We start from the raw sequence: 71685 nt of genomic DNA, 5'->3' as shown, positions 1-71685 counted from the left end.
GGGCCCTCGCCTACAGTGTAATCAAAGGAATTTTTAGCCCACCTGCATTACAGCTGACGTTACATCCGCTGTGTTGGGCAATGCAATGGGATATATTTATGTACCGCCGGTGGGTTCCAGGGAGCCACCCATGCTGTGGGTCCACAGGGAGTTGTAAATGCATCTGTTTCCACTTCTAAAGAACCCCAGTCTGACTGGGGCATGCAGTGTGGGCCGAAGCCCACCTGCATTAAACATGACATTACTACCTTAGCTGTGTTGGGCACTGCAATGGGATATTTTTATGTACCGCCGGTGGGTTCCAGGGAGCCACCCATGCTGTGGGTGCACACGGAATTCCCATTGCGGAGTTGTACCTGCCTGTGACTATTTATAAAAAAACCGCGGTCTGACTGGGGCATGCAGACACCTTGACAGAATGAATAGTGTGTGGCACATAGGTTCCCCATTGCTATGCCCACGTGTGCAGCTCCAGATGGAGGTGGCACAGGATTGGATTTCTCATTGCTTCTGTACAGCATTGTGGGCTATCGCCCCGCCCCTTTTAAAGAGGGTCGCTGCCTAGCCGTGCCAACCCTCTGCAGTGTGTGCCTGCTTTTCCTGTGGCAGACGCACTTATAAATAGACATGAGGGTGGCGTGGCATGAGGCAGCTGAAGGCTGGGCAGGGACAGTTTGGTGTGCGCTGTGGACACTGGGTCGTGGGGGGGGGGGAATTGGCAGCATGTAACCCAGGAGAAGTGGCAGCGGAGTGTCATGCAGGCAGTGATTGTGCTTTGTTGGAGGTAGTGTGGTGCTTAGCTAAGGTATGCCATGCTAATGAGGGCTTTTCAGAAGTAAAAATTGTTGGGAGGGGGGGGGCCCACTCTTGCCGCTATTGTGGCTTAATAGTGGGACCTGGGAACTTGAGATGCAGCCCAACATGTAGCCCCTCGCCTGCCCTATCCGTTTCTGTGTCGTTCCCATCACTTTCTTGAATTGCCCCGATTTTCACAAATGAAAACCTTAGCGAGCATCGGCGATATACAAAAATGCTCGAGTCGCCCATTGACTTCAATGGGGTTCGTTACTCGAAACGAACCCTCGAGCATCGCGAAAAATTCGTCTCGAGTAACGAGCACCCGAGCATTTTGGTGCTCGCTCATCTCTAATGATGTCCTATAGGACTCAACAGGCGTGGAGGGAAAGGGGGTTGATTGATCAGAGAAGGTGGAAGTCATTTTACAAACCTCACTCCAAAAGGAGGCAAGGACAATGCTAGCAGTGCAAGGGAATGATAGACATCACATGGGTACTCCCATCTCGGAAAGATCATTTCATTGTGTTGCAAATGTCAAAATAATGCGCTCGCCCATATTATTATTATTTCAAAAATGCCCTGTTCTGCAGATATTTTTGTGTCCACTCTTCTTGCTTATGACTCGTTGCCAGGAGAAGTAGCCCCTTCCACTATCGAGCAGAGTTGGCCTGCGCTTGCACACTTGCTACTCTGTCTTTCCTCTTCATCTGGTGGCCAGGATCTCAGAATAGCATGAGCATTAACTCCAAGCCCGGCCACCGCTACTACTGTGCATATCATCATAACCCCCAGACGGCATGCCCGATGCCTTGGGGGTCACACTGGACTCGGACCTCTCCTTTACCCCCCATATCCAATCTCTGGCCCAAACATGCCATCCACCTCAGAAATATTGCTAATACACGTCCATTCCTAACCATGGACATGCTAAAGACACTCGTGGTCGTGATCATCCACTCCCGGCTTGACTACTGCAACTCACTACTCATCGGCCTCCCCCGCATCAGACTCGCTCCACTCCAAACCATACTAAATGCAGCAGCTAGGCTCATTTTTCTATCCAGTCGTTACTCAGACTTGGCTGCCCATCCACTGTAGAACTAAATTTAAACTCCTCTACCTCACTTTACAAAGCTCTGCATGGCGCTGCGCCAGCATACATCGCCTCCCTCCCGTCAGTACACCACCCAGCCCGCTCACTCTGATGGGCTAACACACTCAGACTAAACACCCCTGTAATACGAACCTCTCATGCTCGCCTACAGGACATCACCAGAGCTGCACCCATCATCTGGAACGCTCTACCCCAAGGCATCCGGACAATGTACGAAATTTCAGACGTGCCTTAAAAACGCACCTCTTCAGGGAAGCATACCAAATCTCCTGACCTAGTCCACTGCCCCTCCCTATGGTGCTCCACCCTGTCTGTCTTCTAATAATTGATCTGTATATGAAATTTCCTATTGCCTGTATTCCCCATGCCTTTCTCCTCCCCCCCCCCCCCCTTGCACCTCCTGTATCACCCCCAACCCGTTTGTGTCTAACCCAATGTTCCTCACATTGTAATGGTTTTATTGTTTTGCATTTATCCATGCCTGCAAGCGCTGCGGAATAAGTTGGCGCTATACAAATAAGGATTATTATTATTATTTCAATAGAAGGTCTTCTGGGCAGCTCCACACTTGTTTTCTATGCTGATTTCTTGCAGCCATAAATTACCGCTAAGGCATTGTAATACACCACAAGTGTGTTTTTTCTTTACTTTTTCTAAAAAAAAAGTCAATAGCTTGTTCTTCTAGCTTTATTTTTAAAGGAATATACAAATCGTCAGTTCCTACATGGAATGCAGTATTACACAATGGCCACTCAGAAAAATGGCCATCCTTGTAAACACAAACAGATCAAAATCTGCCAAAGTGGAAGCCACTTTTGCCTGGGTTCACACTGGGCGTATTCTCGTCGGAAATCCCGCAGTTTGGCCGCAGCCGAAATGGCGGGAGAACCACCGCGGAAAAACCCACGGCGGCTTTGAAGCGGCCCGGCCACGGCTGGCGCTCCCATAGAGGAGAGCGCGGCCGCGGCGGAAAGAAAAAAAGAATGGACATGCTGCATATTTCGGCCGGACTTACCGCAGCGGATTGGCTGTCCCGTGTGGACGAGATTTCTGAGAAATCTCGTCCACATGGCTGGCTAATCCCGAGATTAGCAGCCGCGGGCGGATTTGCCGCGGCAAAATTCTGCGCGGAATTGCCGCAGCAAATCCGCCCTGTGTGAACCCAGCCTTAAAGAACGACTCTCCATTTCCGCATATAGAATGATGTTCTGAGTAGGGAATCTCAATTTATGCTGATCATATGCCTTAATGGGGCATATGAACAGGGGTTGTCTTGAGACAACCCCTTTAAGTGATGCTGTTGCCTTCCTGATGGCCAACCATCGGGACTAGACAAATGTTACATTAGTCACTTGCTGGGCTTCAAGTCTACAGCCTGAGCTTGGATGCTGAAGACACTCCGTGCTGTGCTCTGGATTAATCAGTACAGCCTGCCTGCTGAGGAGCATGTACAGAATGCCAAGGTTGGCAAGGTATGTATACCTTAGTTGGGAGGCAGCCTTGGCGCTAGCAGAGAGGGGAGCTGACAATGCAGAGATAGAAAAGTAAAGCACTTATTACATCAGCAGAAAGTCAGGTGACAAGTAAAGGGCCATTTAGACGCAATGATCATCACTCAAAATTCGTTAGAACGATAAAAGTGAACAATGGTTTTGCTTTTAACGCCAGATGTTGAACCTAACGAAAATTGTTGGATAATGGACATAGCGGCAGTTCTTAAATTTTATTTGTGCAGTGTTTGCATTGAACGAAAATTAAATGATAATTGAGCGATAGTTTGTTTGAAAGGCGCGTGCATTTAGTGAAGGGAAAAAAGAGCTTCTTTGTATCGGCTCGGGAAAATGGTGGCTGCGCTTATCTGGTCTTAGAAAAAAAACAAACAGCTGTTTAGCAGTGACAGAAACTAGATGTCTTTAGTATAAAAGTAAGAAAAAGACACCTATTATAGGCGATCTATGGTAAGGAATTGTGAAAGAGTTGTATGAAAAAAACAAGGTGATACAAACAATAGTATTTGTCATTGCAATGTAAATAAAAATAATCCGTGAGTCCGAGACCTTGGCACGTGTGTATAAAATGGTGAATTATGTTTTCAATGCTCTTGGTTGTTGCTTGCAGGGTACGTCACAGCGGCCCGGCCAATGGTTGAGCACTAGGTGGGTGTGTTAAAAATCTGACAACCAATCGCTCTGCCTTTAGCCGGCTGAATGTATGCCCCGCCAAACCATTAAACACTCCCATCAAATTGCTGGACGAATGTCATTTAAACCAAACGAAAAGCGATCTGCTGAACGATGGATCTTAAGCGGACTGAAAGACAACGATGAACGAAAAGGTAACGAAAAATGCATGATGGGCGCGCGTTTACAGACAACGATCATCACTCAAAGGACGGCTTTTGGGCGAATATTGAACGATAATCTTTGTGTCTAAATGGGCCTTTGGCGCACAGAACTTGCTGGCTTGCAGGGAGCGATCATACAAAAGGTTGTGAATAATCCAGCACTTATGTTGTAAAATCATTTCAGAGTCCTAAAAACATGTTGCAATCGGATCCAAGTTTACATAATTCCTCATTCCTGTGTAAGGAATTCTACACCTTAGATCTGATTCACTTTTGGATGTAATCCAAGACTGTTTGATCCTACTCTGGCACGATTGCTGAAGGTGCAATAAACCTTGTTGCCCTATCACTTGCACTACTGACTGTAATAATCTAACAAATCCATCACAACATTTAGGGCTCTCTCACGAGTGCTTTTTGGCAGCGCACCGTGCGCATATCTCCCATGCAGGGGCATGAAGCAGTATGCAATGCATTGCTTACTTGCTGTGTGACGACAATCCGCATGCACTATATTGGTGTATATGGGTGTTCAGTGGTGTAACTATAGGGGATGCGGTTGCATCTCGGCCCAGGAGCCTTAGACCTCATGTCCACGGGGAAAATCAGGTCCGCCACGGATTCTTCATGCAGAATCCCGCAGCGGGTCCCTCCTTTCCCGCGGACATGAGGCCCAAAAAGAATTACTTACCTGTCCGGACGCTACGGATCTGCCCTCCGTTGCGGCCGGATCTTCTTTCTTCGGCCCGGCGGATGTGCTCGGCACTATATATTTTTTTTAACTCCTGCTCTCCCGCGCCAGAGAGCAGAAATTCAGCTGCGGGTGTGCCGTGGATCCGGACGGCTTCCATAGGCTTCAATAGGGAGCCGTCTGAGCGGGAGACCCGCACTGAAATGGAGCATGCCGCGGGTGTTTTCCCGCACACACAATCCACACCTCAGGGGAAAATGACATCCGCAGGTATTTAACTACCTGCGGGTGTCCAAGGCATCCCTATGGGGCGCGGATCACGCGAGTGGGTGATCTGCTCTTGATTTTAAATGTTATTTTAGCCGTGGACATGAGGCCTTAGGGGGCCCCGTAAGCCTTTCTTCTCCATATAGGGAGCCCAGTACTATGAATAAAACATTATATTTGGGGGCCCTGTTACAGGTTTTGCATTGGGGCCCAGGAGCTTCAAGTTACGCCTCTGTGCATGCATGATAGTGCAAGTCCAAGATAGTACATGCTACGTTCTTTTTTGCGTAGGTATTCCCAGCACTATGTGTGAGGCATAACTGAAAGTAATGCAAGGACTGGTGCAGTGTATTATGGTAGAATACACCTGTGCGACGGAGCCCTAGTACGTTGCAAAATGGTGCAAAAAATGTTTATGGAAAAAGAAAAAAATCAGAAGTAGCAAAAAATCTGACCAACTGGAAGAATAAATCTAACATTATTCATATTACACAGTAAAAGGTGAAAAAAAAAAAATAATTACAAATCAGCTATCTGCGACTCCAGCAGTAACTGTTAAAGGGAATGTATTATTATAGCTTTTTTTTTAGTAATTAAAATCTGAAATATTTTGTTTTTATTTTCTGATTGCACTTTTTTTTTCCTATTGCCTGTAGGTAACTTTGGGGTCGGCCATCTTGCCTGAGGTACCGTTAAAGGAGTTTTCAGGGCCAAACGTTTTTTCAAACCTGCCCAGCCGTATTCACATTTTCCTTTGCTCCTCCCCTTCTGCTGATGCGTTGTTTGCCGTTGGTCTTCACTTTCGGGTGTAGCAAGCCAGCGATGTTGTCACCAACACCAGGGCGATGTAACGGCTGCAGCCAATCACTGTCTTACTTCAGCCAGTAATTTATCAGTGACAAGGAGGGGCCTCATTGACTTCTATGGTAGACAGTTCTAGGCATGCTCTGTAACCTGTGCAAGGGTCACTGTGCAGGAATGGGGAGTGGATAAGTTGTGCCATTATCTAATGGTCCTTTTAGATAATGGATGAGCTGTAGGGCAAACTGTACCCAGTGGTGCTCACTCCTGTCGCTGACAGAATGGAGGTGGCGCAGCCAGGGAGCGTTCTCACCCCCCCCCTTCCCCTCCACCCACCTCCATTCACAGTAAGCAGACAGTCATTTAAAACTGAATGACTGCTGTTTTCTATACAGAATGGGAAGTACTCGACCATTACTAGGGGAAGGGTCCTATTACAGGATACGACTGTCGGGGGCTCCAACAGTTGTCCCAGTGATAATCACTCCTGTGCTTTCACACAGGAGCGAAGATCACTCAGTGACTGGAGGCGGAGTGGCTGGAATAATCTCCGTCCTACCTGCCTCCATTCACAGTAAACAGGCAGTCGTTCATAGATGAGATGGACTGCCTGTTCACACAGACCAGTCATCATTTACTTTTTATGCTGAAACTGAAGGACAAACTAATTATCATTCGGCATTCAGTTGCTTTGGGCATCTCTCAATCCAGGGCTTGTAATGATCAGTGTGAAAACTCAGATACCCGCTGTTTAAGCTTTTATATGCCCCGGTCAGTGCGACCATGGCATGTAAAAGGCTGACAGAGGTAGGGGACGCCCTCTCTCACCCTGCAATTACATTGTAGCTTGAATGTAGCCTCTGGGTCTGCTATCTACGATGGCCTATGAGGCTCTGGGAGAAGGCATTAATGTCACAAATCGGCAGCGTGTCCCACCACTGCCACCAAATTATCAAAAACCAGCAGCAGCAGATCCCACCGCTGTGACCAAATTGTCACATGCCAGGATTTCCCAACATGTGACATGAGTGTGACCACTCCCTTGATCTCGCAAGAAGCATATATCCGACCTCCTACATACCTCAAATATACACGCTGCCGCCATTCTTGGAGAATGGACAAATAGGCGAAAAAAATAAAGCGTTTAAACTACTAAAATAAGAAGGCAGCGAAGAAGCGCTAAAATCATACAGAGAAAAAAAAAACTAAATATGCAAAGGAAAGATCAAAATTGCTAAGGAGGAGGCTGAAAGACTGATCGCCAAAGAGAGCAAAAACAACCCCAAACTATTCTTCAACTATATTAACAAACGGATTTGCTCTGAGAGCACTGGCCCTTTAACAAATAATGCAGGAGAAACCATAGACAACGATGGGGGGGGGGGGGGGGGGGAGGCAAATCTATTAAATGGGTTCTTTACAAGTGTATTCACGAACGAAAAGGAAATGTCACATGAAATGCAGGGGAATAAAACGAACCCTATGCTACATATAGCATACCTAACACAGGAGGAAATGCAGAGCCGACTGAGTATTAAAATCGATAAATCGCCGGGCCCAGATGGAGTACACCCGAGGGTTCTAAGGGAACTAAGTGATGTGATAGCTAGACCGCTATTTCTTATATTTATGGACACTATCAAGACCGGGGTTGTACCATTGGATCGGCGCATTGCCAACGTGGTTCCAATTTACAAAAAGGGGTTCAAAAGACAGACTGGTAACTACAGGCCGGTAAGTCTCAATTCAGTAACTGGAAAAATATTCGAGGGGTTTCTGAGAGATGCCATCCTAGAATACCTCAAGGAGAACAACAAAATAACTCCTCACAGCACGGGTTCATGAGGGGTCGATCATGTCAGACCAATCTGATCAGCTTCTACGATGAAGTAAGCTCTAGACTTCTCTAAAGCATTTGACACCATGCCGCATGATAGGTCGATATATAAAATGAGACAGCTTGTATTGGGCGAAAACATGTGTATCTGGGTAAAGAACTGGCTCAGAGATAGAAAGCAGAGGGTGGTAATAAACGGTTCATACTCTGGACCACCGTTGCTAGCGGGGTGCCACAGGGTTCAGTATTAGGCCCCATTCTGTTCAATATATTTATCAACGGCCTGATGGAGGGGCTGCACAGTAAAATATCAATATTTACAGATGACACAAAATTATACAATATAATCAATGCAACTAAGGACAAGGTACGGCTACAAACGGACCTAGATAAGCTGGGGGCTTGGGCAGAAAAATGGCAAATAAAGTTCAATATTGATAAATGTAAGGTTATGCACATGGGCAGGAGAAACGGATGTCACCAATATACACTTAATGGGGTACTGCTAGGGAAAAGTGATATGGAAAAGTAGTAGTGGGTAAAAAGAGGGTACTAGTGGATTGTAGACTAAACTGGAGTAACCAATGCCAGACAGCTGCTGCAAAAGCTAATAAAGTTTTGGGGTGCGTTAAAAGAGGTATAGGGGCGAGGGACAAGAACATTATCCTTCCATTATATAAGGCACTTGTCAGGCCTCACATGAAATACTGCGGACAGTTCTGGTCACCGGTGCTCAGGAAAGATGTTGCAGCTAGTGATGAGCGAGCATTGCCCTTAGCGAGTACCTGCCCGCTCGAGAGAAAAGGTTCGGCTGCTGGCGGCGGGCAGGGAGCGTCGGGGAGATCTCTCTCTCCCTCCTCGCCCCCCCCCCGCTCATGGCCGCAATTCACCTGTCACCCATGCCGGCAGCCCTTAGCGAGTGTGCTCGCTCATCTCTAGTTGCAGTGCTTGAGGGGGTTCAAAGAAGGGCAACTAAACTAATAAATGGAATGGGAGGACTGGAATACCCAGAGAGGCTATCAAAATTAGGACTTTTCCCCCTGGAAAAAAGCCAGCTAAGGGGCGATCAAATAACTATGTATAAATATATTAGGAGACAGTACAAGGATCTCTCCCATGAACTGTTCATACCCAGGACTGCGACGGTAATGAGAGGGCATCCGCTACGTCTAGAAGAAAGAAGGTTTCATCACCAACACAGAAAGGGGGTTCTTTACTGTAAGAGTAGTGAGACAGTGGAACTCTCTGCCTGATGACAAAATCCATTGAGGGGTTTAAGAGGGGACTATAAGTCTTTCTCAAGTGGAAAGAAATTACAGGATATAGACATAAGGTGACCAGCGGGTTTGTAGTTCCAGGTCTTATATTGAGGTAGGTTGATCCAGGGATTAGTCTGACTGCCATTATGGAGTTGGGAAGGAATTTTTCCCCAAAATGGGTTAATTGGCTTTTTTTTTTTTTGCCTTCCTCTGGATCAACAAGGGGGTTGAAATAGGCTGAATTAGATGGACATTGTCTTCATTTAGCCTAACATACTATGTTATGCTTAAAATTCGCTCAAACAAATGAGAGTGCATGATAATCGTTATGTCTGAACACGAGCCATCGTGCGCTTTTAGCTGGTCATTCAGTTTCAGCCAGCATAAAAATCATGGCCGGCTCGCTCACTTCTGGTTACGTCTGAACGCTCCTCGCTCAGTGGTTCATATAGGGATGTGAAGCACTAAATAGGCAGTGAACAATTCTCAATGATCTGCCTGTCTAAACTTTCTACACAAGCGCTAACAACTGCAAACAAATTAGCGGTGACGTCACTCACTGATGCGCTCATTCAAACAAGAATCGGCTTGTGTAAAAGGGGCATATATCAGACTACCGATGCATACTAATGCACAGTGAGCATCTGGTGGTCAGAGAAGCAGTGCGGCCATCTTGGTGTATCTGGAATCGGAGGTTCACTTTAAGGGCTCGTATTTCACGGACAGCGTACGAACCCATTACAGCCTATGACAGTGATGGCGAACCTTTTAGAGACTGAGTGCCCAAACTGCAACCCACAACCCACTTATTTATCTCAAAGTGCCAACACGTCAGGAAAAGAGGGGGGGGGGGGGGGCTTATCACGACGTATGATTTTACCCCCGTCGTTCCAAAAAGGACAGGGCTGCTTCAAGATAGACAGCGTGCAGATTTTAACTGCTTTCTAGATGCGGAAATACTGCAGAACGTCCTCAGGGGAAACTTCTGTGGAAAAGTCTGCAGCATCCAAAAAGCAGTTAAAATCTGCACCGTGTCTATTTTGAAACAGCCCTGCCCATTTCCACCACATGTAAACATATCTCCGCGGTAATAGTGACTCCCCCCAACCCCACAGCAGCCCCCCAATGGAACAGCCACACCGCACAGCGGCGCCCCGTGTAACAGCCACACCGCACAGCGGCGCCCCGTGTAACAGCCACACCGCACAGCGGCGCCCCGTGTAACAGCCACACCGCACAGCGGCGCCCCGTGTAACAGCCACACCGCACAGCGGCGCCCCGTGTAACAGCCACACCGCACAGCGGCGCCCCGTGTAACAGCCACACCGCACAGCGGCGCCCCGTGTAACAGCCACACCGCACAGCGGCGCCCCGTGTAACAGCCACACCGCACAGCGGCGCCCCGTGTAACAGCCACACCGCACAGCGGCGCCCCGTGTAACAGCCACACCGCACAGCGGCGCCCCGTGTAACAGCCACACCGCACAGCGGCGCCCCGTGTAACAGCCACACCGCACAGCGGCGCCCCGTGTAACAGCCACACCGCACAGCGGCGCCCCGTGTAACAGCCACACCGCACAGCGGCGCCCCGTGTAACAGCCACACCCCACAGCGGCGCCCCGTGTAACAGCCACACCGCACAGTGGCGCCCCGTGTAACAGCCACATCCCACAGCGTCCCACATGGAAGGGGGACGCCTGCTGCGGGCCCCTATTGCTTTTTACCTGGCCTTGAGGGTCCCCCTTGCATCAGCGCCGTGTCTACCGCCCATGCAACTGCCGATAGGATGGCACTTGAAGAGGCCCCGCTGCCAGCGCTTACACTCCCAGGACGGATCTTCGCCGCCGTCTCTGCCACCTGTGCCATTGCCGAGGTTCAGCCTCTCCTCCAGGAGCAGGACGGCACTGTAATTGGCCCTTCCGCTGCTCCCACTGTGCTCCCCGACCAGGACGGGAGTTTTGGGAACAAACACGCCCCCAGCCAATCAGAAGCTGGGGGCGTTAACAAGTCTTAATGCTGGTGCATTATGTCACCACACCCTAACTTCCGGTGGCGACATAATACACCAGTACCCAGCGCTGCTAGCAGCGCAGCTGTGTGAATGCCTGCAGGGAGCCGCAGCCTCTGCCGGTATTCACAAGTGGTGAGCGGCCGATGGCGGCGCGTGCCGCAGGTTCGCCACCATTGCGATGTGTTAGATTTTGGTCCATATTAATACATTCCCAGCATCTCCTATTCTTGTCCATATCGATATAAACGAGCCATGCGATGTCCGCGGAGAAGGGACGGCACACAAATCTGTGTCCACTGGCCGTCCTACACAACTGGCGCACAAGAATCTGTCACAACTCTGAATGCGCCTTTAGGTTATGTTCACACCAAGCTTAGCTGTAACAGAAATCTCAACAGACCGCCAGTGTAAGGCCGGCTTCACACGGGCGTATCTCCGCACGCAAAATTAGTGTGCACAATACGCAGAGAATAGAACCCACTAATTCCAATGGGTTAGTCCACATTTCTGTATTTTGCACACGTATTTCGGTCGCAAAAAAAAAAATAGACCGTCATTGAGGGGGTGCGTAAATGCGTGAGGAGTTGCGGGAAACACTGCGTGATTCCACTGGAAAAAGAACACATCTGGAACTAATTAGCCTTTTCGAGCGGTGCGCTGGTTTACTGCACACAAATGAACATGTCTTGCATGACAGTAAAATACGCCAATGTGCACGCAAAAAAGGATTGTTCATTCCACAAGAACGCAACGCTCAGGCAGACGCAAAACGCTTACGCTCGTGTGAAGCGCGCTTTAGTCATTAAGGCTCCTTTATTTCCATCAAATAAACAGAAGCCACGAGGCGGCGCGCATGGCGTGTTATGGGGACTATTTCACATTCACTATTGGTAACGGTGATGGCACTGTAGGTGCAAACACATTGCATGTCCTGCAGAGGGCGTGCTGCACCTAAGCAACTGAACACGTACTATTACCAGCCACACACACTGCACACTATTTTACTGCACTGCAGTCGGAACATTGCCTGCAAACCCCAAATAACTCCGACTGAAGGCAGCAAAGTAACACTGTAGTAATCTTTACATTGTACAGGGGGTCATGCCTGTAAATAGCTCCACAACCAATCAGGCTGCGAATGGTATGCATTTGGGGAGTAATATAGATATATGCCCGCCCCTCGCATATTAGCTTTTTCCACAACACTTCTGCCGTATTCGGCAATTCCAACAACCTGATTGGTTGTTTGGGTTGGCTGCTTCACCAAACAACCAATCAGGTTGCTGGAATTGCTGAATAGGTCAGAAGTGCTGTGGAAAAAGTTAATATGCCTCCACCTCCCCTCTGCCAGTACAGCTTCGCGTTCGCGCCATCTTTGACACTGGCATACTACCTGCAATAGGGCCCGTTCATGTCCGCCATCTTGTTTTCAAAGAGAGGCTGCTAACAACTTCCGGAGTGCAACCCGAGCCGTACCTGTCATCATTGTTGATATGAAATAAATGCATATAGAGCGATATTTGTATAACTTCCAGTAATGCAAGCAGCTCCCAGGAGTGTGGAGACGGCAGATATGGAGGGGGCGCCATCTGCTACTAAGAGTGGAGCTGAGCCCAGCGGTGTGCCAAATCAGGTAGGACTGCGCAGATGGAGATGCTTGTGATTGTACTTGGATTTTTAAAAAGTTCTTTAATATTTGATATGTACTTAAATCTGCAAGGGGGACCTGGGCAGATGTTAGAGAAGATGTAATGAAGGTGTGGAACATGAATGTTACTTCTTTTCTTCTGTTGCACTGCAACCTCCGTGTCAGACATCACATGGCCGCGGTGCTCTAGGGGTCGTATTGGTTTGGGGCTTTATTAATTAAAACGATCTGTCAGAAAAAAATCTGAGCTTGTTTCCCATAGCAACCAATCAGAGTTCAGAAAGGTGCGCTGTGATTGGCTGCTCTGGGTCACATGGCTAGTGTGAGCGCCAATTATCCCTACTGTTGAAGCCCTGGGGTCTGTTTTGCCCGTGATAACACCTGTAATAAACACATGCATTGTACATGGCAGAATAATTAACACTGATTAAAAACGCAGAAAATGTATGTTTTCTGTGCGTTTCTTTAATGGCGTTTTCACACGGATGTAATCTTCTGCAGTGCAGAAAAATCAGCACCAAAATCCGTATATCTAATATCCGAATTTTGATGCTGGCAGAATTCTGTCATTTGCAGTTTTGCGTTAAAGTCAGCGGTATATTCTGACCCGTGTGATATGCAGTGAATGGAACCCATTGATTTTTAATTGAGCGTATTTTGCATGCGCATTTCGTTTGTGCAAAAATATGTATATTTGCACAGGAAAGTGGCACATATTGAAGTAATTAACTTAATTGCCCATTTCACAGAATGCTTGCGTGATTTTTTTTTTATTTTTTTTTTGCTCGCACAAAAAAGTACAGTAAAATACACGCGTGCAAATACACAGCGCAAATGTGCCTAAGCCCATGTGACACTGACCCTAAGGCTCCTTCACTGGAGTGCAGAGAGGACTGGCAGTCTTGATGACATAGGTAGGGGGTGGCTGGCGTTGCCACTGCTTTGACTCGGCACTCCGTTTCTTTAGTCAAACTAAAGAAGGTTTTTATTTCTGAAGTACAGCAGCATTTCAGAATTAAACCCACACGGGCCGTAGGGTCGTATCAGTCCCGGGTTCATGCTGTCCGTGGTCCAGAGAGCATGAATGTGGTGACCGCTCTCCTCTAGCCATGTGTCCCACCAGAAGTTTAAGAGTGACTGCAGAAGATTTAGGCCACATGTCCATGGCAGCAGCGTCCACGCGGATCTCTCCACTTTCGGGTTTGCTGTACTGCGCTTGGTCCTCACGGCACACCGTCGGACATGCGGCGTACAATTTTTATTATTTTTTTAATCTCTATACCGCGGATCCGTGGGAGGGCGGGAGATTTAAAAAAGAAAACAAAAAGTGTGCACGGCGCATGCGCGAGGCACGCTGCCGGCGTGCTGGGCAGAAGAAAGAAGATCCAGCCACGATGGAGGAGAGCCCCGCAGCGTCCGGACAGGTGAATATAATGCCAATTTTGGGCTTCATGGCTGCGGGCACGGGTGGAAACCGCTGCGGGATTCCACAATGCGTGCCCGTGGACATGAGGCCTAAATATTGATATCCATGTGAGCAGTGCTGGCCATTCAGATCAGCTTGTAGTGTCCTAGACCAGTGGTCCCCAACTCCAGTCCTCAGGACCACTAACAGGTCATGTTTTCAGGATTTCCTCAGTATTGCACAGGTGATGTAATTATTGTCGGTGCCTCAGACATTGCCACAGCTGTTCTTGCTGTAGGATACCCTGAAAACATAACCTGTTGGTGGTCCCTGAGGACTGGAGTTGGGAAACACTGCGCCTAAAATACCAACGCATCCCATGGCCAGTGTGCATCAGGTAGTCAGAGAAGCAGGGCGGCCATCTTTGTTTTTCAGGATCGTAAAATGACTTCAATCGGAAAGCAGTCGAGTTCCCAGAGCTAGATTAGTTTTTCTGTTGCCGTGGTTATATCAGGGCTTGTTTTCTGCGTGACGATATATATTAATGTTTAATGTACCATGTAATGTAATGAAAAATGTATACACAAATTATCTGTGAGCTGGGATGGGGAAAAACACAATTCCACTATTGTTTTATGGATTTAGTTTTTCGGATTTCCCAGTGCTATAAAATGGGGTTCGCGCTCCCCTCCTGGTCAGTATGATGATTGTGATCCCAACTTTAGTTTTTGTAATGTTTAACTACTTTTATAGATGAACTAAATAAAAAGTCCCATGATGCATTCTGTCATCCATAAGTTTGGCGCGGAGGGCTATTTTTTATTGGTATCATTTTGAGGTACATACAATTCTTGCTAATTGGTTTTTTTTGCTATCTTGTTTTTTTCTGTAGTCAAGGTGACCAAAAAGCACCCATTCTGATGTTGCTTTTTCTTTTTAGCCATATGTTATGAAAAATATCTGCACAGAAATAAAGCTGGCCTGCGGATTCCGCATGGAATCGGGGCTAATCCTTGTACGGATCTGTGACACTTCACACTGGTCATCCACTGCAGCAGTCGGCGTGCCCCAGATCTGGTATTAAATAAGCATTGAATTTGCAGTACGCGGATCTGATGTGTTAACATACTCACATGGGCAAATTTGTATTGCAAATTCTGCAATCGCCATCCGCGGTAAACTGCGGGCATTGAAAAGCATCGTATCTGGAAGCACACACTGCCGTCCCAACCGCAGCCCATACGCAATTAGCATTGCATATGGGCTGCATATTTAGTCATCACTAAACAGCTCCATCTCCCTTATTTGCATATTACCCAGAGGAGCATAAATGGCCTTTTGAGTCTCCTCCTTCACCGCCTAGGTGCTCTCCCTAAGGAGAAAAAAAGGCATTTCTGATCACTAAACAACAGCGTGGGAAATACAAACAAACTTAAAAAAACTGTACTGTGCATAACAGCCTGCGGGCTTCTGCGGTCATCTGCAATACAGTTATAGGAGGTACATAGAGTCATCGTCCGGGCTGACAGCCGGAATTTGCTGTGGGCCTCCAGCATTCAGAATCCGACCCGCTCATGTGACCCTGGCCTAAGGCTAATGGTACACAGAGACGTTGTACAGAACTACTTATTGATTTAGTCACGTCAACACGTAGCCTTTTCCAATAATAAGGCTTTTGTAGGTGGAAAAAGGTGATTTTTGGTTTCATTACATGGATTTTATTTTTTCATAATAGGTGTTCAAAGATGGCAGACCTGCGGGCCTTCATTAGGCCCCAGCTGCCATGACAACCCTATTGGCACCCACTGCTGATTGGGTGACGGGGGAAGCTGGCTCCTCTCTGTCTAACTGCTTAAATGTCGCTGTCACTATTGACTAGATCATCTAAGGGGGAAAATGGCTAAGATCAGAGTTATTGGTCGCTAGGCTGAGCTCCTGAGCCCACATCATCCCTAAGCTGTAAGTGAACAGCCAGTTTTGGGAACGACGTCTCACCCGTGGCGGGTGTATACAGTGGACGTTACAAAGTGAAAAGGGGTTTTCCAGTGAAATACTACTGATGACCTACCTTTAGGATAGGTCATCAATAGTTGATCGGCGAGGGCCAGTCGCTTGGGACCCCTACCGATCAGCTGGGCGGCGGGCGCATGCTGTCAGCGCCGCAAATACAGAGGTCAGAGCAGAAGCAGCGGAAGTCTCTCCCCTGACCTCCCATGTAGTGGCCGGCATTGTAACTGCAGGCACGGCTCTCATTGATTTCACTGAGAGCCGTGCCTGCAGTTACAAGCGCCAGGCACTACACAGAGGTCGGCGCAAAGGATGTAAATACTCTGCTACATGTAATTCTGCTGATGTAACGTGAGTGATGCACTTGTTCTCGCTACGTATAACTTGTCTTTTTCCTATTAGAAGATTCCGGTGTCCAGCATTTCTCCTCTTAAGTATGGCCTGGAACAAGATGTGGTAGAAGACAGAACTATGCCAAAGAAAAAGACGTGCAAGGCATTCAGGAGGAAAAAGGATGGAATCGGTAATAGAAAGAGAGCAAATTTTTGTTCTCAAACTGAAAAAGAAGTAGGTGAGAACCGTAAGTTATTCTATAACTGTGTATGAATATTAGCGCTGATCAGACAATACCCTGAAAAACGGCTTATGGGTGCGTTCACTTGTGGAGGAAAACCGCACCAAAATCCCCATTTAATTCTGCATCAATGGTGCAGATTTTGGTGTGGATCCAACTTCAACCCTTCAATTAAGGTTGGATTCACATGAATGTATATCGGCTCGGTTTTCACGCCGAGCCGATATACGTCGTCCTCATCTGCAGAGGGGGTGGGGGGGAGGATGGAAGAGCCAGGAGCAGGAACTGAGCTCCCGCCCCCTCTCTGCCTCCTTTCCACCCCCTCTCCGCCCCTCTGCACTATTTGCAATGAAAGGAGGCTGGATGGGGGCGGGGCTAGGTTCAGTGAATTAGCCCCGCCCCACCTCTCCCCATTGCAAATAGTCCAGAGGGGCGGAGAGGAGGCAGAGAGGGGGCGGGAGCTCAGAGCACTGCTCCTGGCTCTTCCAGGCCCCCCCCCCCCCCCATCCCGCCCTCCCCTGCAGAGAGAGACGACGTATATCGGCTCGGCGTGAAAACCGAGCTGATATACGTTCGTGTGAATGCAGCCTGCACACCAAAATCTGTAGCGTAAAATACACTGTGATTTTGGTGCAGATACACCCCAAAATTCACCAAGTGTGAACACACCCTAAAGGTCAGTTTCAGCTTAAATGAACAGGACCCTGTGGTGACCAAAGTTTGGTTCAATAGAATCCGAGGAGGTCTCGTTATTGTGGCTGCAATCCAGTCGCTAAATGAGTAGAAATCTTTAGTTTTATGGAGAATATAAGAATTCCTAAAACTGACATATCAGGAAAGTCTGAACAACTACTGTATAGTGTTATTATGGTTGTTGCAGGCATGACTTCTGATGCGCAATGCTTTGACGGTACAGAAGAGAAGCTGCATGGAAGATGATGCAGCCACAGGTCAGCACTCTGTGAAGAAGGCAAAAAATTATATATAATTTGTTTTTTGTTTTTTTTTTTACACTTTCTGCCTTCTTGACCTCTACATCCGTACTGAGCACGGTGCAAACAGTAGCAGCAGGAAGAGTGCCACAGCCTCTGTTGGTCTCAATGACAAATGACAGCTGCTGCACATAACTAGGCTCCAGATACCCTGATAGTGAAACAGGAACGCTTACATGTTTCAAGCCATATAATCCTTGCTCTTAGTCATGATGCAATAAAAGATGCGTTTTATTTACGAGAAAGCTGGAAATCCTACTTTTGCCTTGACCTGTTGGTTCGCAGCTGGAGCGAGTGTTTTCTTCCCTGCAACTTCTTATTCACATGAGGATTCAATCCTATGGTGGTGAGCTAGTTTTTTTTTTTGTCCATTTATACTGTTTTTCACTATAACTGTGGCTGCAATAACACATTTAAGTGAAAAGTAAGCCAACCAAATTATACCCACTTAACGAGCGTAAGTAGAAAATAGTTTAAAGTGGTTTGGTCATTAAGGCCTAAAAGACGTATACGTATTAAGGGGTTAACCAATGTCTTTTGATCCCGCCTCCTTCAGCGGAAGTTCAGTCCAGCATTGGTGATTTGGTTTTGGCTGCAGAGTTGATGGAGAAGGCAAATGAAGCAAAAATCCAAGATGTGGGTGATAGGAATGAATGTATTGTACACGACCATGGGGATTACTGTGTACCCGATGACCCTGCGCTCCTCAAGCAGATGGTCCGAGAGCTGAAGAAGACTTCTCATCAGCAGAGCCAAATTCTACAATCCTTGCTAGAAGCACTTAACAACAAAGAAATGCAGTGTCAGCAACTCCAGGTAATGCCAAACAACTAATAGTACATGCTACCTAGTACTACTAATATCATTGCCAACGAGAGACGTAGGGTCTTATAGCTTGTCAACAGTATGGTGAGTGCTGAGGGGCCACTACCGCACTATTCCCAATCATCTTCCAAGGAATACTATGGAAGACTGCCACCTTATTTGCAGCGTAGTACAAAGGGCATCACTGTTATAAACTGGCACAGATGCAATTCACTTGTAGCAAACAGACTTCACTGTTGGGCATGATAGTAGATCACACCAAGCAGTGGTGCCCATTCTTCTTAAATGCTCCCCTTTGCCTCTACAATTATCTGAGACGAGTGTTTTACATGCTGGTCTTAGATAAGTATCAACATAGTAAGATACACCAAGTTTAATAAGAGGGGTTATTAATTTTGGTGCATCTTGTGGCAGCCGTGCGCCACTTTCCGAAATCTCTAGCAGATCAAACCTGTCATAGATTTCCACTATGACTCATGCCAGTGTCTGTTGAAAATCATACTGAATTTGACTAATCCCACCCCCTCTCAGTAAGCCACACCCATTTTGGGTTAAAAAAAAAAAAGTGGCAAGGGGAGCAAAAATTTGTGACTTTTTTTTACTCTGGAATTCTGGTGTGAATTATTTTATGAATTTTTCCCCCATAGCTTCTTACAAATTCCAATAACAGTTCACCTACAAAGTCCTGTATGGCCAACACAGCAATAGTAGTTTTTCCTTCTGTTGTGGCACTATGTATGTTCTGCTGCTTCCCTGGTGCAGGAACATTAGTGGCCAAGTAAATCCAACAGCACCTCCTAAGATTTGCCTTTTAATTATGAGTCCAGGGACATGCCGCAGCCTCCTCCTGGAGGAAAAGGTGCATCGGGCAGGGTATCAACTACAGTCATTAAGGTGCCAGCTTGCCATTCTTTTCTGCAGTCTACCTGACAGCGTGGATCATCTCACAGAGTATTATTGCTTCCACCTTACTACTGTTGGTTGGAAAGACTTTTTAATGCCTGCCATCAGGTCGATGTGTGGAAGATGGTGCATGAATACTTTCTCATGCTCTCGGGCCTCGTGTGGTGCAGAGTGTTAAGGCAGCAGTATGCAGTCCTAAAGCTCTTGCTCAATCCCCACATGGCTCAGGTAGCTGGCTCAAGGTTGACTCAGCCTTCCATCCTTCCAAGGTCAGTAAAATGAGGACCTAGCTTAGTGGGGGGTAATAAATAAAGCACTTCGGAATAAGTTGGCGCTATACAAATAACAAGTCCTTTCTCCCTCACGTAGTTATGGACCAATGCCTATGTGGCTCCCTACCAATCATGGCATCTAGGGCTGGCCTTCACGAATGTCATGTTAGTTGATTGTATCCATTGCATCATAGGACAATCGGATACGTTTCATATATTTTATGAAGTCAAAATAGTCTTACTAACTATCTGCTTTTGTTTCCGACGTTACAGGAGAAGTGGGAGAACGAGAGATGGGTGCTGTTATCGGATATGGGCCAACAGATTTTGCAGTTGGAGTCAGAGGTGCGGAACTTGACCTGTGAGAAGGAGATTCTGGAGAAGAAGAACCGAGAGTTGCAGGAGCAGCTGGAGAGGAGCTCGGGAACAGTCCTGTATCTGGGTCAGCAAGTAAAGCACCAGGAGCACAACCGTGAGGATGCCAGCTTCTGTATGAACAGTATTAAACATGAGAGCAAATGGGTGCGATTTTATACGGGCTTTGACAGCTATGAGCACCTCACAGACTTCCTTGGCTTTGTTACAGCAGATCAACAACTATGTACGGGCAGAATTAGGAAAAAAACAGAAGTAGGACCTCAAAGTGCCTTAAGTTTAGAAGATCAGCTGCTGCTTGTACTCACAAGACTGCGCTTAGGATTACTGCTTCAGGATTTAGCATTTCGATTTAGAGTATCAGAGTCCACTGTCTCCCGCTACTGGTTGAACTGGACAGAACTTTTACATGCACGTCTTACCCAGGTAAGCAACACACAATAGTCTATTGTTACTGCGGGATACATTTTGGCTCACTCACAGATCTTTATTGACAGCTGGCAGGGCTAAGGGTGATATCCACACGTTATACTTGCAGATTTACAGTTCTATAAGTGATACTTCAATGTTGCAGCTGGTTTTAGAAATATATTACAAAACAAAATACAACCCCAATTCCAAAAAAGTTGGGACGCTGTGTAAGATGAAGAAATGTACAGAGAAAAAAAATGCAGTGATTTGGAAATCTCATAACCATATTTTATTCAAAATAGAACATATATCAGATGGTGAAAGTCAGACATTTTTCCAATACATGGAAAAAAAAAAATTAACTCACTTAGAAATTGATGGTATCAGCACATCTCACAAAAATTGGTACAGGGGTAACAAAAAGGCAGGTAAGGTAAGTAGTAGTAAGGAAAAACTGCTGTGGGTCAATTTTCTATGAAAGGCTCATATTATATACTAGCTGATATACCCAGCCTCGCGCGAGTTAATTTGATACAGGCGTTTACGTGTTGTTTGCACAGAAAATTTTATGAAGTGAAGGTTACTTTAGAATAACTGAAGAACAAAATATGTATACACATAGAGGAGCGTTAGATTCTCTTCAGACTGCATGTATCGATGTCCCTCTGCAGAATGTGCCACCCCTCCCATTCTCCTCATTTAGAACCTAAAGAATGCTTACACTTAATTTCACGCTTGTACGACACCGAGACGTTACATTACATAAGGGTGCACTTCCTTTTGCAATTAGCATTGAATAATCGAATTGTGAACCCTTTACTTTTCCAATTTAGGACCTAAAGAATGCTTGTGCCAAATTGTGGCACAATGTTTGCACGACATCGGGAAGCTACAGAATTAGATTAGGTACATCACACAGGGGTGCTAATACTTCTGCTCTTAGCACTGAATAATCAAGTAGTGACCCATTTACTTTTCCTATTTAGAATGATCATCCCGAATTTCATGTTTGTACGACATCGGGAAGTTAGAGAATTAGATTTCGTACATTACACAGGGACAATACTTTTGCACTTAGCATTGAATTTTCGAGATGTGACCCCCCCCCCCCCCTTTTACTTTTCCTATTTGGGACCTAAAGAATGCTCCTGCCAAATTTCATGTTTGCATGACATCAGGAAGTTAGAGAATTAGGGGCAAGTCAGTCAGTCAGTGAGGGCTTTGGTGCAGAATTTACTTGGGTTTGGGGTGCGTCGTACGGCCTATTCTGTCCCATGTGAAAGGTCACAATAGGTTTTTTTCACACAGAAGCGAGTCATTCAGTGAATAGAGACGGAGTATGTCAGAGATCTATTCTGGCCACCCGCCTCCATTCTCTGTGAACAGGCAGTCTTTCAGACATAAGCAGCTGCCTGTTTACACTGTGCGAAGATTTGCCCATTACTCACTTTGACTGAGTGATTTCTCACTCAGTACCTTGTCGGGTCTCGTTCTGCATGGGATGACTATTGCTACAAATCACTAGTTTGAGCTATTTTTCAGACGATAGTTGATCCATCTAAAAGTACCTTATCGGCTGAAAAATGTGTAAAAGTATCCTATAAAAAAAAAAAGTCAGATGGAGTGTGACCTATTTACCATAATTTTGGACACATTTGTCACCTCTCAGGATTGATCAACCAGATTTGCAATCTGGCACATATAAATAAATGTCCCTCAGTGCCTTCAAAGCTTGGGAAAGACTTTATTGTATTTTCTTCTTCTTTCCAGATCCCCATCCTCTACAGTGCCAGGTACCTAGAACTCTTCGAGCCAAAGAGAACGGTGCAGTATCAAGGCCTTACTTGTACAATCATGGACTGTACCGACCTATTCTTCGAAGTGCAAGCCAAGGACCGTGTGAAGCCTGCCCCCACTCATCCCTCCAGAAATCACTATTTAAGGCGCGGTTATGCCATTGCCTCTTCCAATGGCTTTATCACTTTTTCATCTAGTCTACCATTTGGAATAGCTACTAAAGTAATGGACGGACAGCCTCAAGAAGAGCTCGATGAGGGGACAAGGCCACGGTTAGAACTACCAGCTTTTATGCAAAACGTTACTATGCGGCTGTCAGAGCAACAGAAGGAGATGAGCAGACAGGTTTTAAGTATCTTAAGTCTCATAGACAAAGTTCTCAACTTCCGCTTTTTAAAGTGTATATATCCACAGAACATGGAAGCACAAGTAGACAGAGCCTGGATAATCTGCTGCTACCTGGCATGTCTGCTGCATGACCCTATGGGACTATCAGAACAGCAGTCCCAAAAGGTTTTGTTCTAAGGACATATGTATAAGCACTTAACGGCTGGGGATACCTTGTGATGTGGAAGAATGACTGATGGTAGTGGTTACCTCAGATCCTAGAGCTGGAGTTCAGAACCTCCTCTCTCTTGGTCCAGACATTTTCCATATGGACTTGTCCCTCCTGGTAGTACAAGCTGCTGCCGCCTCACTAGCTCTCATATCAGGACAGCTTCATTCCTGTACCGATTTCTCCTATATCTCACAAGGGATCTTCTTCCTTAGGCCTTAGTCACACGGGCGTTTTTTCACGCGATTTGCGCATCGCATGACGGATGCGCATGCGCAAATCGCGTGACCGGCGCCGAAAAATCGGCCCAAAAATCGCCCGAAAATCTGCTCCTAGCCGCGTTTCATTAGAAACGGGCCGGAGCTGTCCAGCGCATTGCATTCAATGGAGCCGGCAATACAGCGGCTCCATTGAATGCAAGCGCTGCGGGCGTGCGCGGGGTTAATTGTCGGGAAGGGGTTAAATATATAACCCCTTACCTGCAATGCATCCTTAAATGTGAAAAAATAAAAAAAAAGGATGTACTCACCTGCTCCCGGCAGCTGGAGATCCCGGCGGTCGGCCTGCAGTGGGTGTGAAGGAGGTGTGACTCAGGCTTGCCCCTGATTGCCTCAGCGCTGAGCCAATCAGAAGCAAGTCTCAGTCACACCCATTCATGAATTCATGAATGGGTGTGACTGAGCTCAGCCTCTGATTGGCTCAGGCTGAGCCAATCAGGGGCAAGCCTGAGTCACACCTCCTTCACACCCACTGCAGGCCGACCGCCGGGATCTCCAGCTGCCGGGAGCAGGTGAGAACATCCTTTTTTTTAATTTTTTCACATTTAAGGATGCATTGCAGGTAAGGGGTTATATATTTAACCCCTTCCCGACAATTAACCCCGCGCACGCCGGCAGCCCATTGCTTTCAATGGAGCGGCTGTATTGCCGCTCCATTGAATTCAATGGGCAAACATCGTTCTTCTCTTCCACAGCTGTTCCAGCTGTGGCAGAGAAGAATGATTTGTCTTCTATATGTTCTCAATGGGGTCGGCGCTGCTGCCGCCGGCCCCGTTGAGCGCATATAGAGAAGAGAACAGGAATCGCAGATCGCAGATAGGTGCGATCTGCGATTTCTGTTCTCTAATTTATCGGACGAGCGCATAAAAAGCGCTCATGTGTCCGATACCATTGCAAAGCAATGGTTTTAAAAAGTCGCCGGACGCATGCGCATGCGCAAATCGCGGCAATAAACGCCCGTGTGACTAAGCCCTTAGACTACATTCACACAGCCGAGCACAATATCATACTTGTTAACATGCGTTTCAGGGACATTAATTTCACATGGTGGGGGCTGGATTCACGGCCCCATATTGCACTCGTCCATGTAAAGTTAGCCTTAGCTAGAGGTTTTCACTGATCTGCTGTGTAGAACCTTCTCCACCTCACTGCTGGTATCGCTTGGTGGAGGGATGTTCACACAGATTCCACACCACTGAAGCGTCCCATTTAGTTGAATGTGAATTCCTGCACAGGAAAAAGTCACCTGTCACTTCTTGACGTGGATTCTGCATCAGGAATTTCACACTGGTTTGCCCATTGACAAGGCTTAAATCCATCTGCAGCAGAAATGCGCAGCCTGCGTGTGGTTTTTGAGCTGGAGTTCATATGGAATGAAAAGCTGATGTGAATTCAACTGTGTGAACGTACCCCAACACTCACGGAAGATGAGTGCAGAGAACACAATCTGAGCTGTCAGATTCAGCAGGACAGTCTGCTAGGTGAAGGGGTTACATGCTGTTGCAACAAAATAGGTAGGAATTTTATAAAGATGACTATTCTAGAAGATTAAAGGGGTTGTCTCATGAAATCAAGTGGGGTTGTACACCTCTGTATGGCCATATTAATGCACTTTGTAATGTCCATCGTGCATTAATTATGAGCCATACAGAAGTTATTCACTTACCTGTTCCATTGCTAGCGTCCCAGTCGCCATGGATCCGTCTAAAATCGCCGTCTTCTGGCGATTTTAGACGCGCTTGCGCTGTGCGGTCTTCTCCGTGTTGAATGGGGCCGCTCGTGCAGGAAAGCTGGTCCTCGTAGCTCCGCCCCGTGTGCCGATTCCAGCCAATCAGGAGCCTGGAATCGGCAATAGACCGCACTTCTCCCACGGTGCACTATGGGAGAAGACCCGCGGTGCATCGTGGGTGAAGATCCCGGCGGCCATCTTGGTAAGGTAAGTAAGAAGTAGCGGCACAGCGGGGATTCGGGTAAGTACTAAGCTTTTTTTTTTTTAACCCATCCCTTGGGTTTGTCTCGCGCCGAACGGGGGGGCCTATTGAAAGAAAAAAAAAACTGTTTCGGCGTGAGACAACCCCTTTAACTAACTTTGCATTTAGGAAGAAAATGAAAAAAATTCAGCAAGAAGGTGTCCATGGCCTTTACTACATAGCAAAAATTTGTCTGCACAAATGAGTACTTTGCAAAGTTAAAAGCAAGTACTCCCTTTATGGTACCATTAAAACTCTACTTCAGGTTAACCATTTTTCAATGCGTTAGCATTAGGCTAGGACATTGTCTGTCCAACGTTAGCCATCTGATATCAATTAGTGCATCCCTTTGATTGTTTCCCCAGGCACAGCGTCATACTCTTACAGTTGTGGCTCTACCTGGTTCACGGGAACAGACTACAGTATGACAGTCAAAACCAAATATACAGTGTTACACGTTGGAAACCAATGAAGGTGACACTTGTTGGAATGCTGTCCCTTCATATACCGGATTGACAGAGCATACTTGGTAGTCAAAACCCCACCAAATGGTGCCGAGCCATCTTAAAATAGGCCACTTATACAGAAATCTCACAAAAGCTGATTTGAGAAGCCTACCACCATTCTATTTTATAGGTCATTACCATGAAAACCTGATGACACTGGTGCTGTAGACTCATCATCTTTCACAATTTATGTTTTTCCTGCACTTCAAGTGACCATCTACTCCAGAAACAAATATGGTGACACCAGCTTCTCTGACTACTTGATAGACTAATGATGTATACTATGCACGATGTGCAAGGCACTACACCCGCTTTGATTGACTAGGGAAGCCCCGCCAGTCACATCAACATGTAATGTCTTAAGGCCCATTTAGACAACGGTTAATCGCTCAAAATTCATCTTTTGTGCTATAACCATTGCATCTAAACACGCGGCCATCGTGCACTATTCGCTCATTGCTAACTTTTAGCAAGCGGGCGCCACTGATAGTATTCTTTCAGCTGGTATCCCGCTTGCAGTTCTTAGGAGGACACCAGCTGAAAGCGCTCAGAACAATGCAGCTGTTTGCATGTACAAAACAGCTGCATTGTTCTCCGAGATATACCAGCAGTAGCCCGCTCTGCCTGCATTAACTCTAAGTAGCTAATTATCTACTTAAGAGTTATGCAAAGATGATCACTCAAAACTGTCATTTGAGAGATTATCTTTCAGTGTAAATGGGCCTTTAGACTACTGATGTATACTAGTGCACAATGTGCCTCGGGTATTCGGAGAAGCGGTTTCACCAGGACGGCAGGGTCACTTTAAAAGAAATGAACTAGGTGCACAGAATGCAGAGATACACATTTTGCTATGGGATTTCACTGCTCTAGCCGGAAAGAGATGCCGTCTCCAAGACTAATGGATATGCTGTGAATTAAGATTTCTAAAAAAAATTCTGAGGCATGTGGATGAGATTTAACACTAATCCAGCGCAGAATTTCCAGGTGTAAATCCACAGCATTTCCACTACATGCACACACTAATTGTTTCGGAACACCTGAAATGTAAGAAGTGGATCATCCCTTAGAGGGTTGTAGAAACAAAGGAAAAGGAGAGCGCTTCGGTAAAATGGGCAAATACAAAAGACTGGTAAGAATTTTGTATAGGTGCAAAAAAAAAAAAAAGTCTGATAAGCAAATCCACTGGAAAGTGGAGAGCAGCAAATCCCCCCCAAAAAGCTCCAGATACTAAATATTAGTGACCCGGGAATTAAAGGCACCCAAAACCACTAGAATAAACGTGGAAGAAAGATAAAGGGTTGCTGGAATTGCTGAGTTTATGCAGCAGTGGAGAAGAAAAAGTTAATATGCTGTCCGGACAGGCTCTAGTGAAGAACTGAAAGAACAGGACCGATGGTTGGCATAGCAACAGGGATCACGAGACAGCTCCAGTCATGTGACCCACATTGCTATGCCAACTGCAGGTCCTAATCATTCATTTCCTCACTACAGCCTGTCCGGACACTGCTACAGTGGTAAGTAGAGCAGGGACCAATGGCCAGGGGCTGCAATAGGGGTCACCTATTACTACTGGGGCTGCCATAGAGGACACTTACTACTGAGGCCAGTATATTATAGGCCATTACTACTGGGGCCACCAATATAGGGGGTCACTTACTATATGGGGTGGATTTGCTGCAGAATTTACAGTAGCAGCAAAGTGGATGAGATTTTAAAAGTGTCATCAACATGCTGTGGAAAAAAAATCTGCACAAAACCTGAGTGGATATTGACACATGGTACGGGATTTAATTCCGCAGCATGTTCATCTTAAATATCTTTATTAATAGCTCATCTGGTGCTCCAGTTTTTTTTTTAAACAGCCCTGTCCTTTCTATAACAAACATAAGAATCATATGTTGCAATAAGCCACGCCTCTAATCCCTTCCCTGACCACACCCTCTGTTCCGCCAACATTTCTTGGAGTTCCACGAGATACTTTTGCTTTAAAAAGGGCTACATGGCTGAAAAAGTTTGGGAACCACTGCTTTAATGAACTAAGACAAACCTACATCTAGACCCTCTCGTAGGAATGACAGGAGATGGAATAAAGAGAAATGAATAGGATGGAAATTGCGTTCACACCAGTGAAAGTTTTGTAAATGTTTTCCTCGCCTTCATCATGGGTTTGTTTCTACAAATCCACAGCTTCAACTGCCACTTGGTTCAAGCGTAGGCAAATTTGGGTGGAAGAGGGGTGCCAGTAAGAGATCTTCTCCAAGACTGAGGAACCTAGTTACTTGTGTCTAGAACTTCATTATCTTGCTTGACACACTTTTGGTTACCATTTTTGGATTCAGCATGCTGAATATAGCCAAGGACACAGATTTTTACACAGGAAGATGTACCCTTGTAACAGCACATAATAGATCTCCGTCAGGAACAAAGTAGCCATATTTTTCTAATTCCATACAACCTCTTTAATGCCATCTACTAGCATGTGGTTATACAACCCCCACCTGCTGCTACCTCCAATACTACCCCAAGAGGGAATTGATTTCCTTCTGACATAGCAGGTACTGGTCTTCAACGGATGGTACTTGCACTCGTCACACTCTCCTGTTGGGGGAACAGTAAAGTGGCGGGGAAGGGGAACAGTGTCCAGGTTGACTGTGTATTTCTTCCCAACCTGGATGCAACACCCCTGGTGGTTTCTCATGACACACAAGTGGCATCTCAGTAGCAAATCTCTGCATTAGTCACATATCGATCGATATATCCCAGTGTTAGTGTAATTATTTTTTTATGCTTGGGTTATTTGTAACATTTTAAGACCACTCCTGTTACTTTTTGAAGTTTGAGTTTCTTTTCATGCACCAAATAAAAGCAAGAAAACGTGTTTGTAAAGACGGAACATCTTTATTGTGTACAAAGCTTGGACAGGGAGTTTAGTTCTTGTAACCTCTGCTGGCTCTGCGTCCTCGGGCACGCTCAAACTTTCTACCCTTAGAACGGATGTAGGGTCTGGAAAGAAGGAAAACAATTTTAAGTATGCAAATCAATATCCTGCCACTATAGGCACAGCACTACCATTATCTCCAAGTAGTCCGGTAACAGCCCTGGATGCTGAACTATTTAAGCAGGCCACATTTTCTGTAATCTATAAAATCTCTTGCACTTGCAGCTGTACCTTCACACCTCGTCAAAATTAATCCCCCATTGCAAATTACATTTATGGCCTTTAAAATTTGAAGAAAAAAAACCTAAATTGAAACAGTTCAACAATATACAGCAGCTTTCTCAAAATTCATCACAAAAGGCAACTTTTAGTGACTACTTGTAGTCTCAGAATTATTCAACCCCTTCATGACAAGCATTTCTATTACATGGTTAGAGACCCCTTTACTGTTACAACCTGCTGCAAACATGATGCATAGCCAGACAACTGACACCGTTGCTGAGGAATCTTAGCCCATTCCTCATGGGCCAATGGCATCTATATAGTGCAGCCAATGTGCCTTTAGCTTGGAACTTGCAAACTATGTTTCCAACTGCATTCAGTCTTTGCAATCTTTTTGTATCCCTTTCCTCATTTGTGCAAAGCAATGATCTGTTTTCTTTTACAGGGGTCTTATGATTACCGGATAACATTGCTGCAATAGCTCCGACTGCCTTAAAACAGAGCAATACATATCAGTCCTCTGCCTGCAGTATCACCATTGACTCTCCCATCATGAGCGTCATGTCAGAAGTTCATAACAGACGATGCAGCCTCCGATTGGCTGCAGTGGTCAGGAGACTTCCACCGACGATATCTTTCGTAACAAATCGCTTGGGAGGACAGTGGAGCAACCTCACTGGATTCCCATAGAGGGCAGATAAGTAGTGTTTGTTATTTTAAGACAGTTGGAGCTATTATGGCAATGTTGTATGGTAACTACACAAATCCCTTTAACCCGATAAGGACCAAGCACCGTAAATTTACAGCGCTTGGTCCTGAGAGATGGTAAAAATACAGCACTGATTTAAAAGCCTGCAATGCAGCAGGAGCAGGTTGGGTCCTCAGCTAAGGACCTGGAGGAGAAGGCAGAAGTGTTTTTTAACCGCTTCTGCCTTCTCTCTTGCAGGGTACATAGCACTCAATGAGCACCATGTAGTGGAGAGAAAGCAGAAGTGCCACTTCAGCTATTCGACCTGGGAATCGTGTGACCACCAGGCGCCCCTGGAAAAGCAGAGCTGCAGTTTTAGCAGAACCCGATGAGCTCTGTTGGTGACTACTGTCATTACGGGGAAGGATGTTTTTCCTGTAACTGGGGCTCCTATGAATGCCCATTTGAGGGCTTACATGAAATAATGGGGAACAGATAAAAAAAAGGTTTTAAAATTGTTACATAATATTAAAAACGATGTCGTCAACCTAATACCAAACAGTCACCATATGCACCCTATAACCCAAGACCACACAAGTTATATAAATCAGAATCATTATATAAGCGTCGGAAAGAAAATAAGGACCCTATTCCCGTACTTTATTTTAGCATAAATATACTAATTTTCAAAATAAACTTTTTTTTTTTTTTTTAATTTCTCTAACCGGGGAAAAAAAAAAGCTGTAAAAATAAATTTTGGTAGCTGAAGAAAAATTAAATAGTCTCTAAAAATTCGGGTGGCGGCGGGGGAGATCTCGCTCTTCCTCTCTCCCCCCCGGTAACTCACCTGTCACCCACGCCGGCAGCCGAATCTTTAGAGACGAGCGGGCAGGTACTCAAATAAGGCACTACTCGCTCAAGTAGTTTGTCTTATCGAGTATGCTCGCTCATCTCTAGTAAAAACCTGAAAAATTGTCTTGTCCTTCTGGACCAAAACACCCTGGGGTCCTTAAGGAATTAAAAAGTCCCCTTTTTATAAACTTGTCAGAGCATCCGCTACATCTAGAAGAAAGCAGGTTTAATTGCCAACACTGAAAAGGGTTCTTTACTGTAAGAGCAGTGAGACTGTGGAACTCTCTGCCTGAGGATGTGGTGATGGCAAAATCCATAGAGGAGTTTAAAAGGGGACTTGATGTCTTTTTAGAGGGGAAGAATATAACAGGATATATTCTTAGGTTAATTGTTAATCCGGGTATACAGGCAGGTAAGAACTATTAGAGGTTGATCCAGGGATTAGTCTGATTGACATTAGGGAGTCGGGAAGGAATTTTCCCCCAAATGAGCGAAGTGGCTCCTGTCTCTTGGGGTTTTTTTTGCCTTCCTCTGGATCAACAACATAGGAGGATAAACAGGCTGAACTAGATGGGCATTGTCTTCATTCGGCCTTACATACTATGTTACTAGCTGCAATTGCTTCTTTTCAGCAATCAGTGGGGGTCTGAGCAGCGATATACAAATAAAGATTAGTTACCCTTTAACATTTTCGACCACTCTCCTCAATAAACCATATTTCTAATATGCGACCAGACGTCACAGTAGACAGTCCTAGATGGTCCATGTATTTCACACTTTTTAACCCTAAGCACACAAGATGCAACTAATGAAGCCCTTAATTAGTTGCATCAGGTGTGTTTGAGACAGCCGATTTGCTCTTATGAGGAATTCTATTCAGGTGGCTAAATTCTGCGACTGCAGCAATCATTAACTTTGTGTTGAAAAAAATCTTGCTTTATTGGTTGCACTGAGCTATTTTAAATTGTCCTTGATTGATTAGTTTTCTTTTTTTAATACACAAACAAGTTTGTAAATTTAACAAATAAACCTACTTTGCAATGGGGTTGAATAATTTTTATTGCATCTATACATATTAAAAAAACTAAAAGCAGCTATGGTCACCAGCAAGCTCAGGCTTCAGCTGCAGTGAAACCCATCATCTTGACGATGCAGACCCACGTGTAGGCATTAGGTTATAGAGAAGTAACCGTGTAGATTGATATATAGTTTTGGGGTATAACTTGTCATGTAATGATCTGAAACTGCCATTTGTATGCTTGAAGGTCCATTGGGTGATCCTACTTAGTGACCGACAGCCATTTCTGTATGCAGTCATATGTGGCAGGCTGTCAATCACCAAATAGGACCGTCCACTGCACCCCTAAAAATAGGAGAGTTTTAGATGAAATGACAAGTTACATTAAATCTTTAACCACAGAACTAGATCTCAATCTACTCAACTCCTACTGCTATGCCTGTATATCACAATAAGGGTGGACACCCACTGACGATTTTTTTCTCCACTGCGATGCGAGACTAAAGTTAAAGTCTCGCATCGCAGTGCGAGGGAAAAAAAACAAACAAAAAAAAAATAATAAATCAGCATCACGCCGACATATCGCCAGTCTTTTCAATGGGGCCAGCGGCAGCCCCATTGAGAAGAGATGGAGAATGCCGGGGACTTCTGCCACAGCTGTGGCAGGAGTTTCCTTCATCCCCGCGGGGATGAAGGAATCCTCTGTCACAGCTGTGGCAGAAGTCCCCGGCATTCTATTACATTGCTTTCAATGGTTTCAGCCAAGCCACGCAGAATGATCATCGGGGAAGGGCTTGAAATATAAGCCCTTCCCCGATAATCATCAATAAGTGTGTAAAAAAAAATGTATTACTCACCTCTCCTGCACTCAGCCGCGTCCTCCTGCTGGCTCCCTGGCACTGCTAATAAGCTCTTTCAGCAGTCGGGGATTTAAAAATCCCCGCCTCCTGAAAGGGCTGTGCTGATTGGCTGAGGGCTCAGCCAATAGCAGCTACTGCTTAGCTGTTGGCTGAGCGCTCAGCCAATCACACATAGCCCTTAGTTATTCATTCATGAATAGCTATATCTTAGCAGTGCCGATCCCATTGAAAAGCAATAGAATAGAATGCCGCGAACTTCTGCCACAGCTGTCACAGAGGATTCCTTCATCCCTGCAGGGATGAAGGAAGCTCCTGCCACAGCTGTGGCAGAAGTCCACGGCATTCTCCCTATGCTTTCAATGGGGCTAGCGCTGCTGTCGCTGGCCCCATTGAAACCACTTGCGATATGCCGGTTCTATACCGGCCTCTTTCTTGCGCTGCGAGGCGAGAGTTTTCTCGTGCTCTCGCAGCGCAAGACAGAAAATATCGCAAGTGTGCGTCCACCCTAACTGTGCAATGTGACTAGTTCCCTTTAATCTTCATGGTTAGCAACTACCAGGATGGGGGTTGGGGGCACTGGTCACTGCAGCCCAGTCAAGTTTTTACATGATTGTACTGCAACACATCCATAATACGAAAGTGTTAATCATGACATTCCAACCACCTCGTCAGTAATTTATCACTGTTTGCCTCCGCACTTTGTTTTATTTTCTACTGGGCAAATACGGAGGCAAAAACAGGGGAAAAAAAGTCACGGTGCGTCTTTTAAAACGACCGTGAAACATATGCCATGTCTGCAACGCACAGCACAATTACAGAGCTAGAATATACTCGCCTGAAAGCAGTCTAGTAGAGGAGGGGAAATCATATAAACCACTCAGGGCCTGGAAAGCCCCTTAAAAAGCCATTGTGTATAAGCAGGCATGCCAATAAAAAAAAGGTCTAGTTTTTTTGTATGGATTCAAAATCTGTTCCTGAAACCTCTTGAAGTACCATACACTTAATTTAGCCAAGAAACTGCAGACGACCTTGGCAGTCAGCTGGTTTGTAAAGTAGAATAAGAGAAAAGTGCACTAACAGGAATCAAAGCCACCATAAAAAAAGAAAAAGGCAAATAAAAGGTTTCTAAAAGTTAGGCTGTCTGCTTACTTGGTGTGACTGTGTGGGGTACCGGGAGCCTTTCCAAAGTGTCTGTACACCTCACGTCCCTTACGGGGGCCTAATGGAGAGGAAAAGTAACAAACATTATTATATATAGCAACACAACATTAATGCAGTGAATAAGATTGCTTATTGGAAAATAAAGTATCTAAAAAACAATTGTTTTAGTGCAACATACTCAGAACAAGTTGTCAAGAGTTTTTCCCCCATTCACTGACTAACTAACCAGCATATACTCACCTCTCCCCGCTGTGTCCCACATTGCCGCTCTGGGTCTCCCTTGGTTAGAGACAGTCCCAGACCATTTATGGGACATCACAGACAGCAGTAGCCTGTGACTTCCCTTGAGCAGGTAGGACTGCTGCCTGTGTCCAAACGGGAGAGGACCGAGCAGTGACAAAAAACACAACAGTGAGCAGAGAAAGGCAAGTACATGCCGGTTATTTATGTTACTGAATGGGGATTTAACAAAGAAAACAACTCGGACCGCCCCTTTAAGAGTTCAGGCAAAGAGATGTAACAATGTCTGTATAGACACGACAGTTCTTCACCCTTACTATATTAAAGTAAAGTGGCTTGATGGAATCATAGGGTGTGTTAAAGGACTAACTGCACTTTAATATTTTTATCTACATAATAGGCGATTATGACCATTTTTGCAATTATTTTTTTAATTAGCCTATTCTGTATATTTTTTGTACAAAACCCCACAGCAGCTAGGAGAAGACTGTGCTGACCAGGGAGCTCTAGCTGTGCTTGCACTAATCAATCATCTATTAATGACCGACCGGTATAGGAGAGCATCCAGGTTCTCTTCATTTTAACATTTTATAAATTTATGTTCTGGAAAATCCCTTTACAGCCAGAGATGTGAATTCTGAATGAAGAGAGCAGCCCTATGGTGGCGTTCTCAGTCGGCTAAGGACAGATGTCTGTCTTATTGGTGATGGATATGCATGTGCTCCAACAGTAGCCGAGCTCCTGCATCTTTGAACTCTCCCCCTCTCCAGCGGCTGTGTTCCGTCACGTCGGCTAATAGGACAACCAAGTATCCAATCACTAACCGGTCGTTTCACACACCCCATTTACTTATATGGAAACTTTTTAGGTGCAGGAAGATGCCACATACGGCGTTTTTTTTTTGTGCGCCCCAGATGCATAGGAAAAAATACACGAATGTGAAAAATAATAAGTTCTATTCTCTGCAAATTGCGCACATCAACACGCCTGTGTGAAGCCGGCCTAAAGTTGCATTTACACACACACAGATGATCGTTCAAAATGTGTCAAAAACTGACAGTTTTGAGCGATCATTTTGCATTAGGTACTAATGGGTTAATCAGCCTAAGCTAACTAGCTTAATTTGCATGTATTTAGAGAACAGCGGGTGGTCTGTTCTTTAAATGTTCTCCAGGGGGACAGCAGCTGTTAAAGAATGTTAACAGCGCTGCCCGCGGAGAACTCAGCGTGCGGTCCGTCTTATCAGGGACGACGGATTTTTAGCTGAGCTAAACTCAGTGGGTGAAAAGTGCACGATGGGCGCACATTTACATACAATGATTATCGCTCATAAGATGGCTTTTGAGTGAATTTTGAGCGATCATCGCGTGTTAAAGGATCCTTAGAGAAGACTAACGATCAGCTTGCTTTTCTTGAAAGACAACCCCAAAAACTCAGGATGCTGATTTGAGAACAGGCTTATCTTCATACTAAAACCACACTGATGCTACAGACTCCTCTTGTAATCAGTTACCTGACAGAAGAACAGTATTTTGGCCTTTAGGGGCAGCAAGAGCCAGTTGGTCAAAAGTCAAGATTTTGCCTCCAGACTTCAGGATTCGGCCACGAGCTTCGCTGGACACTCTAAGTGCACAAACCTAAGAGGAATAAAACAAATTGTTATATAGAATTTAAAAAAAATGGTAACCAAGTGCTACAGAAAACCCCAGGGATGGGATTAGTCTTCATTTCACTAAGGCTAACTTCACAGGGGCAAGCGCAATATCGGGCCATGATTCACAGCCCAATATCGTGCTCGCCAAAGTGTAAATTCCCTGTGGATTCAAGGCGCTTTATGTTAAAACCGCCTTGCATAACTTTAGGAAAGTCGCAAACCTCTGCCGTGGCTGACAGCAGCAGAGTGTGGAGTTTCTCCCATTGCTTTTAAATTGGAGACCTTGCATCACATCGCATGTACCTAGAATGTGGTGTGATGCTGCCGCTGGCCCCAATGAAAATGGGAGATGCAATGCGAGAGCACAAACATAGTACATGCCGTAGTTTGTTTCCAACACCATGGTAAGGCGCGGGAAGACATTGCTCATGTGTATGACGCACTCAAAAGAACGGGGTTCACATTCATACATCTTCCAACGCATAAACCTCACACGATTTTCTTGCCCGAAGACCATCACTACTGTGCTTTCACACAGGATAGTCGTTCAGTGAATGAAGTGGAGCACACCAGAGCTCTTACTGCTGCCTGCCTCCATCCACTATGAACAGGCAGCCTTTTGTAGATGAACGACTTCCTGTTTACACTGAGCGAGAAGTCACTGATTGGTTGCTTTGTTTTAGCTCACTGAAATGAAGTGACCAATGAGCGATTTCTCGCTCATTCCCGTCAGGCTCCACTTTCACACGGATGGAGTCTCAGTCAAAATCATTAGTTTGAGCAATTTTTTGACCGATAATCAGCCCAAGCAGGGGTACCCCAATATAGGCTACATTGTTTCAATTCCCTCTCTTTTCCTAGACCTTTGCATCAATGCATATTTAAAGGCTTCTATTCATTGACATCAGGTGTTGAAAATGTATCCAGACTTAGTCCTAATTCGCACAAGTCAAACAGTGGTAGAAAAGTGTGTGCCTTTGACTTCAGACTGAATGCCTTTACCATCACATAAAACATTCAGTCAAATGCTGCCCTACCCCTGCTTGCTTTAGAAGAATTGCAGCTCGTTTTGTTTGACCTGGTGCACTGACCCAGCTGTAAAATAGTACAAGAACTACCGGAATGACTTCATACCGTCAGCTTGGGGATATTCTGGATCCTGACATCATCGGTGATGCTTCCCACCACCACAGCTGTCTTGCTTTCACGGCCAGCAAGCTTCATTTTGCGAATCTGTAAATGAAGAGAGTAATTCATGAAGGAAGCACCTGGAAATGTGACGCAATCCACAAAGTCCTTCTCCGTTTGTCCTTCGATTACAACATTGGTCCTCAGTTCTGGTTCATGGAGAGGGTCCTCACAAAGAGACCTGCTCTAGGACATGCATACACCCTAATGAGGCATATGGACAGGGCTCATGGAACAACCCCTTCAATACAAAAGGTAGTTAAAACAAAGACACCCCTTTCTTTTTGGGAAGCCTCTCTTTTGTAGTGCAAGAAATTCAATGCAGGTCAGGACTGCTGGGAACGTAACTTAATAAAACAGGAGCAAACTGGAATCAAACTCATCCCAACAGCTGATATTTTCCATGTCCCCGAGAGCAAATAACGCCACAAAGAGTGCCGTAACTGGACAACCCCTGTGTATATGCCTGAACGTTGGAGAAGGGAACCCAGTTAGACAGAGCACCTGGTAATACATTCCCCAGGGGTGCTTTATGAGAATTGGTCGCCCACCTGGAACAACTCTTAACCCTCAATGGTCAAGTTGGAAAAACCCTCTAGAAAAAGGTCACTTTTTTTTTTTTTTAATTGTAGATTGAGTTTATGTCTCATGTAAATACATGACGCAGAACTCGATCGCTTCAAATCCGACATAACTGATTTTTAGCCTTAAAAAGCAGTGACTTATACCCTTTCGTGTTCCAGCGGTCAGAACTTTATTTTTTCAGCAATGTAGCTGTATTGTCTCAGACGAGTTCAAGTTTTTACAGGAACCAATTTTGTTAACATAGGATGTACTCAACTTATTTTTTTGCTGGGAGCAATGAAAAAAGAAAAAAAAGCTATTTCACTTTTTTTGTGCAATTTTTATGGCATTCCTAGTTAAATATAAATGTTATCTTTACTCTATGGTCAGCACAATTATGACAAGACCAAATTTTATGTTTTACTACTTTTGCGCAATGAGAATCGTTTCAGTCCTTTTCTGGGGAAAACCCTCTTATGTGACAGAGAGCAATTATGCTCTGATTGCTGTGGAAATAAAGAAAATTTATTGTCCTCCCTCCCTGGGAAAGGGAGAGAGATAGTAGGATCAGAGATCTTCTCTACAGCCACTGGTCTCCCGTCCCTCTACACACACTGACCGAAATGCCAGTTGTAAATTCAGTATTCCCAACCCCACTTCAAACAGCTGTAGCTCCTGGTTCTGTAAAGGCTACCAACATGCTGGTGCCATCAATCTTCGCTTTAAAATGACACCAAAAGCACTGTTGATAGCACTAATAGAACCAGAGCTACAGCAGTTTAAGGAAGTACAAACTATTTGTCCAAAACTGTTATGTCCATGTCCCACAGAATGAACACAGGCAGTCTTAGAGTCACAGTCTCACTATCGGGTGAAGTGATCACTTACCAAGCGGGACAGAGAGAGTGGGGGCCGGTTGGTACGGCTCATGAACAGACGTCTCAGTACCACTCTGTTGAAGTTGGAGTTGGTACGACGAGCCAAGAAACGGTATAGCTAAGAAAGAGAAGAAAGCAATGGTTACTCATCCGCATCACAGGAAACAGCAGGTGACCGTCATCACACAGCACTCACCTTCACCAAGAGCCTCAGGTAGATGTCCTGACTTTTGGGCTCCTTTCTCCGCACCTTGCGGTCCTTGTTGTGGCGAATATCCACTCCCTGAGAACAATCAGTTAGTTAGCGTGAGTATATGTAGTCAGTATACTAAGACGTATAGCCATCCAAATCCAACAACCCCCGGGGCCTTCCCAGATATACATTACTTTATCATCTGACGGCTCCAACCCAGACGCCGACCACAGGGCCTCCCCCACCAACTGCAGCTCTGAGAGACAACCAGAGGGGGGGCGGAAGCGTTGCTTACCCCTTACATGGAATCAGCTCAGTAAGGTGACATGTTCTGAACCCCTCTGGAACGGCACAGCTCACACAGATTACAGTGACATCGGATGTACTAGAATTGCAACTATGGATAAGAGATATCTTGCTGATAGGAGGGGTCTCAGCACTGTGATCCTTGGTCCCCAACCCTGCTAACAGCAGGCTTACTGCACCCCCTGCAGGGAGGAGAGTGAACAGCGTGCTGGTTGTACAAGCGCTCCCTGCACGTTCAATGCAGTGTGTCTGGAGTGCTGATGGCGCACGCTCAGCCGCCGCTCCACTCGTTCTGGCAGCGAAGAGACCCCACAGTGACAGGCAGAGGGAGACACAAGAACCCTGTTCTTTAGAGTGGTGAGACCCCCGCAGTCAGCCAGTCCCCCCCCTATCCTCTGGGTAGGGGATAATGTGATTCTGGTACAACACATAATACACTATTAGGCCGCTCTCATACGACCGGATAGCAGCTGTGTAGAGCGAGCGGCTGATCTGCTGTAATACGTGGATGGTGCACTGGGTTAGGCAGTTCTGCTCACATTAGCGGGTCGGAATCGCAAAATCCACTTGTGGAAAACAGAACGCAGCAGGTTCTATTTTACTGCAGATATCGGTGATATAGAGCCCATTGTGGTCTATGGTAGCGGATATACCCGCAGCCCATACACTACTACATTGTGTACGGGCTGCGGGTACCCGTGTTATCGCTAAGCGACAGTGCGGGAAATACAAACAAAAAAGGGGTACTGCGCGTGACCGTCTGTGTGAGTAGGTAGGCATGTCCAGTACATTATGGGGCCGTATGCAGCGGATTCCACATCCAGCCGTGTGAGCGCGGCATAAGAGTGCCTTCTCGGATACAACCTGCATGGTACGGCACACGGACATCCTGTCCGTGAGGTACGCCGCACACCTACTATTTCCGGCAGAGAATCGGACAAGAGCAACAGGTTTTGCTCACTTTGACTTTCCGTCCAAGTGAAAAAATCCCGGTGTGCGCACATCCATTCAGGCGAACCAGCGCCATTTCTATACAGTTCTCTGACTGATTTTTCAGGCCGAATATCAGACAGAAATATTGTCCATCTGCAGCCCCATGGGTCGCGACCGGCGGCCCCATGTAACCAGTGTGGTATCAGATACCCCATGAAAACCTCAGCTCTGCTACCACACTGTTCCCATCTATCAGTGCTAAGGGAACCCCGGGCACGGATACGGGCAGCGCAGCAGAACTACCTCCCGGCACCCGGGAAAAAGCCGTCCGCAGCCCGTGGAGCTGCCACATACACTGTATTATACAGCCGGCCGGCTACGTGCCCGTATAATGTAGGCGTCATACGGAGCCCCGCGGTGAGGCGCGGCCCGCAGCGCCCTGTTAACCGGAGAGGACGGCGGGGAGCGCGGAGATGGCAGCGGATTACAATCACACTCAGGGTCTCACCATGATGGCGGCTCTGGCACCAGCGGCTTCTCGGGGAGGAAAGGAAGGAGGAGACGAGCCGCGAGGGCTTATGGGAGATCACGGAGACAGGAAGTTACCAGCCAGAGAGGGGGACGCTCTGTCCTCGCTGCTCTATGGTTGGAGGACCGGAGCAGTGTGCGGCTAGAAGTGATGGTGCTGAGGAGCAAGTGCCGTAGTGACCGAGGAGGAGCCGGAGAATTCTGGCTGATCCTCACTAGATCAGTGTTATGTGCAAGAGACACCCACGTGCCTGCGGTACCCACGTGCCACGGGTTTATACACATATCCACGTGCCACGGGTTTATACACATATCCACGTGCCACGGGTTTATACACATATCCACGTGCCACGGGTTTATACACATATCCACGTGCCACGGGTTTATACACATATCCACGTGCCACGGGTTTATACACATATCCACGTGCCACGGGTTTATACACATATCCACGTGCCACGGGTTTATACACATATCGCTGCGGTTTTTAACACCAATGGCAATTGAACTTTCTAATGTTAAAAACGTTTGTGATTTGTGCTTTTAATATTAGGAAGTCCCATTGACATTCGTGTTAAAAAATGCAAGTGTGTGGGAGCCCATACCTGAAGGTTGCAGGTTCAATCCCCACATGGTTCATGTAACCGACTCAAGGTTGACTCAGCCTTCCATCCTTCCTAGGTCAGTAAAATGAGTTCCCAGCTTGCTGGGGTTAATGAATAAATTAACTGAGAGCGCTGCAGAATAAGTTGGCGCTATACAAATAACAGGATTTATATTTTTATATAGCACTGTGGAACAGGCAGGTGTGCTACAAATGCTGGAAAGTAAGAGTACTTTAAAAAATAGAAGTGGTAATAGTTTATTATTGTCAATTAACAAACTACAAAGTGAATGAACAAAGGAGAAATCTAAATCAAATCAATATTTGGTGTAACCAATCTTCACCTTCAACACAGCATCAGTTCTCCTAGGTACAGTCGCACACGGTTTTTGAAGAAACTCAGCAGGGAGGTTATTCCAAACATCTTGGAGAACTAACCCCAGATCTTCTGTGGATGTAGCTTGCTCAAATCCTTCTGTCTCTTCATGTAATCCCAGGCAGACTGAATGACCTTGAGATCAGGGCTCTGTGGGGACCATATCATCACTTCCAGGACTCCCTGTTCTTTACACTGAAGATAGTTGATAAAGGGGTTTTCCAGGGAAATACCATTGATGACCTATCCAATAGTTGATCGGCTGGGGTCTGTCGCTCGGGACCCTGGCCGATCAGCTGGTTGTACGCCCACTGACAATGCTGCAAATACACAGAGATCAGAGCGGAAGACTCCTCGCTGACCTCTGTGTAATGGCCGGTGCTTGTAACTGCAGACACGGCTCGCGTTTATTTCATTGAGAGACATACCTGCAGTTACAAGCATCGGCCACTACACTGAGGTCGGCGCAGAGACTTCTGCTTCAACCTTTGCGTTATTGCAGCGCTGACAGCATGCGCCCGCTCAGCTGATCGGTCGGGGACCCAAGCTGATCAACTATTAATAACCTATCCTGAGGATGACATTTGCTGTATGTTTATGGTCGCTGTGCTGCTGCAGAATAAAATTGGAGCCAATCAGATGACCTCTATTGTTTTTTTTATAATTCTAACTTTGCAGCATTTTTTCCACAACTGCCTAAACTTTTACACGGTCATATATATATATATATATATATACACACACATTCGGGGGTTCCATCGTTTTGTTGTGATGAAGCGCTGGCAGCTGGACCCCTGGGGTCCATCCTGCATTGTACAATGCTCCAGTGTGCCTCTCTGATCTGTACGGAACAGAAGCTATTGTGTGGATGTGAGTGCAGCAGGGGCTGGCTGCCTAATCTTAGCCTGGGGTGCAAGCACCCAGCACTGACCTATGCGTAGCGGCCATGCATGCCTTATTTTTTCCGGACAGATGATTTTATGCGCCGCAAAATCCCCCATCTGAACGAATGCATTGGAACCCAACGCTTCAGATGGTCCAAGATTTCGGCCGGCGTTTTATCGCAGCACAGTCGCCACAATAAACCGCTGTCTCATTCACTTTGCTGCTACTGTAAATGCCACAAATTGTCTGTCTGGAGAATCTAGATGGAAAATCAACGGCAAATGTGCCTCTTGTGAACATATTCCAAGACCGGGCTCACATGGCCGTAAGCGGAATCCGCTTGCAGAGGCCCACAGTGGATCCCAGCTGTGAGCCCGGTCATGACCCAGCGTACAGCCGCAAAATTGCACTGCAAATAACTGCGTACTCACGTAGGTGATCATGCGCAATACACCCTCTTTTGTTTATATATTTTTTGCGCCATTGCTTAGTGATGACGCGGATACCCACCGCCCAAATATCAATGTAACTGCATATGGGCTGCGGATATGTCTGTGAACGTAGGGAACAATAGGCTTTGTTGCGGATATCCGCGGTAAAATAGAAAATGCAATTCCGACACACTAATGTGAGTGGACCTATGTTAATCAATTCATGTGATTGATCCACGTATTACCAGGGATCCAGGGATCATACACTCACGGAATCCGCAATTCAAATCTGGTCGTGTGAGTCTAGCCTATGGCTTGTTTGGCTATTCCTCCCAACTCCACAGTAGATATGGGTACTAAAGGCCTATTTAGACACAACAATTATCACTCAAAAGATGTCTTTTGAGTGACTTTTGAGCGATAATCATTATGTGCCTTTACGGCGCAAGGTGATCACTCAAACGTTGAGCGATCACCTTGCGCTCCAAACAGGGTATGCAGAAGACAAGCGGGGCCGCTTGTCTTCTGCATCCAGCTGTTCTCTGCTTGGAGTGCCCGGCTGTTAAAAAGCTGTGCGCTCCAAGTAGAGTATGCAGAAGACAAGCAGGGCCGCTTGTCTTCTGCATCCAGCTGTTCGGGGCGCCCGGCTGTTATACAGCTGAGAGCTCTGAGCGGGGGATGCAGAACACAGCTGGACCGCTTTGTGGGCATTGTGTTTTTGTGTGCATGTTTTACAGTACTTTTTGTGCACACAACTTGTCCACATTTGGGCATGCAAAAAAACATGCAAGCATGCTCCCATTCATTGAAATGAGCAATTAAGTTAATTGGTTCAATATGTGCTATTTTCCTGTACAAATACTCAGGAATAGTGCATCCTGCATGTTGTGTTGCACAACTGAAATGCGCATGCAAAATATATGCATGTGAACCGACCAATTGAAATCAATGAGTTCTGTTCACTGCATACTGCGCATGCACATATTGGGCACACAAAATGCCGTGCAAATACCCCCGTGTAACAAAGGCCTTACTTGTCCTGCCTGCTGGGTTGACTTCTAGCTGTGGCTCAAAACTCTGCATTAAAAACTTCCTTAAAAACCTGTTCGCGAAACGCCTCTCAGTGTGGCTAATGGTGGTCTCACATCTCTGCTCGGAATTTAGCTTCCCTGCTCCGTTTGGGGAAAGAAAAGGGAATCCCCGCGGTTGAATGGTTCACTCTCTGAACGGAACCGAACAGCGCCTGACAGACCCCTTCGACTATCATAGGGTATGCCTCCTTTCTGCCCAGCTGGCCAGCTTTTGGATGGATTGGATCTTCTGGTATTTTCAGCCAGATCTGCGATGGAACCTCCGACAAGAGGTTTCGATGCGGGTGTGAAACCGCCCTGAGCCTGTTTTTTTTTTTTCAATGGGAGAGGGGAATAAAGTCCTGGCAGAACATTCTCCAGCAGCTGACCTCCTGCAGAGACAGAGGATTGGGCATGTTGAAGTCCAATATGCCCAATCCAGTGCGTTCCCATGACTTTTATCTAATGTGTCCAGCATTACACAATAGCAGCTGCCACAAGATTAGGATACAATCTGCACTAAATGGTCTTTTTGGCCATGATGGATTTGTTACCCGAGAGCTGTCCGGTGACGGTCATGCAGACTATAAAATCATTGTTAGGCTGGGTTCACATGGGGCGGATTTGCCGCAGAAATTCCATGCGGAATTTCGCCGCGGCAAATCCACATGCGGCCGCTAATCCCGGGATTAGCCAGCCATGTGGACGAGATTTCTCAGAAATCTCGTCCACACGGGACGGCAAATCCGCCGCAGCTAAGCCGGCAGAAGCGGCTGATGCGGCGCGGATGTGCCGGCTGCAGCATGTTCATTTTTTTTCCCCGCTGCGGCCGCGCTCTCCTCTATGGGAGCGCCGGACGCAGCAGATGAGCGAGCGGCCGGGCCGCTTCAAAGCCGCCTCGAGTTTTGCAGCGGTGGTTCACCCAAACCGCGAGATTTCCGCCGAGAATCCGCTCTGTGAGAACCCAGCCTTAGTCTGTCGCTGCATCATTCTGTATAAACAGGTAGTTGTTCATCTATGAATGACTGCCTGTTTACTGTGAATGGAGGCGGACGGGCCAGAACGTCCCCTCTGCTTCCATTCACTGAGTGATGATCCTGTGTGAAAGCACAGGGCTGATCATCGCTGGGACGGCTGCCGGGCGTGCCTGCACAAGGGGTTAATTTCTATGTAGTAAGTCAGAGATATGACTTATAGCTCTTCACGTCATTTATAATATTGGTGTCTTCCACTTTGCTTAGTGTTATTGTCATGTTATAAGGTCCACTTTCAGCAGAGCTTCAGCCTTCTGACACATCGTCTCAGCAGACTGAAGCTGAGGTTGGTGGATATGATATTATTGGTTCTGTAGTAGCCCAGAGTCAGTGGGGTCCCTCCAGAATGTTCCACATATGTCTTGTGTCAATGTCTTGTGAGTGTCTTGTTTGTGGAAGGCATTAGATCTATGTGTATTGCTGTTTGCAGGCATGGATACATGGTCTAGTCTGTCTGGAAAATGTAATGTTATGTGTGTATCGTTGGGGTCACATGATGGTGTTTTATATATATATACTGGTAGTAGGCAGTTAAAGGGTGAAGTTGTGGATGGAGTATACCTCTCTCCCAGGCTTTTAGTCTGGACAGGGTGGCGCTCCAGTCCACAGCTTCACCCTAGTTCTCAGGAAGCGCAGCTGTAGGCCATGACTAGAGATGAGCGTGTATACTCGCTAAGGCACCTTACTCGAGCGAGTAGTGCCTTAGCAGAGTATCTCCCCGCTCGTCTCTAAAGATTCGGGGGCTGGAGCAGGTGACAGGTGAGTTGCGGCGGGGAGCGGGGGGGAGAGAGATCTCCCCTTTGTTCCTTCCGCGCTCTCCCCCGCCGCCCCCCGAATCTTTAGAGACGAGTGGGGAGATACTCGGCTAAGGCACTACTCGCTCGAGTAATGTGCCTTAGCGAGTATACTCGCTCATCTCTAGCCATGACCTCATTACTGGAGCATAAAAGACTGCAGCTCCAGGAAGTCAGGGCCTGACGGCCTGAGGGGAAACCCTCTGAGCACTTCGATAGTGCAAACTGCATTTGTGTGGTGTATGGACTTGAGGACCCTGCACGGTACCTCTGCTACCACATTTTTCTTGTTTGCGGTGTTTAAAAATAAAGACTGCCGTGAGTTTCATCTACTGTTTTGGAGTCCAGTGTGTCGCTGCCGCCCCTCCCCTGGAGGACATTACCACTATATATATACACACACATATGTGTTTGCAAGAATACAAAGGCGGTCAGAAAAAGGACAGAAAAAGTCAGAGATAGGAGACATGGAAGAGTCAGAGGCAGTCTGCTGTTCTCGCCAGGGCCTAGCCCTGCAAAGAAACTACCTATGGCCTCCATTTGTCGAGAGAGTGAACGCCCGGACATGATGGAAATTCGTGGGTAAGCAGCATTGGTACCGCATGCATCCAAAGGAATGGAAACCTGCTACTAAGCGAGAGAAACATGAGTGTATGACAGGAGAGAGAGAGTTTGCCGGGAGAGAAATCTCACAGATAACTTGGACTGTGGATTATACAAATGCCCCGAGAATCCTCCCTGTTACATCACGGTTATTTGTTTCTGTACAAAGACTGTTTATTTGGATATAATTTCAAGAGTTTAAGTAAACGAACAGAATCGACCGTTCCCGATTCTCGTTTAGAAAAAACCCTGTGTGTGGACTACATCTGAGAGATCCGCTACAGAGGACAGAACAGTGGTGTCATGAGTGACAATTGGCCTACAGATAACCCCCGGTTACTATCCCTGTGATCTCCCCTAGCAGTAACGTCGTCAGGTCACGAGCTACCCTTAAGGCAGATGGTAGAGCCCCGTGACAAGGCCTTTCTCTACCCCGCTGTCACCTTGGCTGTGGGCCTGCTCCTTGGACGCTGGAGGGCAGAGCTTTAGCATCATGAAAAGGATGATTCCTCCACGCCTTTGCCTAAAAACGGAGAAGAGATGCCTCCGCCATTGCCAGCCACGAAAGAAATTGTACGCCCGTGCCTGAGAAAAACTGACAGCTAAATTGTTTCCGGTTTCAAGTCCTCTGAGGTCTCTAGAAAGTTAAGGACAAGATCCCTCCCACCCTCTAAGCCTAAGGGCTCCCACACACTTGTGCTTGCGTTTTTTGGTAACGTGATTGTCAATGGGACTTTCTAATGTTAAAAACGCAACGCAATGCACCAAAAACGCAAGTTGCGCTGTGTTCCGTTTTTAACATTAGAAAGTCCCATTGACAATTGCGTTAACAAAAAACGCAAACGCAAGTGTGTGGGAGCCCTTAGGAAAGTCCAAAAAGACAAAGTTGCGGTTCCTCTGAACCTACAACAATTAGAAGAACAAGGTTGCGGTTTCTCTGAGCCTGAAGACAAATTTGAGAGGCAAGGCATTGTCAGGGTAATTCTAAGTACAGCACCAATCAGGCCCACCCCACTTGCCCCGCTGCCGGCCGTAAAGAAAGAAACACCACACGGAGGTCTGGTATCGTTCCTCACACGGGGACATGACTGCGCTTTCTTTATTACCGATAACATGAGATCTTATACCCTTTTGTCCCATCACCAGGAATGGGTGATGGGCTCATTGGCTAAAATTCACAGCATAACCATATATGGGAAGTCCGGATTTCCGTCCTGAGACAGTGAAAGTTCAGATGCATAGTTGAATAGTCGTTATCTTGCTACGGCGCCTCTGGAAAAACAGCCAAGTACGCGTCCTTGTGTCTGGTTCTTCCTTTGCTGGGTTTTAAGATACATTTTGTCTTTGTCTCGCAAGGCCTTTGGAATATCTGATGTAAGGCGACAGATTACGTTTTTTTTTCTCATTTGGAATTGAATAGAACTTGCATATAGGTATAAAGCATAAAAAACATATGGAAATATATACATATACCCTCACAAACCCCCGTAAAAAAATTAATATGGAGATCAAGTACCAGACCTTGCACTCTTCCTCGGTCGCCTCTCCCTTGCATCAGGGTTTCTCCACTGCCCGTAAGTCCCTACTCCTAGGAGGGGGATCCCTACCTCACCTCAGAAGGAGGCCATGGATTCCCTGGGCTTATTTCCGGGCATCCATACCCTCTATCTGTACAAGTTAACACCCCACAGGGTGTGCCCTCGCCGGAACCTAAGGTCTTCTGCACTATCCCTAGGCAAATGGGAAGTCCACTGACAGTCCATCTTATGAGACCGGGGCGGCGCAGTACTAGTACATTTCTCCATTCTTCTGGTAACGTACGTGGTTGGCACTATCGGAACTGGCTCTTCATCTTTTTCAAACAAGGGAAATGTTGGTGTTACATTGTCCAGTCCCTTACTCATACTCTTTTTGATCAAAGGGAAAATACACATACATGAAATTACATACCCCACCTCTTTCTGCTAAAATCATATCCAGGGCCACTCTAGGGCCATGGATGCAGTGGGCCCTAATTGGTCAGCTAACCCTTGTAAAGCATCTCTGGTGTAGTTTACAAACCTCTGCTGATTGTAATATATATAATTCATCCAATCTACATTATTATTAACAGTGACAATAGCAAATAAGGACTCAAAACCTGCTTTAACTTGATTTCTAGAATTAAATTAATCTCGCACCCCCCTTGGCATTCCTATTGCATCTATGTATACATGTGGATAAAAGTTACCACCTGGAGCATCAACGTCTCTCTTAGCACGATGCGGTGTTGGATTCTCACCCTCAGTATAGTCTTCATATTGCACATTTGATTGTATTAATTTGTTCTGAAACAGGTGGCTAGTGTACAGTAGTCAAAGGTGTGTGTTAGAGGAATTGTACCAAATTATAGCATGTAAAGGATATACAGGATCATGAGTTTTTGCAGTGCGAAGTGTGGATCCAAGTGGGCTTTCCTTCGAGCTTGACTGCAGTTGGGGTGGTGAACAACATCTGGTAAGGACTTTTAACCCTTTCCTATCCAATTTGTATCCTGGTTTTCCTAGGGGGCTTACTCTTTTTCTGCCGTTACACAACGGTGCTATCTGCTGGCTAAAGCCAGTACTGCATGAGGTGACACGTTGGATAGGCTCCGACAGCAGAGAGGCTGGCAATATACAGTAAGGGAACCCCAACGGATGTCTTCCAACATCAGAGCTGTACAGCCTTAAATCATAATGTCTTCAGACGTCAGACAGTGGATTGGAAAGAGTTAAACCGGGTTTCTCTCTCAAATTTTTTCACATAGACCGTCACCTGGTTTTAGATTGTGACACTCATCTGTTGGACCTGGGAGAAAAGCAGAGACTGCAGAATGCATTATTGACAATTCCTTGGAGAGGCCTATGACAAAATTAACAAGAAAATAATTTCCCAAACTCAGCTACTGAGGCATGTATCCTCCGGAGAAAAAGAAAAACTAATAGAAGACACTCAATTCAAGATTTACCCATTTTCTTCATTGTCTTTTGTATCTATTTTCCCCCTACTCCGCGGACGGTAGGGTGTGTGAAAAGCCTGGAATATACCCAAACAGACATGATGTGTTGCATTATTTCACCTGTGAAGTGTGTACCTTTGTTTGAATCACTTCCGGTACCCCGTATCTGCAGATTACCTCATTCATGAGCTTCTGTGCGGTTACCTGCTTATTTACTTTGGTAACAGGGTAGGTCTCCAACCTGAAAAGAAATCAACAACAACAAGCACATATTCATGCTTCCCAACAAGTGGGAGCTGAGTGTAGCCAATTTGCAATCCCTGAAATGGGTAGAGTGGTCCCGGCAAGTGTTATGTGGCAAATTTACTTCTGCCCTGTTGCTTACGGCAAAGATCATGCAAAATTGGACAAATGATGCAGCAGCTACAGAAAACCCGGGAGCCACCCGTCCTCGTTCAAGCGTCGACATCATTACTGCTTTGAGAGGTGCGTCTTTCCGTGCATCAGCTGGGCCATCATGGGGCACAGGGACCGTGGTGGGCAAGTGCTGTTGACTGTTCACCATATGCCGTCCCTTTTTAGTCCATTTTTCCTTTTCTTCCTTGCTGGCTTGTAACTGTAAAGTCTTTAGCATATCAAAGTCCAAAGTTATTATCAAAGTTCAAGGTTTAGTCAAAGTCCAAATTTTTATCAAAGTCCAAAGTTTTTGTCAAATTCTTCTTTTCTTCTGTTCTTCCACGGCTTGAGGGCCGCTGCCTTTGCTGTGTGGTCTGTGATGACGTTGCCTCTTGCTTCTCCGGTGTAGGAATTGGAGTGAGCTTTCCACTTTGTTAGGTAGAAGTAGGGCCTCCATGAGACTCTGCACCGCTGCAACATTCTTAATTGGCAGGCCTGCTGAGGTAAAAAACTGTCTGGCCTTCCATGTTGGGCCGTAATCATGAGCTATGCCAAATGCATACCGGGAGTCAGTGTAAATGTTTGCCGTCTTACCTTCCTCCACTCTACACGCCTCAGCGAGTGCCTTTAGTTCCGCTTCTTGTACTGCGACATGCGGAGACATTCTGCTTTTTAGGACATCTTGTTGTGTGACCACTGTATATCCAGTGTGGAGTCGTCAATCACCCTGGTACCATCTATAAAAAACAACTCAAAATATGCATTGTTAACAAGGGCTTTCAGTAACTTTTTAAAACTTAAATTTTCTTGTTGCATCACTGCTAGACAATCAGGCTGGTATTCTATTTCAAAAAGATCAGAATCTTGTTGCAAAAAAATTAAAAATGGCTTGCAACAAATTTAAAAATGGCTGACTTGCAATACCTAGATCACCTATGCCTTCTCCTCCCCCCCTTTGAACCAGGGTACGCAATTGGAAGAATAGTAGCCGGGTTCAAGTTAGTACAACATTGTAAAAAGATTTGATGGATGCAGATAAGGCCTGTAAAATGTTAGCACCAATAACAGAGACATGAGTTACACCGGGGAAGAATAACCTACAAAACATCTATTCATATTTGAAATGTGAGATCCTTTAAGCAAATTCATTATTAGTCTGTTCCTGCCTGCAATGTCTTATCAAATTTGGACAGGAGAAAAAACAAAACAAAAACTTTTACTAGCTGCTCAAGATCCTCACCCCCTCCCTTGTCGAGAAGAGGGATGAAACATTACGTACTATTACATCATCTAGCTCCACCCCTTCGATACTGGCTGCGTGCGTCTTTTTTCAGAACTTCACTTCATCTGTACAGTCTAAGCATCCACACCACAACCAAGCAAAGTCCCATGCATGGGGGGGGGGGGGGGACTTTTATCCCCAGTCATTACCTGCATCACACACTCACCACAGCCCGAACACGGGTCACTAACTCTCATCCATCCATGCTCTCAAGTCTGCTCCGTCACCCCCTTTGAAGGTGTCCCAGTACATACAGATGCACAGACAAAAAAAAAAGTCTGACAAACAAACATACATCAGTTGAAAAACATTGAGGTGAGTGCTATAATGTTATAAAGTACATGATTCTATTGAGATGAGATTGTGAATGAGCGCTATCTTTGACAAATTATGTGAAAAAAGTTTGCTGAGTGACTGAGACATTCTATATTTCTTATCTACTGAAGCTATTATATGCTATATTAAACACTGAAGTGTTTTAGAATCTGTGACCCTGAGCTTGAGTGAAATCTGAAAGCCCCCACCTTTGTAAAACCAACTGTTATCTCTCCGAATATGCATTCACTGACTGAGTTGTTTTAGTTTAACTATTGCCTGCATTTGAACTCATAAATAACACATATCCTGGGACCTTGCAACATTCATTTTCAACCCCTGTATAAGTAAGAATATACCTTAGAAATTGCTATATTTCCTGCCTACTAAGACGGTATAATTAATTAAATTCATTTCAAGCTTCCATTCCATTTAAGCAAGCAAAGATATTATCCAGGGTTATTATTGCATTCTTTCTGCTTTGTTATCGCTTGACCTTGAAGACGAGACAGACTGCAGCTACATGTCAACAAGCCTTCTCACACTAAAAGCAAGCTCAGTTAACTATTTGCACATACAGTATATACATATATACACACATGTACATATCTATTATCTATCTTGTATTATACACCTTTTCTTCTTTCTCTCTGCCAACAAATCACATGCATTGTAACTTTCTTCTCGACTTTGCTTGTTCCTTCAGCACTTTCTCCCTACCTAACTGCCAATATAACCTTCAATAGACACTCTCCCGACACCCTCTTGATCACTTACTGTACTTTTCAACATTTCACTTACGGATACTTTCTTAAACAAATAATGTGTACATACTTAACTTACTCTGACTGTCTCTCTGCTTCTCACTCATTCCAGCACTTTCTAGCAAACCTTGGTCTTTCAAGGCGCCTCTTGGTCCTAAAGACCTCCTCCCAGACACCATTTTTGTAATCTACCGTGCGGGTCGATGTCACACATTTTCATAAAAGTTTTCTTACATTTTACAGATTGGAACTCTCCTCCACCAATTGATCCGCACGGCGGCAGCCCTTGAGGGGCTCTGTCTTCTTTAATAAGGTCTTACGCATATTAGAACAACAACAACAATAATAATAACACGCTCCATAGAGTGCATCCTTCTGACCCGAATTGTTAGCCCCTTATATACTGGCAAAACAACCGAAGGCATCTTCTTCTATGGAACCAGTCTCATACAGTGCGTCTCCTCCTCAGCTAAACTATCAACAACTAAAAATCGAGGGTCCCTTCTTCTATGAGATCTATCTCATAGAGTGCGTCTCCTCCTCAGCTAAACCATTAACAACTAACTAAACTAAAATCGAGGGTCCCTTCTTCTATGAGACAAAATGAAAAGTAAGAGAAAAAAAAAATTCTGCAGATACAACAAACAATCTCCACTATTGTTAAAACGCTACGGACTTCAAAGTACAAATAGACTACAGACTAGTTTCTGGGTGAGCGATTGGTGCGCATATCACGGTCAGTGGTCCATGACGGCAAACCCGAAGCCCACGAGTTACCGTGTAGAACTCTTAACCCAACCCGTCCGGTCACAAACCACAGATAGTCAGTCCCGCTGCAAGACTCTCAGCGTAAAACACAACATAAATATATGCTGGTCTTACCTGGAGTTCTGTGAGTTGATCAGGCTCGGTTTGCAGCAGTACGGCTTCTCCGTGGCGTGGATCCGGGTGGAATGCGTTGTAAGCTCCGGTTTTGTCGCCCCAGTTGGTTGCGCCAAATTGTCAGGGTAATTCTAAGTACAGCACCAATCAGGCCCACCCCACGTGCCCCGCTGCTGGCCGTAAAGAAAGAAGCACCACACGGAGTTCTGGTATCGTTCCTCACACGGGGACATGACTGCGCTTTCTTTATTACCGATTACATGAGATCTCATACCCTTTTGTCCCATCACCAGGAATGGGTGATGGGCTCATTGGCTAAAATTCACAGCATAACCATATATGGGAAGTCCGGATTTCCGTCCTGAGACAGTGAAAGTTCAGATGCATAGTTGAATAGTCGTTATCTTGCTACGGCGCCTCTGGAAAAACAGCCAAGTACGCGTCCTTGTGTCTGGTTCTTCCTTTGCTGGGTTTTAAGATACATTTTGTCTTTGTCTCGCAAGGCCTTTGGAATATCTGATGTAAGGCGACAGATTACGTTTTTTTTTCTCATTTGGAATTGAATAGAACTTGCATATAGGTATAAAGCATAAAAAACATATGGCAATATATACATATACCCTCACAGCATGTCACCTGCAAAGATGCAGAGTAAACGTAAGGACTCTTTATTTAATTAAAAGTTATATGTGTTCTAGATGCGTTATCGTCTGGAGAGAAATCGGTTGTTATTGTTGGACAAGGTGAAACTGCCTAGTTTACATTTTGTGGCAGGAGATACAGAACAGCCTATGGACTATCAAAATGGCGCTCAGTCTTCGTCATCCCAAGACACAGTAAAGCCCACAAAACTTTCCCTCCATGAAGTTCCGGCCATGGTTGTGGGAAAAGTAGGGGGGACCACCCCCACCACGGAACAGCAGCAGAGTCCTGGAGACCGCCTAGGTGAGAAGCTACCCTTAGGGAGCACCCCTGCAGACGAGATGGCGACAAAAGTGGTGAGAGGCCTTCCTGCTGGATATCCGTCACCCAGGCCACCATGGATCTGTTAGGACTGGCAGGGGCAGATGGACAGGGGATCCCTAAGCCAGTCTTCTCCCGTGTCCCTACCTACTTGCCCCCCTGGGTTAGGCCCAGGGCGACAGTCCCTGCGCTGTACTAGTGACAGGGACCCCAAAGAGGCAGGAATAGGGAGACCAGCAGTTGAGTACCGCGAGCTGAAATGGAAGCAACAAAGGAGCAGACCAGAGAGTAGTCTAGAGACAGGCAGGGTCAAACCAAAAAACATGTGCGAAGTACAGGAGGGCAAAGCAGAGTCAGAGTCAATAGAAAAGCCGAAGTCAAAACACTATGAATCAGGTCAATAAATGCAGGTGTAGGCAGAACGAGTCAAATCCAAACACTGGCAACTAGGTTCTGGGCCAGCAACGTATATATGCAGGAATCCCTGCCCAGAGGGGCGGCGAGAAGTCACATGATGACTGGAGGGAATCATAAAGCCGCCCCCCCCTTCCCCCCCAGCGGCGCGCACTAGCCCGACCAGTGGACAGGCGTGCACGTCAGACCGGGTCCCCGCAGCACCAGGACGAGCTGCCTGCACCGACTGGACACCGGCACCCCCAGTGGTAACCCTGTGTCTAACAGGATCCTAGTCCAACAGGACAATCAAGTGGCCAAAGACGCTCTGCCGGCACAGCTACAGCCGTATGTGGTCGAATATGGGGACACAAACTTTTCTTTTGTCTACACGGATGACCAGGTAGATCGCCTGAAAGGACCACCCTACTATGTCCCAGCTGAAAAACCTTGAGGTGGGCCCTTTATGTTTCCGTGGGTTGTTTCGGGAACAAGGGAGCAACCATCAGACTTTGTCATGCATCAGAGCCCCTAACAGGAGGACCTTTGCCCACTGGACATGACTGCACCGCGGCAGCAATCAGGGGATTGTTCTGAGCCGTGCATCGTGGAGGAGGACTATACTTGTGGGGATAATGAAGTGAGTATCTATGTGTGCTAGCCTCTCACTATGTTCCTCACTATGTTGGATATAATTGCAAGAGTTTAAGTAAACGAACAGAATCGACTGTTCCCGCTTCTTGTTTAGAAAATACCCTATGTGTGACCTACTTTATGACATGAGATCCGCTACAGAGGACAGAACGGTGGCGTCACGAGTGACAATTGGACTACAAGTAGCCCTCGGTTACTATTCCTGTGATCTTCCCTAGCAGTAATTTTGACAGGTCCCGAGCTACCCTTAGAGGAAGGAGATGGTAGAGCCCCGTGACAAGGCCTTTCTCTACTCCGTTGTCTCCTTGGCTGTGGGCCTGCTCCTCAGACACTGCAGTACAATTTTGTGTACTATACCACACCCAGTAACCCCCTTCACCATCCTAAGGGCTCATGCCAGAATTATCTTCTTCTAATGGTCCTCTTCCCGGCCCACATTTGTAGACCCCTTGCTAGCCAAGCCAGATACCTACTGCACACTGATGTCCAGACATGGTTATCTTTTCCTTCTGGAAAAGGCTTTTTGGCTTTGGCTCATGATTCTCAGTTGTTGTTACAGGGCTGGTTAAAAGGTCTGACATTGACTTTGCAGGACTGCTGCCTTCCAATAGGTGGCGCTGTAGAAGCATTGTTCCATCTTCCCATTTGCAAAAAGACTCATGCCCGTCTGAAAGCAGCCAAACAACTGATCTTTTTGTGTGTGGACCTAGTTATAAACAATCTATTTATGGTGACGGTCAGTGAAGATGTGATAGAAAGAATTGTCTTAAGTCATCTATCGGTCAACAATGTATTCGACCTCCCTCAGTAGTGATAATGGCCATCACTATGACTGTATCACTAGAGAAGCCGGCAGATACTTCATGCTAAAATTCGGGTGTGAACAGGATATGGGACCGAGTAAAATCTTTAATAATAATCTTTATTTATATAGCGCCAACATATTCTGCAGCGCTTACAATACAGGGGGAAAAAGAACAAAACCGCGGTTACATGTAGTAATTGATTGATGGAAACAATAGGGGTGAGGGTCCTGCTCCAGCGAGCTTACATACTACAAGTAATGGGGTGATACAGAAGGTAAAGGGGCTGGGGATGTGCGCGGTATGGCGAGGTGGAGAGTGAGGGGTGCTATACACAGACAATGGTCAGACTTGGGGGGTCCTGCACACTTGCGTTTTTCTTGCGGGGTTTTTTCACGCGATATTGCTGCGTTTTTTTTTTAACAGGATTGTCCATGGGACTTTCTAATGTTAAAAACGCATTGCAAGTTTGTGCACTGTGATTTTTGTGCGATGCGTTTTTAACATTAGAATGTCCCATTGATAATCGCAAGAAAAAAACGCAGCGATATCGCGTGAACGAAAAACGCAAGTGTGCAGGAGCCCTTAATGGGGTTCTGTCAGGAAAATAAAAAAAAATTATACTCACCTGCATCCCTGTGGAAAGAAAAGAGTTAAAAAAACAAAGTAAGCTTACCTAATCCCGTTGTATTTCTTCCCTCCGTTGTTTAGCTGTCGCATGAGGTGTCATCTCCCAGCGGCTCCTGCGCGCTGACGGCAACCTGGGCACTTCTAACCCCTGACGTTCTCGGAGAGTCGACAGCGGGTGTGTAAGCGCGCTGGGAAGGGGGACGCATGCGCACTCGCCGTCGACTCTCTGAGGACTTCAGAGGTTAAACGCGGCCAGGCCAATCAGTGGGTGACGCGTCGACCACTGACCCGGGCGGCAGTACTTGCTGTCCGGCGGTGTTCGGGGCAGTGGTGGGAGCCGGAACTTTTCCAGCTTCTGCCCTGCAATAAAAAGGCTGCAGGAGGGATAGAAGAACCGCAGGTTCGTGGTGAGTATAAATTTTTTTATTTTACTGACAGAACTCCTTTAAGCCGTGTGACGGCAGAATCGGTATGACTGCAGGGGCGGTTGATGGTGGTTAGCAGGGATTGCAGTCGGTAGGTCAGGGAGCATGTTATCAGGCGGAGTACAGAGGGGTTTGGTTTAGGAGATATGGTATGCCTCCCTGAAGAGGTGCGTTTTTAGAGAACGCCTGAAGTTTTGTGTGTCAGTGATTGCCTGGATAGTTTTGGGTAGCGCGTTCCAGCAGACTGGTGCTGCTCTGGAGAAGTCTTGGTAGTGGGAATGAGAGGCTCAAATTAAAGGGGCACTTAATCTGATTTTATTAGCGGAGCAGAGGGCATGGACTGGGTAGTGGATTGAGATGAGGGAAGCAATGTAGGGCGGCATGGTGCTATGGAGAGCTGGCCTTATTCACACGGGCTACAAAATCGCGCTACTTTGTAGCGCTACAAAAACACATGTATGTGAAGCCCATGGTTTTCAATGGGTCCATTCACACGAGAGATGTTTTGTAGCATGAAAGAACCCACTGGAAACCATGGGCTATACATACATGCGTTTTTGTAGCGCTACAAAGTAGCTCAATTTTGTAGCCCGTGTGAACAAGGCGTTAATGGATGAAGGTAGCGAGTTTAAATTGAATTCTGTATTTAACGGGCAGCCAGTGCAGTGACCGGCACAGGGCAGAGGTGTCCGAGTAGCGGCTGGACAGGAAGATGAGCCTGGCTGCCGCATTCAGGATGGATTGGAGAGGGTAGAGTCTGGTGCAGGGGAGGCCGATCAGCAGCGAGTTGCAATAATCGAGCCGGGAGTGGATGAAGGCAACAATAAGCGTTTTAGCGTGTCCACAGTGAGAAAAGAGTGGATTCTTGAGATGTTCTTGAGGTGCAGCTGACATGTTCGGGTGAGAGATTGGATGTAGGGGGTAAATGATAGATCAGAGTCGAATATGACCCCGAGGCAGCGGGCATGTTGTCTAGGAGTTATGGTGGCGCCACACACTGAGATGGAGATGTCAGGATGAGGTCGGTTAGCAGAGGGCATAAACACCAGTATTGATGGATTACATATGCCCCTTTTTTTCCTCCCCCACATCTACAGGAAGGTCAGTTGGGGTTGATTAGGGATCTTTTTTGTATTTGGATTGCAAAATTCCATAATTACGATTTATCAGATAGTTATTAACTAGAGATGAGCGAGCGTACTAGTTAAGGCCAGATACTCGAGCGAGTATCGTCCTTACCGAGTACCTGCCTGCTCACCCGCAAAGATTCGGGTGCCAGCGGGGGTGAGCAGGAGGGAGATCTCACCCCCGTTCTCCCCCGCCCGAATCTTTGCGGGCGAGCAGACTCGAGTATCTGTCCTTGACGAGTATGCTCGCTCATCTCTATTATTAACCCCTTAACGATGTGGCCCCTTTTTTACCTATAAGGATTTTGGGGGGATTTCCATCTCTACTTTCACAAGCCCGAACACTTTTATTTTCCCGTAGGAAGGGTGTTCTCTGTGTGACGGACTGCGGTTGTTATTGGTACCATTTCTTCTTACATATTGTAAAACTTTTATACAATTTTTTTGGAGCGCAGGCAGAAAAAACACAAGTTCTGCCTTGTTTTTGCTTTGTCATGCGACATAAATGACATAAGTTTTGTGTGTCTAATCTGCGCCAGGATAGAACCGTCTTTACTGCGGGTGTATTCTGAACACTATGTGTGGTGGGCAGCGCAGGAGCCCACGACTGGTACAGCGCACTCTGCATCTACAACCTACACACGGAATGCCATGTGACAACGCGGTCATGCGACCGGGCCCTTAAAGTCAAAAGTGACTGGAAATGGAGGTATTTAGGCCGCCCTCAGACATCCGTTCAGTTAAGTGTCGCTCGGAACTGCATCATTTTACCGCGATTTTGGGCGGCATGTTTGAAGCTTTAATGCATCCCGTCATTGTGATTGGGCGCATTACAAAATGCAAAGCCGCTGAAAAATAGAACAGACGGCGCTTGAAAATTTGGGTGTTACACTGCATTCGAGCGCGGGTCTGAGAAGCCCGTTAAAGTCAATGGGAGTGTTGTACGGCGGACGCCATGCTTATTCTGTGAGCGCGGCCTAACAAGGTAGTGTAAATATATATATTTCTCACTATAAAGTTTCAAAGCAAAGCATGCGTTGTGCGTCCGTGTAAGATCACATGGCGGAAAAACCGCAATAAAGTCAATGTGTCCGCCTGCAGTGTTACTAACACGGACTGCATACAAAGTACATGGATGTGGGATTTGGCGCAGCTATACATGGTTACGTACATGATTGGCGGAGCGGGGTACATGGTCCCCTCTGCAGCGCAGCGATCGCCTCTACCACCCTGTGCCATCATTACGTACACGCTTGGCAGAGCGGGGTACATGGTCCCCTCTGCAGCGCAGCGATCGCCTCTACCTCCCTGTGCCATCATTACGTACACGCTTGGCGGAGCGGGGTACATGGTCCCCTCTGCAGCGCAGCGATCGCCTCTACCTCCCTGTGCCATCATTACGTACACACTTGGCGGAGCGGGGTACATGGTCCCCTCTGCAGCGCAGCGATCGCCTCTACCTCCCTGTGCCATCATTACGTACACGCTTGGCGGAGCGGGGTACATGGTGCCCTCTGCAGCGCAGCCATCGCCTCTACCTCCCTGTGCCATCATTACGTACACACTTGGCGGAGCGGGGTACATGGTCCCCTCTGCAGCGCAGCGATCGCCTCTACCTCCCTGTGCCATCATTACGTACACACTCGGCGGAGCGGGGTACATGGTGCCCTCTGCAGCGCAGCCATCGCCTCTACCTCCCTGTGCCATCATTATATACACGCTTGGCAGAGCGGGGTACATGGTCCCCTCTGCAGCGCAGCGATCGCCTCTACCTCCCTGTGCCATCATTACGTACACGCTTGGGGGAGCGGGGTACATGGTGCCCTCTGCAGCGCAGCCATCGCCTCTACCTCCCTGTGCCATCATTACGTACACACTTGGCGGAGCGGGGTACATGGTCCCCTCTGCAGCGCAGTGATCGCCTCTACCTCCCTGTGCCATCATTACGTACACACTTGGCGGAGCGGGGTACATGGTGCCCTCTGCAGCGCAGCCATCGCCTCTACCTCCCTGTGCCATCATTACGTACACGCTTGGCGGAGCGGGGTACATGGTCCCCTCTGCAGCGCAGTGATCGCCTCTACCTTCCTGTGCCATCATTACGTACACACTTGGCGGTGCGGGGTACATGGCCCCCTCTGCAGCGATCGCCTCTACCTCCCTGTGCCATCATTACGTACACGCTTGGCGGAGCGGGGTACATGGTCCCCTCTGCAGCGCAGCGATCGCCTCTACCTCCCTGTGCCATCATTACGTACACACTTGGCGGAGCGGGGTACATGGTCCCCTCTGCAGCGCAGCGATCGCCTCTACCTCCCTGTGCCATCATTACGTACACGCTGGGCAGAGCGGGGTACATGGTCCCCTCTGCAGCGCAGTGATCGCCTCTACCTCCCTGTGCCATCATTACGTACACACTTGGCGGAGCGGGGTACATGGTCCCCTCTGCAGCGCAGCGATCGCCTCTACCTCCCTGTGCCATCATTACGTACACGCTTGGCAGAGTGGGGTACATGGTCCCCTCTGCAGCGCAGCGATCGCCTCTACCTCCCTGTGCCATCATTACGTACACGCTTGGCGGAGCGGGGTACATGGCCCCCTCTGCAGCGATCGCCTCTACCTCCCTGTGCCATCATTACGTACACGCTTGGCGGAGCGGGGTACATGGTCCCCTCTGCAGCGCAGTGATCGCCTCTACCTTCCTGTGCCATCATTACGTACACACTTGGCGGTGCGGGGTACATGGCCCCCTCTGCAGCGATCGCCTCTACCTCCCTGTGCCATCATTACGTACACGCTTGGCGGAGCGGGGTACATGGTCCCCTCTGCAGCGCAGCGATCGCCTCTACCTCCCTGTGCCATCATTACGTACACACTTGGCGGAGCGGGGTACATGGTCCCCTCTGCAGCGCAGCGATCGCCTCTACCTCCCTGTGCCATCATTACGTACACGCTGGGCAGAGCGGGGTACATGGTCCCCTCTGCAGCGCAGCGATCGCCTCTACCTCCCTGTGCCATCATTACGTACACACTTGGCGGAGCGGGGTACATGGTCCCCTCTGCAGCGCAGTGATCGCCTCTACCTCCCTGTGCCATCATTACGTACACACTTGGCGGAGCGGGGTACATGGTCCCCTCTGCAGCGCAGCGATCGCCTCTACCTCCCTGTGCCATCATTACGTACACGCTTGGCAGAGTGGGGTACATGGTCCCCTCTGCAGCGCAGCGATCGCCTCTACCTCCCTGTGCCATCATTACGTACACGCTTGGCGGAGCGGGGTACATGGTCCCCTCTGCAGCGCAGTGATCGCCTCTACCTCCCTGTGCCATCATTACGTACACACTTGGCGGAGCGGGGTACATGGTGCCCTCTGCAGCGCAGCGATCGCCTCTACCTCCCTGTGCCATCATTACGTACACGCTTGGCGGAGCGGGGTACATGGTCCCCTCTGCAGCGCAGTGATCGCCTCTACCTCCCTGTGCCATCATTACGTACACACTTGGCGGAGCGGGGTACATGGTCCCCTCTGCAGCGCAGCGATCGCCTCTACCTCCCTGTGCCATCATTACGTACACGCTTGGCAGAGTGGGGTACATGGTCCCCTCTGCAGCGCAGCGATCGCCTCTACCTCCCTGTGCCATCATTACGTACACACTTGGCGGAGCGGGGTACATGGTCCCCTCTGCAGCGCAGTGATCGCCTCTACCTCCCTGTGCCATCATTACGTACACACTTGGCGGAGCGGGGTACATGGTGCCCTCTGCAGCGCAGCCATCGCCTCTACCTCCCTGTGCCATCATTACGTACACGCTTGGCGGAGCGGGGTACATGGTCCCCTCTGCAGCGCAGTGATCGCCTCTACCTTCCTGTGCCATCATTACGTACACACTTGGCGGTGCGGGGTACATGGCCCCCTCTGCAGCGATCGCCTCTACCTCCCTGTGCCATCATTACGTACACGCTTGGCGGAGCGGGGTACATGGTCCCCTCTGCAGCGCAGCGATCGCCTCTACCTCCCTGTGCCATCATTACGTACACGCTGGGCAGAGCGGGGTACATGGTCCCCTCTACCTCCCTGTGCCATCACTGTGTCACCGCAGACATCGATCGCAATGACTGGAGAAACCTTTTTAACAAGTGTGGTCGTAATGTGGCGGCATCGTTGCCCCCCGCAGCCCCAGCCCATATCACACCCGCTGCAGGAGAAACCAGAGGGCTTCCCCCACACACCCCTCTGCTATTACACTGACACATGGCCCAGTATAGAACGGGGAACTACAAATCCCAGCATCTCGCCGTGGATCCCCGCAGTAGTGACCACACTAGAGCCCGGCACCGCGTCTCACCGGCCGTCACGTGACTGCTCTCATGGCCGTGACGTCGCCAGGCCCCTCCCCCTCCATAGAGTTGCGGCTCTCTCACTTCCTGTTGTAGAAGCTGAGTCAAAGTAGCGGGAGCCGGAGGAGCCTAGAGCGGGGGAGACGGAGCGCCGGCCGGCGGGTGAGTGCACCGTGAGGTCCCAGTGCCGCCGGGTGTAGTACCGGCACACACATGCTGGGGGCACTACTCCCTGTATGTGCCCGGGGGGTCCTCACATGCATGTGCTTGTAGGTTAGCTCCCCGTAGCCGGTACTAGTGTTATTATGCCCCCACCGGCATAGGGCTTGCTGGGGGGAGTGGAGGAGCCCGCGTCCATCTCCGGGCTCTACCCCGTGTACTATGGGTGAGGGAGCCCTGTGTTGTCTTACACATTTGTATATAGCCCCCTAGGGGCGCTATTGCACAAGTGTCTCCCCCTGCGGTAGGTAACGCACTGTGCACTGCCCGCCCCCACGCACTGCCTTGGGGTGTGGGCACGAGTGATGCCCATGAAGGTAGTGCCGCGCTCTTTCCTGCGCTGTGCGGCACCGTCCGCAGTAATGTTACTGCGTGTTATCCGGTGTGAGCCCTGCAGTGCACTATGGTAGTGTGGTTTGGGGCTGTGGGGAGAGGGCACAAGCTCCGTGAAGGGGTTGTCCTTGGGGGGTATATGAGCCCACTGCTAACCACTGACCCCCTGGGCTTTACACGGATCTATTCCAGCACTGGGCTGCAGTGTGACCTCTGGCTCTCTCCGTTCCTGCTGACCCCCCTCTGTTACTGTGTTCCTCTATGTTAAAGTCCGCTGCGCAGCACGATGGCACAGCGGATGTATTCTGCAGCAATGGACGCCGTCCGTACGGGAACCGCTCTGAAACAGAGCATGCTGGGAGTTTGATTTCCGGACCCAAAGATCCGCAAATCAAATCCGCCTGCTTAAATTCAGCTGCGGCCGCCCGTGTTTGGGAACAGAGGACCCTGTAAGTATGGAGCACGGCCCCTCATCTCACAGCCCGGTAACGTGCTGTACGGGGCTCAGAGGGGACCGTAAGCCTACGATCACACGACTGTCAGGGCTGTTCTGGCCGCCCCACTGTACTTTATAAGAACAGCCCATCATGTGGCTCTGTATACCTTCTGTTAACATGCCGGACCCCCAGCAGACCCCATTATAAGGCCCAGTTCACGTCTGCATTGTCAGTTCTACTTTTCCTTCACAGGAGCAGAAAACTGGGATGAAAGCTGTGATCCGTCACCCAGCGGCCCCCAACGGCCCCTGGTGGACCTCACTATCTAGCATTCTACCAGAGAATATAGAGCTGTGTGCTCTGCTGGTCTTGTTAAATGTGACCCAATCTGCCACGTCCCCTCTGCGGCGGAAGTGAGCACGGCCTCCGTCAGTGTGAACATCCCCCAAGTGAGCCCATAGTAGGCGGCGGTAATATACGGTATTTAATATAAAGACAGAGTAACAAGGTGGTGTGTGCAGCCATGAAATGGTCAGGATGGTAACTGGCGGCTATCTAAGACTGCCTTAACACTGCCGAGAAAATCACTCGAGATTTGTGCTTTGCAGGATGAATATCAGCCCCATCTTATTTAAATGGATCGTACACATGATCGATTTTATCTATTCACATTTTTCTTCCCTTTTTTCCCCGGCTGCAGGGATAAGTGAGGTATTGGCGGCGCGGTCAGTCGTCCCGCTTCCCCTTTGTAGTAATTCCTGTAGTTCCACATCTGTATGATGTGCAGCGGCAGCGTTCTATAATAGTGGGAGTCAGACGCTGCGGTGGGCTGGTGATGCATCCTGACTCGGGGTAACAATAGGTTACTGTGATTTCAGCACTGAGTCACCAGCCTCACATTAGTCAGATGTCTTGGAGGTGACTTTCTGTACAAGGGTGTCATACACTGTCCTTATTTTAGGAATTTGCTTGCTATTTCCTAAAAACGTTGCACAGATAACGACCCTTTAAAGGGGTGGTCCAGGACTTATACCACTGATGACCTATCCTCAGACAAGGTCATTAATGGTTCATTGGAGGGGGTCCATCATTTGGCATCACCACCAGTTAGATGGTCACCTGGCCCCTGTCAGTGTGGACAAGACTAGAAGCACATAACGCTGTCTGTGTTGCAGTAGCCCAGTGTGATACTGCAGCCATAGCTTGTAGTACCAAACCTGGCCACTGCATGGTGTTAGCACTGTCTGCATGGACAGTGGGATCAAGATCCTGAGCGGTAGAGTCCTACCGATCAGCTATCGATGCCCTATCCTGAGGGTAGGTCAAGGTCCCCGACAAACCATTTAAAGGGAATTTGTCATGTATGTTGTGACCTCCCCGAGGGCAGCATAAAGTATTGGTGGGAATGTGTTGGGAGAGAGGAGCTCTGTCTTAGGCCGGCTGCACATGACTGGGTCAGATTCCGCATGAGGGAGCCCACAGGGGAATCCGAACCTGTGCCCCGGCCTTCTTTATCTGTATAGCAGATGGACCCGGCGGCTCGCCATCGGACGAACAGTACAGGTTTTTTTTGTTTGTCTTTCCTGCGCCGTCAGTAGGCGATGACGTGGAATCCGTGACCTTTCCGCAAACAGCTTCCAGTGACTTCAGGACTTTTTTTCCTTCCGCTTGTGGAAATCGCAACTTGATTCTGCGTGTGTGCAGGAAGAAGCACTTTTCCATCGCATGTAACAAACGTCATTTTTGCGGATCCGTGGTGCGAACGCGACCACAGATTCCGCAGTGTAGAGCTGGCCTTCTTGGTTGTGCTCAGATTATGGACTGTCAGGAAGAGCTCCCAGATAATAACCTTAGCAGTAGAGTAAAGCAGTGTTACCGGTGAAGCCCAGTGATTGGGCGGACTAACCAGGTAGACACGTTGGACTGTTGCTAGATGCATATCTGCTTAAGTACACCAAGTACAGTAATTAGACTTTGGTCTTGATTATTGATAATTCGCCCAACAGCTACTTTGTTATCTTGGCGTTGTGGTTTATACGGTCATGTGACTGGAGCACGAGCGCCATAAAATGAGGCCGGAGGTTGGGTGTGTCGTCTTGAGGTTGGAGGTTGGCCTTGGTCTTTCCCCTCAGAGCCTGCACAGTAGTTGGGGCTTTAGTTTAGTATGTACTCTCTTCTTATATGCTCCTAATATTTAGATTTAATGCCTAGTATCTGTGTATTTATGTGTTTGTGTTTCCTCCCCAGCCCTGCAGATGAATGAACACCGAACCCTTGACAGCTCGGGACAACATTGACGGCCGGAGGAGTGTGTTTACCTAGTTTTAGTCCATTATTTGCCATTCACTACTTTTTGACAAGTTTCTACTTGAAGGGATCCGTTTTTGACAACATGATTGAGATGGTACATTTCTGGATCTGACCGCATCCTCTCTGCCTTATGCATTACCAGCCTGAGATCTATGTACTCGTTCCATTGTCTCTCCCGGATCGTATGGTTGTTTCCCCACTGGTGATCCCCATACCACCGACATAAAATGTCTAAATACCACAAGCAGTCCTCGGAGACCCTACTCCATGGAGAGTTTGGAGTCTACCCATCCAAAGGTATTCGCTATGCACTTAGTCTGACTCCTACAGGCCTCCACATCCAGAGACTGGTCCCTAAGCCTGAAGATGACCAGCGTACAGTGCTGCCCATCGTTGACATGGTGGGCTGTCACACCATGCGCAGTCATGGCTCCAATGATGCGTTTGCCTATTTTTCAATCTATTCCTATCCACTGAAGAAGAAGAAGGTTGCAATGGGTTCGACGCGCACACGGCAAAGGCTGGTCCGCACGTTTAGGGTGGACGAGGCTTCATACTATGAGCAGAACCAAGCCATTGCTGAAAAGTGGGCAACTGCAATCAAGTGTCTTATTCAAGGAGTGACCATCTCAAGTGACACAGGTAATGGCTTAAATAGGTTCTGACCAGCGGGTTCAGAAAGGGTCAGACAAGCTTTGGCTTTTGAGAACTAGAGACCCAGTTTTAGTTGATTACTTTCCGAAAAGGTCACTTCAGTGAAAACTTTTCATTCCTTACGTAAGTAGTCCCCCAGTGTATTTATAAGTCACCTACCTTGTTTAGTTATTCCTGGACCACTACTCAGATGGGTCATGTTGTCTCATTACTTGTCTTTATGTTCTCAAGAAGTCTCTCACTCGGCATAATTTCTCTGTGATATTACATGGACTGTACCACACAGGCTCTTCACGGGGGGAGATAAACTCCTGTCGCATTACTGCTGATGATTATAGGCTCTTGTCACACCTTTATAATGAAGTCGATAAATGTTAATCCTCCCTGACTGCATATAGTCTTTAGCTTATTTAGGAGAATATAGAGATTAATGATGGTCACACTGGGATTATTAGCACAGTGTAGAGGAAAAGAGAGCAGGTACAAATATGAGCATCAATATGGTGTCTGATCAGCATCAGACAAGAGGCTGCGCTGCATGGAAGTGACTGCAATATACATAATGTCTAGAGTGCGGCAATTATGTCAGGGGTGTAGTGATGGGGAAAAATGTTTTCGCTGGATTAACCCCTTTTTAAATAACAAAAGCTCACTTCCTAGATCTATTTCCCTACCCATGTGGATAACCTTATATTTCTCGGTATTAAACCTCATTCGCCACTTTTCTGCCCAAACCCCGAATTTATTCACCTCCTTGTATCCTCTCTTGTGTTAATTCTATAGTTTTTTTTAATGCAAATATTTAAGTGCACAATCCTTCTACCAAGGTCTTTAATAAATATATAAAAAATAGGGCTCAATACTGCCCCCTGTGGTACCCCACTAGTAATGGTGACCAATCGGCGTATGTACCATTTATAATCAAGATAGTGTCTGATAGGCATCAGACAAGAGGCTGCACTGCATGGATGTAACGCAACGGGTCTTGTGTGGCACAGAGTATTAAGGCGGCAGTATGCAGTTCTAAGCTCTCTCTTACAACCTGAAGGTTGCGGGTTCAATCCCTGTATAGTTCAGGTAGTCAACTCCAAGGTTGATGACTCAGCCTTCCATCCTTCCGAGGTCGGTAAAATGAGTACCAAGCTTGCTGGGGGGTAATAAATTACCTGAAAGCGCTGCGGAATAAGTTGGAGCTATACAGTTGTGCCAAGAGTTTGAGTCTCACCGATCTCTACTATTGATCACCTATCCTAACCATAGGTCATTCATTTTATAGACGTGGACAACCCCTTTACAAGACTGATCTCAGACATTGACCGCATGCAATGTGTTCATGAGACATAAATCAGTCGTCTTCTGTCCTTCACAAACTGAGATGAAGATATAACTGGCACTACTTAATAAAATGAGAGAGAGGACAAGTTCATCTCTGCTGTATCTACTGTACAATCTTGAGGCAGTAGAGCTAATAGTCATAAAGTATCTGCTGAGCCTCCAGCTGCTGTAACTGCTGACCCAGCTTGTTCTGTGAGTAATCCGTGGGAAGTTGTGAACCGGCCTATGGGTGGATCATGGCTGCCATTGATGTGTTCTGGCTGCTGGATTGTAGCCCAGGACTTGTATTCTCATCTTTGAGAAAAGCGGATTCTGAGTAGGCAGGCATGCAGGACGGACTGAATGGTGCGGTTCCTACAGGTCATCTCTTCTGGTGCCCAGAACTGGGTTTTATGTGTTTCCCAATCATAACTTGTCTGGCAGGAAAAACGTGAACAGTCGGAACCCGAAGTGTTGAGGAAGCACCAGTTACCTCAACACTATGTAACTATGGCTTACAGTCCACTGGTAACTCCTGTCTAAGACCTGATGTCCACCTGCACTCATGGATTCCTGAATCTCGCAGTGAAATCCATGCGTGCCTGCGGCCATGGGAAGGGAAAAGACTTTTTTTTTTTTACCTCTCCGACGTGCAGGCCGGATCTTCTTTCTTTTGGCCGGCAGATGTGCTTGGCACATCTGTCCGGCATCCCTGTGGGCAGCAAGACGCACGGATCTCCCGTGCAGGGGCCACGTGCCATTGGGCCTAATAGTCCAAACTGGCTTGCACTTATTTGGGTGGCTTGAGCTGTTGTTCCCAATGTGGATCTTTATTCAAACCCAGTATTTTCTGCCCTTATACAGATGTCTTCTAGATATGTTGTAAGGAATGCATAGGTTTTTCCTATCTTACATGGCGCTAGTATTCACCGCTCTTGATTTGGCGTGGTTTTGGTTGCCGCCTACACTGCAGTGTTGGCTCGATTCAAAGGGGTTGACCTAGAATGAAGACCCCCACGCTCCCCAGCTCTTATTATTTTCGATGGAAAAGTACGTTCCCCACCCCCTGGAATTACTCAGACACACAAGTGATCAGTCGTGATGATTTTCATTAGTAATTTTTTGCAAATGAACAATTCCCAATCCAGTGTCGGCCCTCATCTGACATTAAAATACAGCGCTGTCCTGTATACTGTAGCGTAGAACAGCCTCCTTCAACGAAGCTCTGTCCTGCATAGTGTTAGAAACATGTCTGATCTCGCCTGACATTGGAGCTATGCAGGGAAATCTTAATGTCAAACCTGAGGCGACACTTGATTGGAAAGGGTTAAATGATAAAATTTGCAGAACTTGGCTGTCTTCAGCAGTCCCATTGAAAATAAAATGGTAGCACCCACATGCTTGTGCGCTGCCCCAGCCAAACCCCTTCTCCCTGTAGGGGGTGGAGTGGGGCACGGGACCCCTGTTCCTGGGACTGGTGGGTTTCTCACTGGTGAGGGCTCCTACTGATTCGGGCTTTGTTGCCTTTCCTAGGGTTACGTGATGAAATCTGATTTTGGAACAATCCCTACAAGTGGATGGAGCTGGCCTCCACTCCATGCAGTTAGTGTAGGAAACATTTTGAAGGGGGCACATCACTAATTCAGAGCTGCAGTCTCTTAATTTTCGGGATCACTGGGGGCTCCTGAAGTTGGACCCCCACTAATCCTAAAATGACGTGCCACTTGTGTGATGGGCATACCCCGTTGCGCTATGTACAGGCAGAACTCAGAATACTGTCTTATCAGTTCCCAGTGTGGAGAAGTCCTGTTCTCTTCTCTACAGGCGTTACCGGCATCCGTCGTCTTGGTGGTCTTAGTACTGACCTCTTCCAGGGGATGTAGATATTGAGGTTATGTTTGCAATACTCATATGGTGGGTTTTGTTGACTTGTAAAGCCGTGATCTCTTATTCTATATTAGCCCTAAATCCGTTCCTGAAAGTCAACCTTCTCATTTAGATATTCATATTTGTTACCTTGATGAGCGTTCTGGTTTTATCTGTCTAATGCAGCAAACAAGGGTAAAGTACAAGGCTGCGTGACTTGCGATTCAGGGAGTAGAATGATCTTAAAGGGGTTGTCCCGCGAAACAAAGTTGGGGTATACACTTCTGTATGGCCATATTAATGCACTTTGTAATGTACATTGTGCATTAATTATGAGCCATACAGAAGTTATTCACTTACCTGTTCCGTTGCTGGCGTCCTCGTCTCCATGGTGCCGTCTAATTTTCAGCGTCCAATCGCCGGATTAGAAGCGCTTGCGCAGTCCGGTCGTCTTCTTTTCTGAATGGGGCCGCTCGTGCCAGAGAGCGGCTCCGTGTAGCTCTGCCCCGTCACGTGCCGATTCCAGCCAATCAGGAGGCTGGAATCGGCAATGGACCGCACAGAAGCCCTGCGGTCCACCAAGGGTGAAGATCCCGGTGGCCATCTTCACCAGGTAAGTAAGAAGTCACCGGAGCGCGGGGATTCAGGTAAGCACTATCCGGTTTTCTTTTTTAACCCCTGCATCGGGTTTGTCTCGCGCCGAACGGGGGGGCTGTTGAAAAAAAAAAAAAAAAACGTTTTGGCGCGGGACAACCCCTTTAAGAGTAGTTCTTCACAAGACTTCTTTCTAGATATGTGCAAATAGTACCTGTGATACAACAGCAGGGATTACATTTCCCGATCTGTTTGCTGTAACCGTACCGGCACATTCACTTGTTTGTATTGAAAATAATTTTTCCGTTTTGTCTTTGCGTACCAGAACCAAGCCCCGTATAGGTCTGCCGTGTATTAGCCTAACGGGTAACTTCAGGCACTGTGAACTATATGGCGTATCTGCTACGCGGTAGCCAGATCCACAACATGCACATGAATGTACATGGAATCTTTCCACTGCATGTGAATGGGGGTTTGAAATCCCCATTCTGATATATTGTACTACACTTGTGTTGTGGATTGATGGGCCAGAATGTTCAGACTCCTTCGGCCACATTCAGAAGGAGCACATTGTGTCTGGATGCGGCCTAAGGAGTGGGCTGCTTTGCACCTGTACGCTGGTTTCTGCAGGGGTCTCTCTACATAGCGCTGGTTGGTCGTCCTGCTACATTTTTGACTCTGTTTTCTCTTTCTTCCAGAGATTTCTCCAACTCTTCAGCCCAAACCGCGGCGTTTAATGTTTTTACTGAATCCGTGTGGCGGGCGAGGGAATGCCTTGCAACAGTGTCACACCCATATCCTGCCCATCATTACGGAGGCGGACATCAGCTACAACCTCATACAGACAGGTAGACCTGTTACTACTAATCCATCGCACGGAAGGGCTGTCTCTTCCCCGCTGGCATCTTACTCTATTTGTGTTCTTTCAGAAAGACAAAATCACGCCCGAGAACTGGTGCAGACCATTAATCTGGAAGAGTGGGACGGCATAGTAGTCATCTCCGGAGACGGACTGCTCTTTGAGGTAAATAGATACGTTTTAAGAGAAATAATACTGAAGTGGGGTCTTCCAGAATAGTAAGTTATTCTCTATCCACAGGGTAGCGGATAACTTGCTGATTAGTGGGGGTCCAACCGATCCTGAGAATGTGGATCCAAAGAGGTTAATAATGAATACAGTAATGGTCGTGCATGCTGACTGCCTCTCTGTTCATGCCAGTGGGGGCGCTATCTCAGGCACTCCTACTGAAATGAATGGAACGGTGATGCCCAAGCGGTTTTGCCCTTCAGTGACAGACTGAAAGGCAGCCTATTGGGTGTGACAGGATGACAGGAGTTGTAGTAGTTGGGGTGGGGGTATATTTCTCCCAGACTCCTGTCATCCTGTGAAGGAGCAGGCTCTCCACCTAGCTGATTATTGAGAAGCTCCAGTGGGCTTGTGTTTGCAGGGCAGAGGAAACGTGTTCTCTCTGCCCTGGAGACAGACTTCCACAACTCTTGAGAGCTGTTGACCTGTGAGAATCGTCGTATTGACACGCGCGCACTAGTGCACACAATATGCAGTGAATAGAACCCATTGATTTCAAGGGGTTTGTTCACAAGCGCTTATTTGTGTGTGCAATTCCCTTGTGCAAAAAAAAATATGCAGCATGTTCCATTTCCTCGTGCATTTGCAACAGGGAAATAAAATATATGTAGCTAATTGGGCTAATTGGCCATTTCAGTGTACAGAACTGTGGCTGCAGTTTTTATTACGTGTGCAAAAAGTATAGTAAAATGCAGTTGAATCCAACCTAAATCTCCGTACTGGACTTGGTTTATGCGGTTAGACTGGGAGGGGAAAGCCCACCAGTCAGTAGTTAGAATGGTCTTATGTCACGTTAGTCGGCCAGGCGGATTTTTATATTGTAAACCTGTCTGAAGTGGCTGATGCCTGGAGAGCGTCGTCTCCTGTTAAGCCAAATGTCCACGGGCGGTTTCGATCTGCAGGGCACCCGCCATTCAAGCCCACCCATAGGGAAGCATGGGGCGTTTGCATCTATAATTAACACATCTGGATTTGATTTGCGGATGCCACGTGCGGAAAAAAAAATTGCAGCATGCTCCATTTTACCATGGATTTCGCACGAATGAGCTCCATTAATCTCTATGGAAGTGAGCGATCCACAATTCAGCTGCAGATGCATTGCAGGTTTGTATGCAGACACCTATATGATTGCTTGGAGACCAAGCAGGGAGGTGGGGAGGAGGGGGAAGGCAGGCACTTTAAGCTTGCGATTTGTTTTTTCTTTTTCCCGCGTGAACGATCCGCAGTGCACCTGCGTACATCTGTGCGGAAAAA

General features: G+C 47.2%; 3 protein-coding genes across 5 annotated transcripts in view; 2 read left to right on the top strand and 1 right to left on the bottom strand.

Moving 5' to 3' along the window:
* Positions 1–12594: 12594 nt before the first annotated feature.
* LOC136631468 (uncharacterized) lies at positions 12595–23092 on the top strand. Of its 3 annotated transcripts, none has more exons than XM_066605764.1 (5): positions 12595–12755; positions 16585–16753; positions 18305–18564; positions 20022–20549; positions 22305–23092. In XM_066605764.1, exons 1-5 carry the CDS (start codon positions 12660–12662, stop codon positions 22854–22856), a joined length of 1605 nt encoding a protein of 534 aa, XP_066461861.1. In that variant the 5' UTR covers positions 12595–12659; the 3' UTR covers positions 22857–23092. The 3 variants fall into 3 exon arrangements, with proteins under 3 accessions (XP_066461861.1, XP_066461860.1, XP_066461862.1); XM_066605763.1 differs by having other exon boundaries at positions 16585–16762; XM_066605765.1 differs by lacking the exon at positions 12595–12755 and having other exon boundaries at positions 16725–16749.
* Positions 23093–28522: 5430 nt separating this feature from the next.
* Positions 28523–39961, bottom strand: RPL18 (ribosomal protein L18). The gene is made up of 7 exons (XM_066607709.1): positions 39848–39961; positions 38104–38190; positions 37918–38025; positions 36412–36510; positions 35137–35260; positions 33372–33441; positions 28523–28647 (listed from the first exon to the last, which is right to left on the bottom strand). Exons 1-7 carry the CDS (start codon positions 39848–39850, stop codon positions 28572–28574), a joined length of 567 nt encoding a protein of 188 aa, XP_066463806.1. The 5' UTR covers positions 39851–39961; the 3' UTR covers positions 28523–28571.
* A 21730-nt stretch (positions 39962–61691) lies between these two features.
* The window catches only part of SPHK2 (sphingosine kinase 2), a 16757-nt gene continuing 6763 nt past the window's right edge, over positions 61692–71685 (top strand). Inside the window, exons 1-4 of the mRNA XM_066607708.1 lie at positions 61692–61779; positions 64854–65558; positions 70043–70192; positions 70274–70368. Coding sequence (XP_066463805.1) covers positions 65144–65558; positions 70043–70192; positions 70274–70368 — 660 coding nt within the window. The 5' untranslated portion in view covers positions 61692–61779; positions 64854–65143. The remainder of the gene's footprint in view (positions 61780–64853; positions 65559–70042; positions 70193–70273; positions 70369–71685) is intronic.

The sequence above is a fragment of the Eleutherodactylus coqui genome, chromosome 6 (genome assembly GCF_035609145.1).
Source record: "Eleutherodactylus coqui strain aEleCoq1 chromosome 6, aEleCoq1.hap1, whole genome shotgun sequence".
NCBI classification, from domain to species: Eukaryota; Metazoa; Chordata; class Amphibia; order Anura; family Eleutherodactylidae; genus Eleutherodactylus; species Eleutherodactylus coqui.
The sequence above is the reverse complement of the archived record's forward strand: the minus strand, read 5'-3'. Positions and strand labels throughout refer to the sequence as shown.

What these genes read in the sequence shown, in the direction of transcription:
- RPL18 (XM_066607709.1), bottom strand. An exon ending in CACTCTCTCTGTCCCGCTTG is followed by an intron (nt 36,511 to 37,917) that starts GTAAGTGATCAC and finishes CTTCATTTACAG; the next exon opens with ATTCGCAAAATGAAGCTTGC. An exon ending in AGAATATCCCCAAGCTGACG is followed by an intron (nt 35,261 to 36,411) that starts GTATGAAGTCAT and finishes TATTCCTCTTAG; the next exon opens with GTTTGTGCACTTAGAGTGTC.
- LOC136631468 (XM_066605763.1), top strand. Translation starts at nt 12,660, where the DNA reads ATGCAAGCAGCTCCCAGGAGTGTGGAGACGGCAGATATGGAGGGGGCG. An exon ending in CCAGCGGTGTGCCAAATCAG is followed by an intron (nt 12,756 to 16,584) that starts GTAGGACTGCGC and finishes TTTTCCTATTAG; the next exon opens with AAGATTCCGGTGTCCAGCAT. An exon ending in TGCAGTGTCAGCAACTCCAG is followed by an intron (nt 18,565 to 20,021) that starts GTAATGCCAAAC and finishes CCGACGTTACAG; the next exon opens with GAGAAGTGGGAGAACGAGAG.